Source organism: Bidens hawaiensis, unplaced genomic scaffold, assembly GCF_021521415.1.
Source record: "Bidens hawaiensis isolate Kalapana, Puna unplaced genomic scaffold, B.hawaiensis_p1.1 tig00022925_1, whole genome shotgun sequence".
In the NCBI taxonomy this organism is placed as follows: domain Eukaryota; kingdom Viridiplantae; phylum Streptophyta; class Magnoliopsida; order Asterales; family Asteraceae; genus Bidens; species Bidens hawaiensis.
The window spans coordinates 188,970-253,377 of record NW_027493589.1 but is presented as its reverse complement, the minus strand read 5'-3'; the positions used below and the strand labels follow the sequence as shown (position 1 = coordinate 253,377).

The following is a 64,408-nucleotide window of genomic DNA, read 5'->3' as shown; positions in this document are numbered from 1 at the left end:
CTCGGTGACAGCCTGATCAGCAGATCGCGTGTTACAAATGGTGATCACATTACGCTCGGTGACAGCCTGAACAATGGAGATCACCTTACGCTCGGTGACAGCCTGGACAATGGCGATCACCTTACGCTCGGTGACAGCCTGAACAGCATATCGCGTGTTACAAATGGTGATCACCTTACTCTTGGTGACAGCCTTAACAGCAGATCACGTGTTATAAATGGTGATCACCTTACGCTTGGTGACAGCCTGAACAACAGACGGCGTGTTACAAATGGTGATCACCTTACGCTCGGTGACAGCCTGAACAAACGACGGCGTGTTACAAATGGTGATCACCTTACGCTTAGTGACAGCCTGTACAATGGAGATCACCTTACGCTGGGTAACAACCTGGACAATTGCGATCACGTTACGCTTGGTGACAGCCTGAACAACAGACGGCGTGTTACAAACGGTGATTTCCTTACACTCGTTGACAGCCTGTACAATGGTGATCACCTTACGCTCAGTGACAGGCTGGATAATGGCGATCACCTTACGCTTAGTGACAGCCTGAATAGCAGATCACGTGTTATAAATGGTGATCACCTTACGCTTGGTGACAGCCTGAACAACAGACGGCGTGTTACAAATGGTGATCACCTTACGCTCGGTGACAGCCTGAACAATGGAGATCACCTTAAGCTCGGTGACAGCATGGACAATGGCGATCACCTTACGCTTGGTGACAGCCTGAACAACAGATGACGTGTTACAAATGGTGATTACCTTACGCTCGCTGACAGCCTGTACAATGGTGATCACCTTACACTCGGTGATAGCTTGGACAATGGCGATCACCTTACGCTCGGTGACAACCTGAACAGCAGATCGCGTGTTACAGATGGTGATCACCATACGCTTGGTGACAGCCTGAACAACAGACGGCGTGTTACAAATGGTGATCACCTTACGCTCGGTGACAGCCTGATCAGCAGATCGCGTGTTACAAATGGTTATCACGTTACGCTCGGTGACAGCCTGAACAATGGAGATCACCTTACGCTCGGTGACAGCCAGGACAATGGCGATCACCTTACGCTCGGTGACAGCCTGAACAGCATATCGCGTGTTACAAATGGTGATCACCTTACTCTTGGTGACAGCCTGAACAGCAGATCACGTGTTATAAATGGTGATCACCTTACGCTTGGTGACAGCCTGAACAACAGACGGCGTGTTACAAATGGTGATCACCTTACGCTCGGTGACAGCCTGAACAATGGATATCACCTTACGCTCGGTGACAGCATGGACAATGGCGATCACATTACGCTTGGTGACAGCCTGAACAACAGACGACGTGTTACAAATGGTGATTACCTTACGCTCGCTGACAGCCTGTATAATGGTGATCACCTTACACTCGGTGATAGCCTAGACAATGGCGATCACCTTACGCTCGGTGACAGCCTGAACAGCAGATCGCGTGTTACAGATGGTGATCACCTTACGCTTGGTGACAGCCTGAACAACAGACGGCGTGTTACAAATGGTGATCACCTTACGCTCGGTGACAGCCTGATCAGCAGATCGCGTGTTACAAATGGTGATCACATTACGCTCGGTGACAGCCTGAACAATGGAGATCACCTTACGCTCGGTGACAGCCTGGACAATGGCGATCACCTTACGCTCGGTGACAGCCTGAACAGCATATCGCGTGTTACAAATGGTGATCACCTTACTCTGGGTGACAGCCTGAACAACAGACGGTGTGTTACAAATGGTGGTCACCTTACGCTCGGTGACAGCCTGGACAATGGAGATCACCTTACGCACGGTGACAGCCTGGACAATGGCGATCACCTTACGCCTGGTGACAGCCTGAACAACAGACGGCGTGATACAAATGGTGATTTCCTTACGCTCGCTGACAGCCTGTACAATGGTGATCACCTTACGATCGGTGACAGGCTGGACAATGGCGATCACCTTACGCTTAGTGACAGCCTAAACAGCAGATCACGTGTTATAAATGGTGATCACCTTACGCTTGGTGACAGCCTGAACAACAGACGGCGTGTTACAAATGGTGATCACCTTACGCTCGGTGACAGCCTGTACAATGGAGATCACCTTACGCTCGGTGACAGCCTGAACAGCAGATCGCGTTTTTCAAAAGGTGATCACCATACGCTCGGTGACAGCCTGAACAGCAGATCGCGTGTTACAAATGGTGATCACCTTACTCTTGTTGACAGCCTGAACAACAGACGGTGTGTTACAAATGGTGGTCACCTTACGCTCGGTGACAGCCTGGACAATGGAGATCACCTTACGCTCGGTGACAGCCTGGACAATGGCGATCACCTTACGCTTGGTGACAGCCTGAACAACAGACGGCGTGTTACAAATGGTGATTTCCTTACCTTCGCTGACAGCCTGTACAATGGTGATCACCTTACAATCGGTGACAGGCTGGACAATGGCGATCACCTTACGCTCGGTGACAACCTGAACAGCAGATCACGTGTTATAAATGGTGATCACCTTACGCTTGGTGACAGCCTGAACAACAGACGGCGTGTTACAAATGGTGATCACCTTACGCTCGGTGACAGCCTGTACAATGAAGATCACCTTACGCTCGGTGACAGCCTGGACAATGGCGATCACCATACGCTTGGTGACAGCCTGAACAACACGACGACGTGTTACAAATGGTGATTACCTTACGCTCACTGACAGCCTGTACAATGGAGATCACCTTACGCTCGGTGACAGCCTGGACAATGGCGATCACCTTACGCTCGGTGACAGCCTGAACAGCAGATCGCGTGTTACAGATGGTGATCACCTTACGCTTGGTGACAGCCTGAACAACAGACGACGTGTTACACATGGTGATCACCTTACGCTCGGTGACAGCTTGTACAATGGAGATCACCTTACGCTCGGTGACAGCCTGGACAATGGCGATCACCTTACGCACGGTGACAGCCTGAACAGCAGATCGCGTGTTACAAATGGTGATCACCTTACGCTCGGTGACAGCCTGTACAATGGCGATCACCTTAAGCTCGGTGACAGCCTGGACAATGGAGATCACCTTACGCTCGGTGACAGCCTGAACAGCAGATCGCGTGTTACAAATGGTGATCACCTTACGCTTGGTGACAGCCTGAACAACAGACGGCGTGTTACAAATGGTGATCACCTTACGCTCGGTGACAGCCTGAACAGCAGATCGCGTGTTACAAATGGTGATCACCTTACGCTCGGTGACAGCCTGAACAATGGAGATCACCTTACGCTCGGTGACAGCCAGAGCAGCAGATCGCGTGTTACAAATGGTGATCACCTTACGCTTGGTGACAGCCTGAACAACAGACGGCGTGTTACAAATGGTGATCACCTTACGCTCGGTGACAGCCTGAACAACAGATCGCGTGTTACAAATGGTGATCACCTTATGTTCGGTGACAGCCTGAACAATGGAGATCACCTTTCGCTCGGTGACAGCCTGGACAATGGCGATCACCTTACGCTCGGTGACAGCCTGAACAGCAAATCGCGTGCTACAAATGGTGATCACCTTACTCTTGGTGACAGCCTGAACAACAGACGGTGTGTTACAAATGGTGGTCACCTTACGCTCGGTGACAGCCTGGACAATGGAGATCACCTTACGCTCGGTGACAGCCTGGACAATGGCGATCACCTTACGCTTGGTGACTGCCTGAACAACAGACGGCGTGTTACAAATGGTGATTTCCTTACGCTCGCTGACAGCCTGTACAATGGTGATCACCTTACGCTCGGTGACAGGCTGGACAATGGCGATCACCTTACGCTTAGTGACAGCCTAAACAGCAGATCACGTGTTATAAATGGTGATCACCTTACGCTTGGTGACAGCCTGAACAACAGAAGGCGTGTTACAAATGGTGATCACCTTACGCTCGGTGACAGCCTGTACAATGGAGATCACCTTACGCTCGGTGACAGCCTGAACAGCAGATCGCGTTTTACAAATGGTGATCACCTTACGCTCGGTGACAGCCTGAACAGCAGATCGCATGTCACAAATGGTGATCACCTTACTCTTGGTGACAGCCTGAACAACAGACGGTGTGTTACAAATGGTGGTCACCTTACGCTCGGTGACAGCCTGGACAATGGAGATCACCTTACGCTCAGTGACAGCCTGGACAATGGCGATCACCTTACGCTTGGTGACAGCCTGAACAATAGACGGCGTGTTACAAATGGTGATTTCCTTACGCTCGCTGACAACCTGTACAATGGTGATCACCTTACGCTCGGTGACAGGCTGGACAATGGCGATCACCTTACGCTTAGTGACAGCCTAAACAGCAGATCACGTGTTATAAATGGTGATCACCTTACGCTTGGTGACAGCCTGAACAACAGACGGCGTGTTACAAATGGTGATCACCTTACGCGCGGTGACAGCCTGTACAATGGAGATCACCTTACGCTCGGTGACAGCCTGGACAATGGCGATCACCTTACGCTTGGTGACAGCCTGAACAACACCACGACGTGTTACAAATGGTGATTACCTTACGCTCGCTGACAGCCTGTACAATGGCGATCACCTTACGCTCGGTGACAGCCTTGACAATGGCACTCACCTTACGCTCGGTGACAGCCTGAACAGCAGATCGCGTGTTACAGATGGTGATCACCTTACGCTTGGTGACAGCCTGAACAACAGACGGCGTGTTACAAATGGTGATCACCTTACGCTCGGTGACAGCCTGTACAATGGAGATCACCTTACGCTCGGTGACAGCCTGGACAATGGCGATCACCTTACGCTCGGTGACAGCCAGGACGATGGCGATCACCTTACGCTTGGTGACAGCCTGAACAACACGACGACGTGTTACAAATGGTGATTACCTTACGCTCGCTGACAGCCTGTACAATGGCGATCACCTTACGCTCGGTGACAGCCTGGACAATGGCGATCACCTTACGCTCGGTGACAGCCTGAACAGCAGATCGCGTGTTACAGATGGTGATCACCTTACGCTTGGTGACAGCCTGAACAACAGACGGCGTGTTACAAATGGTGATCACCTTACGCTCGGTGACAGCCTGTACAATGGAGATCACCTTACGCTCGGTGACAGCCTGGACAATGGCGATCACCTTACGCTCGGTGACATCCTGAACAGCAGATCGCGTGTTACAAATGGTGATCACCTTACGCTCGGTAACAGCCTGTACAATGGCGATCACCTTACGCTCGGTGACAACCTGGACAATGGCGATCACCTTACGCTCGGTGACAGCCTGAACAGCAGATCGCGTGTTACAAATGGTGATCACCTTACGCTTGGTGACAGCCTGAACAACAGACGGCGTGTTACAAATGGTGATCACCTTACGCTCGGTGACAGCCTGAACAGCAGATCGCGTGTTACAAATGGTGATCACCTTACGCTCGGTGACAGCCTGAACAATAGAGATCACCTTACGCTCGGTGACAGCCTGAACAGCAGATCGCGTGTTACAAATGGTGATCACCTTACGCTTGGTGACAGCCTGAACAACAGACGGCGTGTTACAAATGGTGATCACCTTACGCTCGGTGACAGCCTGAACAGCAAATCGCGTGTTACAAATGGTGATCACCTTACGCTCGGTGACAGCCTGAACAATGGAGATCACCTTACCCTCGGTGACAGCCTGGACAATGGCGATCACCTTACGCTCGGTGACAGCCTGAACAGCAGATCGCGTGTTACAAATGGTGATCACCTTACTCTTGGTGACAGCCTGAACAACAGACGGTGTGTTACAATTGGTGGTCACCTTACGCTCGGTGACAGCCTGGACAATGGCGATCACCTTACGCTTGGTGACAGACTGAACAACAGACGGCGTGTTACAAATGGTGATTTCCTTACGCTCGCTGACAGCCTGTACAATGGTGATCACCTTACGCTCGGTGACAGGCTGGACAATGGCGATCACCTTACGCTTAGTGACAGCCTAAACAGCAGATCACGTGTTATAAATGGTGATCACCTTACGCTTGGTGACAGCCTGAACAACAGACGGCGTGTTACAAATGGTGATCACCTTACGCTCGGTGACAGCCTGTACAATGGAGATCACCTTACGCTCGGTGACAGCCTGAACAGCAGATCGCGTTTTACAAATGGTGATCACCTTACGCTCGGTGACAGCCTGAACAGCAGATCGCGTGTTACAAATGGTGATCACCTTACTCTTGGTGACAGCCTGAACAACAGACGGTGTGTTACAAATGGTGGTCACCTTACGCTCGGTGACAGCCTGGACAATGGAGATCACCTTACGCTCGGTGACAGCCTGGACAATGGCGATCACCTTACGCATGGTGACAGCCTGAACAACAGACGGCGTGTTACAAATGGTGATTTCCTTACACTCGCTGACAGCCTGTACAATGGTGATCACCTTACGCTCGGTGACAGGCTGGACAATGGCGATCACCTTACGCTTAGTGACAGCCTAAACAGCAGATCACGTGTTATAAATGGTGATCACCTTACGCTTGGTGACAGCTTGAACAATAGACGGCGTGTTACAAATGGTGATCACCTTACGCTCGGTGACAGCCTGTACAATGGAGATCACCTTACGCTCGGTGACAGCCTGGACAATGGCGATCACCTTACGCTTGGTGACAGCCTGAACAACAGACGGCGTGTTACAAATGGTGATCACCTTACGCTCGGTGACAACCTGAACAACAGATCGCGTGTTACAAATGGTGATCACCTTACGCTCGGTGACAGCCTGAACAATGGAGATCACCTTACCCTCGGTGACAGCCTGGACAATGGCGATCACCTTACGCTCGGTGACAGCCTGAACAGCAGATCGCGTGTTACAAATGGTGATCACCTTACTCTTGGTGACAGCCTGAACAACAGACGGTGTGTTACAAATGGTGGTCACCTTACGCTCGGTGACAGCCTGGACAATGGAGATCACCTTACGCTCGGTGACCGCCTGGACAATGGCGATCACCTTACGCTTGGTGACAGCCTGAACAACAGACGGCGTGTCACAAATGGTGATTTCCTTACGCTCGCTGACAGCCTGTACAATGGTGATCACCTTACGCTCGGTGACAGGCTGGACAATGGCGATCACCTTACGCTTAGTGACAGCCTAAACAGCAGATCACTAGTTATAAATGGCGATCACCTTACGCATGGTGACAGCCTGAACAACAGACGGCGTGTTACAAATGGTGATCACCTTACGCTCGGTGACAGCCTCAGCAATGTTAGGGCAGAAAACGACGGTGTCCATAACAAGAACAACGCTTAGTCCATCAACGGTCTTAGTTCAGTGTTGTGTTTAAGTTTCTAGTTTAATAAAAATGGTAGGGCAGGTTACTTTTGATCAAGTTTCCGTATGTACGTTGCCTTTTTTTAAGGCTTTTCACTATTAAATAAGATATCCTGCCAGTCTTTCCATAATCTTATTTGCTTTATGGTCAGTTTTATTTTTATCCGCCTTCTGCTTATTCTTTTAATATGCCTGCATATAATTTGTTATGACATATTCGATGGTTTTAACCGCGTGTAGCAAGTTATGTCGGTATGGCATCGGGCGAGTCACTCACGCTCGGTTAATCGTATCGGGAGCACCGGCCGATCTCCCGTTGCAAAATGTGTTGCTAAACATGTATTCAAGATGCGGAGACGCGGATATGGAAGTAAACGTTTATAAAGATATAAAGAATCCAATTTGGTTTCGTGGAACTCGATGCTATCCGGATTAGCGGGAAAAAAAGACGGTGAAAGCTGAATTGTTGTTACTGCAGAAGAATCTGGTGAAAACAGAAGAAGATGTTTTAGTTTTTAGTTGATCATATATTTAGAAGCCTACTGAGATTTATTAAACATTCGGCTCGTATATTATTTATTAATTATATACGTTTTTAATTAGCTTTTATATTATATTTTGGAAAGTCCTTTAACGAGCCTAAGCTCGGTTTGAGCTCGTGTACTACCTTAAACGAGCTAAAACTCGGTTGTGCAATTTAAAATTAATATATAAAAGTCCAAAAGAGGAGAAACTGAAAAATACACAAGGCTCGAGCTCAGATGATCTGAACTTGAGTAGCTCGCGGGCAGCTTGGCTCATTTGCACCCCTACGCGCCATAACCAAGTTGCCAAAACGTGTTTGAGAGAAGGGTCAATGAGTTTGTTGATTATGTTATAATGTTCGCATTCAAGATTTTGTCATGATGAACTTTCTAAGCATCCGAACATCTAATGCATCTGATGAGCTTCATAATCGAATAATATTAAAAAGTTCAACAAGAACAAGAATGCATATTACGTGCGAAAATGTGTCTTCAAAGAGACCATACACTTCCCTTTAATATGTACATAATAATCACAACGGTTTAAGTTGAAACAATACAACTCTTCATGAAAAAGTGTGTCAGTTTGTGGTTTTAAGTTTTAACTGTTGTTACTTATGAACACACTAATATTCCACACTTCTTACTTGCATCGATACATATTATTATTATTGTAATTTCATTTTGGTTTGAAGTAAATTCATTTATACTAAAATGATGTTGATGACACTAAAAATCACCAGCATTGTCTAAGCTAAACGCTTGTCGTATCTAAAGCAACTACTATACAAAATGCCATCTTAGAAGCCACTAAATACTAAAACGGAGAATCGGCGTATTGGAGATAATTTTTACCGGTAACATTTGAAAATGCCCGATAAATCGTATAACTAAAGTGTCAGATATTTGAATAAACATTAAAAAAATATCATAAACTATACAACACAAATAAAAGTTTATCGATGTCATGGGACACTAGTACTTGCGTATGCATCTACGTCGTTCTAAGAGGATACAAAAAAATACTTAGCTTTGTAACTTTGTATCGGACCTTTAAGAATATTTTTCTAGTAAAACCCCAATTATTGAAGTCGCCTCGTCGTAATCAGTTGGTGGTGCTCAAGTGGTGGTGGTTTGTTGGTGGTGAGTCAATTGGTGTGGTGGCGGTGTTCAGGTGGTTATTCCGAAAAAAAACGTTTTTCCGACGACCTACAACTAACGACGTTAGGATTCTGTTAGTCACAGATCGTTGAAAATAAATACGTTAAAAGTTAAAACCGACCGCGACCAAAAGACGATAGTTAAGACTATATTAAATTCACCATATAAGATAGATATATATGTTTTAAAGTACTCTTTAATGGGATTGTGATGGAAAGGAAACCACTTAGGAAAGGCAGAGGCAATGTGAACATGAAGATGAGTCCAAGAAAAAGGTCAAAACTTGATGATTATTAGTTGGTAATTTCAGCTTTAAGTCTTTAGCATATGTTGACTTGTCTTTTTTCTATTTGGTTGGCATTAATCACTTTTGCATGGGTAATGTGTAATCAATTACTAAAAGCATGCACACCATATGGTTGACTAATCTATTTCCTACTTTTTCTTTTAGTACAGTGAACTTAAGTCTTAAAGAATAAAGATCCATATAACATATGCTTCAATAAACATATCCTTGATTTGATATATTTTTAATATTAATATTTTACCATTATTTTATAACTTTTGTTTCGAACTACATTTCAGCTTTTGTGTAAACTTTATCGGGTTTTTCTCACCATTGTCGTCAATTTACGTATACTTTATTGAACGTGCTCTTAATAAAACTAGTTATTATTTTAAATTTATTAGGATACATACGCATATATAGATTACTGTTTCGTATTCGATTTGAAAAAAAAATGAACCTTGTAAACAGTGAACAAAAAAGATGAGATTAACTTATGTCATTGCCAATAAAGTATTGGTCAATCTAATAAATATGTTATATTATTTGTATAATATCAGGAGTCACTTTCTATATTAAAAAGGTGATAAAGCTTGTAGGTATAAAAAGATTTTTTAAAAGAGATGTGTCTAAATAATTAAAAAGTGATGGTAAATAGGCAATAATTTTATAAAGTTAAAGGGATTCCACTTTAAAGAACTTTAATTGGATGGAAAAAAAGATAATAGTGCACCTTGGACCAAGGCTCAAAACCTACTCATATATTTAAGTTCAATTTTATAGAGTATAAATTATTAAAGAATAAGTTAAATCTAAAAAACATTGTAATAATTTAACCCTAAGTTTATTAATGCATTAAGTTATTGTTAGGACATGTTAATAATGTTCCTTAGAAGTCAAAGATGAGTCCTTACTAGTTAAAATATGTCTATTTCTGCATTATAGCAGTAAGATTAACCGAAACTAAATTTCTAAAAAAAATGCGGTTACGTGTCTATCGGTACAATATAGATACCAGTACCGATGCTCGATGCCAAATACTCACCTCTTCGTAAATTTTGATTGTCAACAAAGTGTTAATAGTAATTGTATACAAAACCAACTATTAAGAACCGATTAATGGTTAGCGTGTATACTTCTTTATAATATAAACATGATGCTTTCTATTTTTGTTTTTTAGCGTTTTTAAAAAATAAAATTTAAATTATTAAAAGTTCACTAATTGATTTTTTTTATTTATTATTTTTTTGTGATATATAATAATTCAGTGGGGACAATGCTAACGTTGGGGCGTATTTAATATTTGGATTGAATGAAAATTGGTAAAATACAAAATATAAATGTGTTTCGGTCAAAAATCCTTTTAACTTTATATAAAACCATCTCTTTCAAATTCAAGGGTAGCTTTCATTTTTGAAAGTGCCAAAAAGAATAAAATCACCTTATTAACTAACAAAAATAAAATTGTAGGTCAACAAACAATTTGTAGTATTCGCTATTTTCACATTTATTGGTAAATTTAGGTACAAAAATTAATTTAAAAAATGATTTCTTTATAATACTTCCTTATTTTTTTCATTTATTTGTTTTTCATGCCAAACTATGTCATTATAGTATAATTCTTCTCTAAAAAATGTTTAATTCGTGTTGAATGATTTTAGGTACAGGTACAGATAAGTCCCGATACAAAAATATTTAAGTATTGTTTATTTTAATTTTATTTGTTTTGCTTGAAATAATTATATCGTGTGAATTATGTAACTTCTGATTTAAATTTGTCTACTCATCAAACACTTGTTTCTCTTGCAATTCAAGTTAAGATAAAAAAAAATACAAAATAAATAATCAAAATAAATCTAGAACCGTACTTTAAGGGATTTGACCATAATTAGATGGATTAAATATCTAAACCTTATTAAAAACAGTAAATATGTTTTCAAGCTGGCTTTATTCAAATGATTTATATTTACTTTCTAGAAATAATAAGATGTGCATAGAATTAGTTCAACATTGTAATACTTGTATTTATAAATGAACACTTCATTTCAACATTGTAATGTCAAGTGGTCAATGATGGCTCTTATTTAATAAACTAGGTTGGCCAAATTGACCTTAAAAATAGTTTAATCCGACTGTCTTGACGGTTTAGAACACTATAAATGACAATGTTTTAGAAACTTGGTAATACATTCAACCAAACACTTGTCAATATAGGTTCTAACTTTGGAATATGGTTGCACTAACTTTTGATATGGTATCGGTTCGGTACCGCTTAACTCTATAGTTGGCTCAACCTATGTCTAGTTTTTCTCGTCTTGTGTTTCCTAAAATAACTAACACGATTTAACTTATTGTTAAAATTAGGTTAAAGAAGTTAAAGTACGCATACTATTGTCTTTTAAAAATACTTTTAGAAAGAATAACATTCAAATATATAATACTTTAAATACTTTAATTACCATTTTAGAGACCACATTCACAACAACCTTTTTCTACGTAAAGGAAAGCAAAAAAACAAGGTAACCTTTTTATCTAACTATCTATATAATTGTCTATCATAAAATTTTAGGTGTCACTCTCAGGTTGTTCCCCATATTCTCTAAAGCCACCAGATTGCTTGATTTATAAATGAAGGCTTCTCATGCATTTGACCCGAATTCGCGGGTATGGGTCTCACCAAACCCGGTTAGCCTTTAAATGGGTTATAACATCTCGTTAATTTATAAAACTATTTCATAATCAAGCAATACTTTTCACGGGTTATGGGTCTCAACAAACCCGAATAACCCTTAAACGGGTTATAACATCTCATTTATTTGTAAAATAACCCCTTAATCATCAAAGAATAATTTTCACGGGTTATGGGTCTTACCAAACTCTAATAGCCCTCAAATTGGTTATAAGATCTAATTTATTGACAGACACTTTTATCATCAAACCCTAATTTAATTTATATGTTTTATACATGTTCTCCGTTGTTGATTATCATCTCCATCGTCGGTTAACTTTCGATACTGCCCACTATTGTCAACTACATCAACACCCCTTCTTTCATTAGACAAATATTTGTGTTCATGTTTGTACATTTAAAAAAATCAACATGCTCATGTTTGTTAAAAATCTAAAAAACCTAAACATCTCAACTAATAAACCCACACGTTAAAAAATATAATAACAAACTAATATATATGTATTAAATTAAAACATAACTACGTTAAAAAATAAAATAAATCATCATAAGATAGCAAAACGATTAAAAACAAAACTTTAAATAAACTCCCATAACACGGAAGGATCAAACTAGTTTTATATAATACTCATTATAATATTAATAAAACCCAAAGACGCAATACTCTACGCTAGTAGTACTCTAGTGACTTCCTCTATAGAAGGTTATCAACAAAATATCATGCCTAAGCCAGTAATTAATTATACTGTAGTTGCTCTTCGGGTGATGAATTTCTTATGAATGGTTTTGTTGTTTGAAATCACGACTTGTGATCATGGAATCATGGACGACCTTTTGCTAAGTACAGAGATGCATAAAAAACTTGAACCCGAAAAGATATCACGGAACCGAGTATTTTTATATCTGGGTATTTACTACCTGAACTCGTACTTGACATTAATCATATGGTACAGATAGTGTAAGCATTTCAGTACCAAAACTCGTACCCGAAATCAGATCCGATAATACTCAAAAACCGAAACCGTCTCCATACCAAGAATCATGTTTTTCCAATATCCAACTTATACCCTAAATTACCCGAAAAATACCCCAAAAAAGTGCAACATCTTAAAAAACTCAATCAATATTCAAATACTTGGTTTTAGAATACTTGACCCGAATCCGGTGCAAATAATATGGTTTTTAGTGATAATACCCACACCAAATCCAACCCGAGTATTACCAATACTCATCATACCCAAACCCGATTCAATAACCAAAACCAGTTACTAAAAAACTCGATTCAATATCCGAACCCGATTCAATGCCAAACTTGGTTGTTCATTCAAATAAATAATATAATATTAGTTTATTAATAAAAAAAGAATAAAGATTCTTTTGATTACACTGGGCACCACCCTGCCTGCTGCCAGCGTAGAAGCTCAAGAACACAGCAGTGTAATCAATACTCACCAACCCATTTATTACATACACACACAACACACCACCTTCACATTCATTTCAATCCCATTTATTATTATCATCTTCTAGGGTTCATATCACATCACACCATCCAATTTGGGGAAAACCTTAATATGTAATCATTTCACAATTCACTCAAACCCTTTTCATTTCATCCTATCCCAATGCATATTTCACTCTGGAAACCCATTATTTCCCACTGTGCATCGCTAATTTCCGATAAAAAGACCCGGAGAAAACTCGGGTCGGGTCAACCCGGTGATGCCGTGACCCAAGATCCATCCTTTATCCGTAAACTTCAGGAACATAAGCTTCGTGAGGACCTTCAACGTGCTTCTGAAGATGGGTCAATTAGTAATAGTTATAATAATAATAATAATGATAATGATAATAATGATAATGGTAATGATAATAAGGGTTTGGGTAGGTCAAGATCACTTGCAAGATTACAAGCACAAAAGGAGTTTTTGAAAGCAACATCTTTGGCTGCTGATAGAGTTTATGAAACTGAGGATTCGGTTATCGAGTTTAACGAGGCGTTGTTGCGGTTTTTATTGATGTACCCGAAGTACGAAACGACTGCGAAGATCGATAAGTTGAGAGGTGATGAGTATTCACATTTGACTGATATGAAGGTATGTCTTGACTACTGTGGATTCGGGTTGTTTTCGTTTATGCAAAGTGTTAGTTTTACGGATTCGTGTAGTATTAGTTTATCCGAAACGAGTGTGCATTTAGGGAATTATGTATTGTACGGTGGTGGCGAGGTAGGATCGGTTGAGTACGATATTAAGAGTAAGATATTTGAGTATTTGAACGTTCCCGAGAGCGAATACGGGGTTGTGTTTACGGTTAGTCGAGGGTCGGCTTTTAGGTTGTTAGCGGAGTCTTACCCTTTTAGTAATAGTAAGAAGCTTTTGACCATGTTTGACCACGAGAGTCAATCGGTTAACTGGATGGCGCAGAGTGCGAAAGAGCAGGGTGCGAAGGTTTGTAGCGCGTGGTTTAAGTGGCCCACGCTGAAACCGTGCTCGACGCATCTTAGGAAACAGATATTGAGTAAGAAGAGAAGGAAGAAGGATTCGTCGACGGGGTTGTTTGTGTTTCCGGTTCAGTCTCGTGTGACGGGTGCGAAATACTCGTATCAGTGGATGGCGTTAGCTCAACAGAATAACTGGCATGTGTTGCTTGATGCGGGTGCGTTAGGCCCGAATGATATGGATTCGTTAGGGTTATCTTTATTTCGACCCGATTTTATTATCACTTCGTTTTATCGGGTTTTCGGGTATGACCCGTCTGGATTCGGGTGTTTGCTTATTAAGAAGTCGGTTATCGGGAGTTTACGTAATCAAACGGGCCATGCAGGGTCCGGGATCGTAAAGATTAGCCCGGTTTTTCCCTCATATCTTAGTGATTCGATTGATGGGATTCCGGGGTTGGCGGGAATTGAGGATGATGTAACGGTCGGAATCGGTGACGGGTTATCAGAAAGTCGTGGTGGAGGGATTTTACCTGCGTTTTCGGGTGCGTATACGAGTTCGCAAGTGAGGGATGTGTTTGAAACTGAGATGGAACATGATGCAACTAGTCCTATATTTGAAGAAACTGGGAGTCTTTGTATTGGTGAGGTTATGAAAAGCCCTGTTTTTAGTGAAGATGAGTCATCTGAGAACTCTATGTGGATTGATCTGGGCCAAAGCCCATTGGGCCAGAGCCCACTGGGCTCGCAGTCTGAAGTTATAAACTCTCCTGTTCATCCACCCTCTTGGTTTGCAGGTATGGTCAATTAAAGATGATTACTTTTTTTTGTAAAGATAATTACTTTTTTTTGCAAAAATCCGATCTGAAACCAAATTAACTGAACCCAAACAAAAACCGACGTATGGTTTTATGTTTTTTGTGAAAATTGAACTTTCACTTTTGCGTGTAATGAAAACCGAAGATGGCTGATTATATGGATTTTCATTTTGAATTTTGAACTTTTATGTATTTTATATAAATTGTGTAACTCAAGTATATTAGTCCAAATGTATGTTAATCAATTAGATATTAATTAACAAAAAGATTTAATTATTTTGGGCCAGTCGTTTTCTTCGGCCCAAAATTTTCAAGCCCAAGTAGGAAAACCGAAACCGAACAGCTTCAAAAACTCAATATTGAGCCCATGCAAACCCTTATCTTTTTAATAAATATAAGTACTTTTTTAGTAAAGATAATTAATGTTTTTTAATAAAGATGGTTACTTTTTTCATAAAGATAATTACTTTTTATAATAAAGATAAGTACTTTATTAATATATGAAAAGATAAACAAAATAATGATGTTTACAGGCAAGAAAGCCAACAACAAAGAGACCGAATCACCGCATCATGTAACCGAAGTATTATCATTTGATGCTGCGGTTCACAACGTCAAGAAATCAGAAATCTTTGAAGAAAAAGTTCGAGAAACCGAAACAAAGTTAAATCATACAGAAATACAAGAGGAACCCGAACCCGACACCAAGAAACCGCAAGAAAGTGCGGTTATAAGTCGAGAAACAGAAAACGAGTTCAGATTATTAGGCAGAATGGACGTAAGTAAACGTGTGTCTTTCAGTTTAGAAGATAACAACAATAATATGGAAGATTATTACAACAACGATGAAGATTATTATGAAGAGCATGAATCCGATAGACGAGAACCCGAGATAAGTTGCAGGCATCTCGATCATGTAAACATGTCAGGTCTTAACAAGACCACACTTCGCCTTCGGTTCCTGGTCAACTGGCTCGTGACCTCGTTGCTTCAGTTAAGATTACCCGGTTCAGACCCGCTTGTTCACATTTACGGGCCTAAAATAGAATACGAGAGGGGGGCATCGGTAGCGTTTAACGTGAGGAACCGAAGCCGAGGGTTAATTAGTCCGGAAGTCGTTCAAAAACTAGCTGAGTCACACGGGATTTCTCTTGGTGTCGGGATTATTTGTCATGCGAGGATTATACAAAGCACGAAACAGAACCGGGCTGCAGTTGATACGACGGTTTGTAAACCGATGAATAATGATGGGTTTGTTAGAGCTGAGGTTGTTACTGCTTCACTTGGGTTCTTGACTAATTTCGAAGACGTGTATAAATTGTGGGTTTTTGTCGCGAAGTTTTTAAACCCGAGTTTTGGTGGTGAAAATGGAGGTGAAGAAACAGAGGAAATTGGGTGAGTTTTTGATGATTTGGTAAAGCTTTTTGGGCATTTGAATCTTGCTTTTGATTTGAAATTTTTGTTGGTTTATTAGTGTTTGCAAGGTTATTGTAGAGGTAGCTTTGAAGCTTTGTACTTGATATAATATGATGCTCATTATTTCTCTATACATCATTGTTATCTTGTCTTAGGCTATCTGTAGTGGGGCGAATTTGAGGGGCGAGAAGGGCGATTTTTGAAGGGAACACCGCCCCCCAGGCGATAGAAGGGGGGGGGGGGGTATTATTTGTCGCCGGTTGTGTTTTGTTTTTATTATTATTATATTGTGTAGTGTGTGTGTATATAACACCATTACATTTCTAAAACAAAAACTCATCATTTACTGATTGGGAGTCACATGGTACAAAACGTCACATTTTGTAGCCCATTCAGTACACATTTATAATCATGCTTTTGATTTGAATGTTTTGTTAGTTTGTTAGTGCCTACAAGATTATTGTAGAGGTAGCTTTGAAGCTTTGTACTTGACTTTACTATGTAGTATCATATTTGCGTAGGATATCCCTTTAATGTTGCGACATTGGTGCAACAGACCGCGTTGATCTGTTATGACGTGGCGCGGTGAGGACACGCGCCTTATTGTGATCGGCTTGTTTTATTAGATATAATTGCATGAGAAAAATCAAATGACTATGCTAGGAAACTTATTAAGTCAAGGTATTATTCTTGACTAAGTTTGTTAAGAAAGCTATTGTTGTAATTTTCCCTTAATACAATCCTTATTAGAGTTATATTCTTGACTTTGTTTTGAATGTTTTTTTGTTTATTAGTGCTTGGAAAATTATTATAGAGGTAGCTTTGAAGCTTCATACTTGATACATAATATGATGCCCTATTATTTCACTATAATTCATTGCTCTCTTTTCTAAAAAAAACAATAAAAAATACACCTTTTTTTTTGGAATAATGTATAATACAATCCTTAGTTGAGTTATATTCATGTTTACACATCTACACATATAATCACGTGTTATGTGAATTTTTGGTTGTATATCTGAACTTAAACTATTGTAATTTAACAATTGTCATGTATCATATTATTTCAACTTTTAAGTCATTTTTATATGAAAAATGATGATGCTTAAATAAAAGTTACACGTGAATCATAGTCGCATGTCTTATAGCTAACGATGAAATGAAAAATTATATCGAAATAACCAAATCGATCGAGAAATCAATGGTTGTTTACGAATCCTTTTTATCTACTGAATTATGGTTATAACTAAGTGTATAAATAATCATATTAAACAACAATCTTTATGCATTTTAGTTTTTTTTTAATAAACTATATGTTATAGGCTATATAAAGTTTCATATAGTTTCAATAAATATCATGTAACTTAAAGTATTTTTATCTTCTTTACATGAAAAAAAAAATTGCTAATATTTTATTGAATATATAAATGAAACATCAGCCGATGATTGATTTCATGATTTGTTTATATTGCACGTATAGAGAAAATTTTTTGTCTTTTATTATATCTTCTACAACTGCTTCCAATTGTTCAAAAAAGATTTGAAAAATAAGTCTTGACTTGCTGTAACACTACAGGAACCCAGTGCCCACCAGTCTTTGAAATTTGGCAACATTTAATTTTATATATTCTTAACATTAAAATTGTCAAACTTATGATATCTAACTTTTTAATAGTATTCAAAAGGTGTTGAATACGTTCCAATAAAATATCATTGACTTATTTATTATTATTTTGGTTACAAGAAAGATTATGATACTTATCCAATAAGTTGTATTTTGATATGTCGGGTATTTCTGTCAGGATATCTGTTTGGTTTAATACAGACTGTAGGATCCACTCGCTATAATAACCGAGATAAAAAAACCTAAAAAATAAAATCTTACTATGCCGAAAATAATAAGACGTGTTTTAAATCTATCGAAAACCATAACACAATGGAATAATGACACTCGTCGTATAGTTTAGGTTAGCAAAAAAAGACAACAAAAATTGTATTAGTTTTAATTGTTTTAATAATGATATATAATACAGTGATATAGTCGTATAACAATTAAACTCCTATTAATTTGTCACGCTTTATAAATGCTTATAAGGTTATCGTAGTTGTCTGACTAAACTCACCTCCATATTAATCCCGTCCTTGTTAATAATAAACCAAATAAAAGTATTTAAACCACACGACTCGTCCGAAACACGCACGAAATCTACGTCATACAAAAAGTATTTTTTTGGTCACTATGTTTTAGGGTTACAAAATTATTAAATCTTGATCTAATACGTGACATCTTTTTATGGATTTTATTTTGTTCTACCCATTTTTGGCACTATATTATTTTCAGTTTATAAAATTTTAATTTCTTCATTTTGGTTAGGTAAAGTTGCACCAAGATAACTATATTTGATTTTTTCATTTAGTAGGTTTTATAATTATTTTTATAATATAATTATTATAATATTGAATATTTCAACTTTGTCCACCTTGTCTTCCTCTATATTCTTTTGACCCAAATAAAGTTACAAACATTATTATTATTCATTCATCCATTTATGCATATTTTGTTCTTGGTGTTTTAATGCATCTTTCACTATGGAACCCATTGTCCCATTGTGTTACTTTGATCATACACAAAAAAACAAACGTGTCGGGTCACGACCAGCCTGAACCTGAACCTGAACAACCTGACCTGAAAACCGCTCCCACTAGAGCTCAACTCAAGTTCTTGGAATCCACTACCGGTGCCAATGATCACATATATGAATCCGAAGACTCGATTCCGGATATTAACCAAGCATTTTCTAAATTCTTGATCATGTACCCGGATTACGGGTCAACGGAGGAAGTTGACCATATAAGATCAAATGAATATCTTCCAAAGGTATGTCTAGATTATTGCGGGTTCGGGTTGTTTTCGTTCGTTCAAACGGTTCATTACTGGGAGTCTTGTAGTTTTCATTTAAGTGAAATAACCGCGAATTTAATAAACTATGCGCACGCGGGTGGGGCGGTTAAAGGGACCGTGGAACATGATATCAAGACTAGGATTCTTGATTACATGAACATATCCGAAGACGAGTACGAGGTTGTTTTTACCGTTAGTCGAGGCTCCGCGTTTAAGCTTTTGGCGGAATCGTACCCGTTTCAAGTAAAAAAGAAGTTGTTAACGATGTTCGACCACGAAAGTCAATCGATTAACTGGATGTGTCAGTTTGCGAAACAACGAGGGGCGAAAGTGGAAAATGCGTGGTTTAAGTGGCCTACATTTCAAGTTTGTGCCACTTACTTGCGTCAGCAGATTACTGGAAAAAAGAAAAAGAAAAAGAAAAACCGTTCCAGCGCCAGCACTGGCGTTGGACTTTTTGTCTTTCCAGTACAGTCTAGGGTTACTGGTACGAAATATTCGTACCAGTGGATGTCGTTGGCTCAAGAGAATAACTGGCACGTGTTGTTAGATGCGGGGGCGTTGGGCCCGAAAGATATGGATTCGCTTGGGCTATCGTTGTTTCGGCCCGAGTTTATTATAACGTCCTTTTATAAAGTGTTTGGGTATGACCCGAGTGGTTTCGGGTGTCTTCTTATCAAGAAATCTATGATAGGAAGTCTTCGAAACCAGCCGGGCCATACTGGGACCGGGATCGTGAAGATCAACCCGGTTTTTCCTTCATATTTTAGTGATTCTTTTGAAGGAAGCCCGGGTTTGACCGGGCCCGGGCCTGGGATTCATGGGAATGGTGAGGTGTTGGAAAATGGGCCTGGGCCGGGCCCACAGATGCCAGTGTTTTCCGGGGCGTACACGTCGGATCAAGTTAGGGAAGTGTTTGATACCGAGATGGAGGATGATAAGTATTTTGAGTTTGAAGAAAGCGAGAGGTTTTCGGTTGATGATGTGTTGAAGAGCCCGGTTTTTAGCGAAGACGGGTCACCAGATGACCCGTTTTGGATTGATTTGGGTCGGAGTCCGGCTGGGTCGGATTCTGTTTCTGATCCGACCAAGCCTGGACCGCCTGTTTGGTTTTCGGGTATGAAAAAAACCGAACAGGCGTGTTCTCCAAAAACAACCTTAAATGTCATTAAAAGCCCCAAAGTAATGTTAGTTAATGAGATTGAAGAATCAACTAAAGTTGTTAAGGAAAAAAGCCCAAAAGTCGGGTCGAATCCAGAAAGCGCGATACGTAGGGAGACCGAAGGCGAGTTTAGATTATTAGGAAGGAGAGAAGTTAATATTTTAGCAACTAATATTAATGAAGATGTTGAGTATGCAAGTGAAGATATTGATGTAGAAGAGTTAACAAGGCAAGAGCCCGAGATAACGTGTCGACATCTAGACCACGTCGACAAGTTAGGACTCCACAAGACGACGCTTCGGTTAAGGTACTTGATCAACTGGCTCGTGACGTCGTTGCTACAGTTAAAAATACGGTCAACGGATCAGGTCAGCGTGCCACTTGTGCACATATACGGGCCGAAAGTGAAATTTGAGAGGGGTGGGGCCGTGGCATTTAATATTCGGGACAAGAATAAGAAGTTAGTTAATCCTGAAACGGTTCAAAAGTTAGCGGAAACAAATGGGGTGTCGCTTGGTATTGCGATATTGAGTAATATACGCGTGGAAGGGAAAGATGAGGCGAAGAGCGGGTTGATTCGGGTTGAGGTTGTGACATGTTCTTTGGGGTTTTTGAGTGATTTTAGTGATGTGTATAAGTTATGGGCATTTGTTGCAAAGTTTATGAACCCTGGGTTTATGAATGGTGGACTTACAACTGTTGTGGAAGATGAATAATATGATTTAGATGGTCTAAATTGGCATTAAGTTAGTTTATTAATTTGTTTTGAGTTTTAGTTGTATACGGAATTGTTATATTCTTGTTTGTTACACTTGTGTTGAATGAAGTTATGAAACTGCATTTTTTTGTTTGTTTTTGTTTATGGTCTAAAAAAGGGGGTTGACTGGGTCAACTAGTGGGGTAGGGGGACGGGTAGAGGTGGGTAAACAAACCGTTTAATCGAACTGACCCGAAAATTAAATCGTGACCGAACATATTGAAACCGTAAGATGAAACTGATTATCTAGAAACTGGTTTGGAACTTATTGAAACCGTAGGTTCGGAACCGGTTTGTAATATTCTTCACCGAAACCGGTTAACCGAATTGAAACCCGCCAAATTCGGGCAACACCGGTCAAAACCTGAACCGGAACCGATTGTAACATGAAAAGAAAGTGGTTTCAACCCGAACCAAAACCGATCATAAATCAGTTTTGACTTTTGTTGACCAAACCAAACCGGTTTTAACCCAAACAGGTTTTGAGTTTTAAACCGGTTTGTGCACCTCTAGGGATGGGTCCCACACTTATTTTTATTTTTGTTACTTTTCTTTTAATATTTAATTGGTAAATTATTCTAAAACGTTTGAAGTTTTAACATATCCTCAATACCCGAGTGAGTATTCCTGAAATGGATATTAATCGTTTATATTGATTTTGACGATCTAAGTATGACTCACTTTGGAATGTCATCAAAAAGGAAATTACGACTGTGAAAAATTACCATTGACCCAAGTTTTGAACACGAGTCTTTAAAGATCTTAAGAATTAATAATTACTCTCGTGTTATTGAACCAAAAGATCGATAACAATATTTAAATGATACTAAAAGTTGCATTATGTTTATTTTATTATTTTATTTATAAGACAGAGTTAGTTTAGGTTTGTGTGAATACTATGACCATCTATGTAAAATGGCCAAAATATTAAATATGTGTTTGTTAGTTGTATTTTTTTACATGTTTATATCATTTTAAACATTTACTTTTCACACCATATCTTTGCATTTATCACGTATACTAGATTATTTTGTGCAAATTATACTATTGAGCTTCTATATTGTTCTTTAGGTGCGAAGCGGTTTTGAGTAGTAATGGAAAACGACCACGGGATAAAAAGTTAGGTGTTCAAGCTAATAGTTGTTTATGAAATACTTATGATTTAATGTCACATGTGGGAATTAATCTTTTTATGATATTGTTGGACATAAAATCGGGTTTTTTTAATATTCATTGTGAGGTATAGAACTGGTGATGCAGCGTGATGATAAATTTAGAAGTCAAACACGTTGATTCTATGAATACCCGTGAAGAGCTTCCCAAAACTCTTAAAAAAGACGTAGATCGTAAATAAGATAAATAATTGAACCTGTTGATTCACACGAATACCGGGATCAATTCTTCCAACTATCGTTGATTCACAAAGAATACCGATAATTAGGTCCTTCACACACTAACACACACTGTGATAGAGAGGAAATGATTTTTTTTATATATTCCAAACCTTATTTTTTTACATTACAAAATCTCAAGTATTTATAAGAAACAAAATACCATTGGGCTTCTAATAATTAAACCAAAAGACAAAATATTAGTTTCAAACTCTTGTAATTCCATAACTCATGTCGTCATTATTTGGTAAACCTTTGTCTCCCCACATCATTCTCTCCACCTTTGAAAAGCTCGCCCTCGAGTTTTGTCTTTGAACCGTAGCCACCTGGGTCAAAGGGACCATCCATCCGATTCCTGTTAAATACTATCACCACGCCTTCACCTTTATGAGTTACGTGTATGGGCCCATCACAAGTAATTACCACTTCATGCAATTCTTTTATATTCATGTAATCATCATTCACTTTAGGGCCCGCCATATCAAGCTCAAACATAAAATATTTTTCTTTTACCTTCGAATGTGTGAAATAGTTGATAATTACGGTAGGCAATTTCTTAAAATTTGCATCTTCATTTAACTCATTAATATGAAGTTTCAAAATAGTGGGAGATACCTTGTATATGGAAGACAAATTCGAATCACCATTAACCACAATATCACCACCATTTTCTACCGTACCATCCCTTAACATTTCATCAAAAATACCTGAATAAATTGTAGACCATTCATGTTTTCTTTTTAAACTTTCAAGAACATCACCGGTTGCCCAAACATACCATTCCTCGTCCTCGTATTCATCAAACACGGGCCAGGAATCATAGATATTGTCCCCCTCACAAGCCATACTGAGCGAGGAATTCGGCTCTGATACCAACTGATGCAGCGGTGAAATGACAACGAAGATCGATTCACGTTGATTCTACGAATACCCGTGAAAAACTTCACAAAACTCTCAAAATCCCACCCAAAGGTCTAAGGGAAAATGAAGAGGAAAAAACAATTATTATCAAAATCAATTCTGTCCTTCTGAATTACATATCCAAACTATAAATAAGAGTTCTAATACGAAATGGGCCTAAAACGGGCCATGGGCCAAACACAAACCCAAAAACAAAAACATAAAAAGTGCTGAAAAAACAATAAAAGGCTCATAACTTTATTTAGGAGTCGTTTTTGGGCTTCAGACAGGGGCCAAACCGCCGTAGGCATTTGCCACAATGTGCTCCTCGTCTCAAGCTTCGATTTGACTGGTAATGGGCCTGAAACGGAGCTTCGTGGGCCAAGTTATGCCCGTTTTCGTGGGCCACCCTCTGTTGCGCGATTTTGGGTCTCCAGAAACATAATAGCCGGTCTTCAATACTTGGGCCCACATCAACTGGGTTCGAGTATAACCGTGTATTGAAAAATCGGGTATTGGCCATACCCGGATCGGGTTCGGGCCTGGGTATTGTCTCAAACCATACCCTTTGCACCGGGTTCGGATCGGGTATAGAACCGGATATTCTAAAACATGGTATTTAAAATTTTAAATACCTTATTTACGCGTAATGAAAAAACCGTATTTTCGGGGTTTTTTTTTTAGTATTTTTATGGTATAGATTGAGTATTTTAAAGGGATACAAATCGGATCTGGTTCCAAGTATGGGTTTTAGTACTGAAATGCATACTCTATTTATACCCTACGGGTAGGGTCGAGTACGAGTTTGAATAGTAAAAATCCGGGTATCCAGGATTTTTTAGGATCCGGTTCCCGGGTTTTTTTTACACCTCTAATTTTGATGAAGGAAATAGGAATGAATCAAATCGAGAATGGGCTTCAATAAAAATCTAGTGGGCTTGATGAATTGGTCCAGTTGGAACATGTGATGAAGGTAATAATTAAAGAGGGGATCATCTGATTCATCTCCATCTTTTGGTCTATTTCTTGATAATGATTCGATTGTGTGAGTGAAACAATTATCTTATTCAATTTTTGAAAGATTTGTTTGTGTGTTCTTTTTATCTAAAATCAGGGATATACTAGATTTATAATAAAACTGAACACTTTATTAATTTTTTAAATAAAGTACTTTTCCAATTTTAAACCCTAATATTATTTTGATATTTGGTAAAAGGAAAATATAAATGGTTTATGTTTGTCCATGAATATAAACTCGTTAGAGAACATATGATATACTTAAATATTTCGTACAATTTGTGTACGTGTGTTTGTTTATAATCTACACTTGTCATTGCAACCCGCCCGCTAAGATTCGAATGGAGTGGATGCCCAAAAAGCGCGGCATTTAGTAACGAGGCAAATCGTTTAAATAAAGAATCATTGTATCACAATTGTTAATGATCATAAATCAAATCGAATCAAGAAATTGCCTAAATGCTGGAATTAGTTTTAATATATCTTACTTCATCCTATAATATATTTTAACGCTTTTATATTATTTTATTTGTTTTTAATATATTTTTTTTGAATTTATATTTTTTTATTGTATGTAAGTTAATAATATACTTATGGTTTGATGATAAATTGTTTCACAAATAAATGAGATGTTATAACCTGGTTTAAAAACTATATGAGTTTGATGAGATCCAAGACCCGTTTATTTTTTACTATAAAATTGGTTTTTTATTTATAAATAATATATATATTTTTGAATAAATCAGATATTAATTTTTAGTATATCTATAGAATTTTTATATCAAATATTTGGTGAGATTAAATTTAATTTAATGAGATGTTATAACCCGTTTAAGAAATATTTGGGTTTGATAAGACTTATACCCGTGCATTCGGGTCAAATGCACGAGAAGCCTCCATTTAAAAATCAAGCAAATCTGGTGACTCCAAAAAAAGAGGAAGCGACCACATCACGTCACATAGGATTTTTGAGTTTTCGTTTATATAGATTATAGATATATTTTAACGCTTTTATATTATTTTCGTTAAACAAATATACATATACCCTTTTTTAAATATATAAAAGAAGACGAATACAATTTTATGATGTATTTATTTCTCTCTGTTTTGATATAAATATTATTAAAAAAACCGTATTATACTATTTATATAAAAATCATTATATCTTATATGACAACATACTAGGAGAAAAAAATTGGAAAGAGATCAAGAGATAAAACCCAAGAGAATATATATAAATATATATATTCTCCATAATCAATTCATTCAGTAGGTTTGAAAAATGGCTTTCAACAAGAAAGATGAAGCATCCTTCTGCAAAATATTACCTAGTGACTCAGAAGAATACCTTGTAACTATATTTATTTATATGCTTCTTGTTTCTAAAACATTTATTTATTTATTTGTTTGTTTATTTATATATATGCATGCATGCATGTTTAATTTGCAGCCAGTGCCATTAGCTTTTGCCAACAAGTATTTGATAAGAGCAAACAACAAGAACACGACACAAACCATCGTTCTCGAAACAAGTTCGGCTGCGACTGACTGGACCGTGACATTCTTACAGCTCGAAGACAGATGTTACTTCCTTGATGGATGGCCGCGGTTCGTTAAAGACAATCGGCTTCAAGTTGGCCATGTTCTTGTCTTTTGGCTTTGTTCTTCGTTGTCTTCTTCTTCAAACCCGAAGTTTCAAGTCTTTATCTATGCACCCGACGGCTGTCTCAAACACCCGACTCAAAAGTGAAACAAGCGAAAGCGATTATTCATGGCTATGATTTTGGATTTTGGGTGTTATTTGTTACAATCTAACTCTTTTTTGTGGTAATTTTAATTATTAAAATTTGGTTTTAATAGTTTTGGTTTGTTTTTTTACAACGTTATACCCGACAGGATACCAATCGTTCATATTGATTTTGCTGTTGTCTGACTTATCAATGAACACCATCAAGGAAAAAACCACTTTTATAGGAAAACACCCAATTGAGTTGAATTTCGAAGTTGAGCCCATAAAGATCTCAGTTCTTAACCATCATCCCAACAAAATACTTGAATCAATTTATATATTGGTATCAATGCTGTAAAAGTAGGATTACAAGGCCAAATACTCTCCGAGTACTCGCTACAAGGTATGCTGTCGATGCGGATTTCTGTAAATCCGCTTAGCTTGTTACTAAGAATCGGTCAAAGGTGGTCAACCTCAGCCAGAATCACGTCTTATCGGTGAACTTGAGCCGATTTTGACTCAAAAAATAAAACATAATTCGTATTTCAATAATATTAAAAACAAAGGGAAAATTCTCAAAATAGCCCTTTGTTAGAGAGAGAAACTAAAAAATAGCCCTAAATTTCATCATATTCCCAAAATAGCCCATTAAATTTGGACTTAGGAGACGAGATCTGGAAAAATCTTTCGGCCAATAAAATTCTGACAAGTGTCAAAATCCGACGGGTTTTTTTAAAATATTGGGGGACCAGTCCATATTTCCGATTAAAAGTTCTTGAAATAAAACAGTCTTTTCCGACGGCTTTTAATGTTTCCTAATGGGTCCCCACAACTTCCAAAAACATGGGAAAATGTGCCTTCAAATTCAGTCTTTCAAGACGCATTTAAGGTGAATTTGTACCAAGAAGACCATAGATTTATAAATATTGTGAGACCCATCCATATTTTTAAACTAAAATTTATTTTACAAAGCTTTCTTGCCAGACAGATTATTTAAGTTTCTTATCTAACCTTACAAATTTTAAAGACATTGAAAAGTGTGTCATTTCATTTTGTCTTTCAAGACACTTACCTGAATAATTTGAACTAAGGGGATCATATTTTTGAAAATATTAAGGTACCCGTCCATATTCTTCACAAAATCTTAATATTAAAAAGTTGTCTTGCCAGACGGGTTATTTAAGTTTCTTATCTCGACCCTATATATTTTGAACTCATGGAAAAATGTGTCATTTCATTTTGTATTTCAAGATACGAATCTTTAAAATTTGTACGAAGGAGACGAGTATGTAGTATATTCTTAGTTGTCCTTCCATATTTTCATTATATCTATCATCTTCATCAATACTTAATAATTTATTCACATATTTTCATCAAATTCTAACTCTTGAATCAAATCATGAAGTTTAAGAGGGGTGATCAAGTGGAGGTTATGGATAAGGTTTAGAGTGGTATGAGAGGATGGTTTAGGGTGGTATGAAGTGTCGGAATAGACGGAATCTCATACTATATTGTCGGTATAGATGGAATATAAATATATTTTGAAGGTCTAGACTAAATTTAAACACATAAGAAATAAACTACAAACTCGTCTTCTTGGAACAAATTCACCCTAAATACGTCTTGAAAGACTGAATTTGAAGGCACATTTTCCCATGTTTTTAAAAGTTGTGGGGACCCGTTAGGAAACATTAAAAGACAGTCGGAAAAGACTGTTTTATTTCAAGAACTTTTAATAGGAAATATGGACTGGTCCCCCAATATTTTTAAAAAACCCGTCGGATTTTGACACTTGTCTGAATTTTATTGGCCTGGGGATTTTTCCAGATCTCGTCTCACCAGTCCAAATTTGATGGGTATTTTGGGAATATCTTGAAATTTATGGCTATTTTTCAATTTATCTCTCCTAAAAGTGCAATTTTGAGAATTTTCCCAAAAACAAATGTCGTTTTTTTAACTAATGATTAGTAATTTTTAGAATATTTTATTATTTAAGAATGTATTTCTTTTATTTATATTGATATTCACCTAGTAAACAAATGATATTCGACATATATATAATATCCAAAAATTAATATGCTTTATATTTACTATGTCCGAGTACTCTCTGAGTACACCCAACTCCCCAGTTGGCCGTCTAACAACTTTTGCAACCTTGATTCGTATAACTAGGGAGGCGCTTACCCTCGCTTCGCTACTTAAAACGTGTTTTATTTACTTTGTTTACACTTCACATTAAGCCATTACAACATTAGTATATCAATAGCAATTTTTAACTTCATTAGCAAAATAAATTACACACACAATATTACAACGTTAAGATGGTTCAAAATATACACATGATTCCTAAAGTTATAACCATAATACAAAAATATGAAGACAGTGAACAACCATTACCCTTTGAGTTCGATTACATCGACTTTAATTAGTTACACCATGTACCCTTCTTCGGCTCTCAGCACCCGAACGCAAAGCAAGTTTGATTTAACATGGTAAAACTCACATATGTTTCCGACTTTTATCTTGTTATCTTTTGTAAAATCACCCCATCGTGCACCCATCTTTGTGACTTGATACGTTCCATACGTATAAGTAAATAGCTTAACGCCCCATGTCCTTCCCTTGTCGTTCCTCAGCCGCACGCTGCTGTAGCCACTGATTCCCGTAGCTTTGACGAAACTGCTCAGCATCGGCTGTCAATAGTAAAAGTTTCAACCTATCATCACTTCTCCAAATAAAAACATTACTCATCATTCCGTAGAACCAAACAAACACAACTAACACATTATCCAAACAAATATCAATAACATATCAATGTGTCATACAACCTTGTGACTAATAAGGCTATGTGTAGTGGAGAGCTATAAAATATAGGGATTTTCGACATATGATGCCACGTCAGCAGATGGATGATTTTCATTTTAGGGGTGGAGTGATGTTGTCGCCCTCCTTCATAATTTTTTATTATTATTTTCATCACACATCCGGCGGCATATCTATACCCCCCCTTTGGTGTTGTAGCCCCTTTACCACCCAAAACTTTCCAGATTTGTCACCCACTACGTTCACTCTAAGGCTATGTGTAGTGGGCTACAAAATGGGACGTTTTTTTGACAGGTGGCAAAAATGAGAGATATGTAGCCCACGGGGCGATGTTGTAGCCCCCAAAGCGCCCCTCCCACCAATAACTGATAACCACGTCATCGTCACTCTTCAACAAGCAGGCGAGAAAGACTCCCCCCCCCCTATCGCCCATTTTGTCGCCCGAGGGGGCGGTGTTCGCGCCCCCTGTTCGCCCAGATTTGTAGCCCATTACATATGGCCTAAGGGTCATGTTACATGGAGAAAATGACCATATGGTCATATGAGGTGCAATTGTGCAAAAATTATACCATTTGTAACTTCAATTAATTTTAATTTTTTTACTACTTATTTTTACCAAAAAGAATAACTGATTTGCTCTTTGACAAAATCAAAAAGCTCATGTGACATTTTTTTTTCTATCATACAACCCCGTATAATGTGACGCTATGATATGATTTCAAAACATACCTTGCACTTACCATTACAATTTTGTGAGATTTCATGAAAACCCTCGTCATCTTATGTTGCATGTTATCCGACAAATTATCTTCGCTTGTGCCTTCTAATTTAACGACGGGTAACTTCCTCTTTCGATTACTATCACCCACATTCGGTTCTTTAAGACAACCGTTGGGTTCGTATACAAAAACTCGAAACACCCAAGTCGAAGAACGAGACGCCAGACTCCAAAACACGAGAAACACACCAATCTGAAGACCATTGTCTTGCATGAACTTTAACCATCCATCCATGAAGTAGTATTTGTCTTTGATCTTTGAGTATTTAACACTCCATTTAAAACCAGATTTGGTCTTGAGAATAACTTTTTGTTTCTTGATGTTACTGTTTTCTAAGTGTTTTTTTGGCAAATGCTGGTGGTAATGGCTGCAAAACAAGATATGTAACCAATGGTTGAATGTGTGTGAATTAACAAGAAATAAAATGGTGTGTATGTGTGTGATAACTGATAAATAATTAAAGATGACTGACAAGAAGGTCTATGGAGTCCCTGAGTAATATCTTGAAGAATGAAGCTTTGCCTTGATTCTTGAAATTCATTTTGATCAATGTAAATGTGAGTTGTGACCTTTGGCTTCCAGCAGGATCTTTCTGTTTGTGTTGATCAATTCTTCATGTAAGTAATATAAAACATGATAAATATTAAACCTATGAACCTGTTACAGCATGAAGAGTAGTAACCGCAGCAGGGTATGATGTAGTCGACATGCTTGTCATCTTGATCGAGTTCTCCTTTAGGATTTGTAGTTAAGGATGGTTAGGGTTCTTGAGAGGAAACCCGGTTTAGAAGAGAGAGGAGGCACACAAAATTGTTATGTGTGTGTGATTAGGTTATGATGTTAATATTTATCTCTCTATATATACACCCAAGGGGAAACCCTTTATTAGTTAATTATAGGTAATATGACCCCAATTACCAAACTAATATATAATAAGGTATATTTTATATTTTAATCTATTATAATATAAATGATTATAATGGCCATATATAAATATATATTATTATATATTATTCTTACATTCTTCCACTTGGCCGAGTAATTATTTATCATGAGTATTAGATAAGCCTGATCAGGAGTTAACACTCATTTTAGTTTTAAACTTAAACTAGAGTAGAGAAATACAGTCATTGAATTGAACATCATCTCAAGACCCCCATTAATCATACTGTAGTCCTTATTTAAAACCTAAGTAGTTATGATCAAAATTTTCAAGTAAGCCCTTCAGAACGTTTGATTTGTATATTAATTCGTCAATATGTCGTTATGCATGCAGAACATATTAAGAGACGTACAAAATCAAAACTGATGAGGAAATTTAATAGTTAATCATTCATAGTATGATATGTAGTTGTGCATAGTCATCAATAACCCGTCATTATTATAAGCGCTTTCATAATATTTATGGGTGAGACTTTTAGTTATCGGATCCTTAAGTATATCATGAATGTACTCGATACGAAAATATAGATTCCTCAATTTGTTTATAAACGAATAATTAATTTCATATTGAATTTTAATGCAGCACCTCTCGAACTGTTATTGTTTGAGAAAACATGGTAGCTGACTTTATCACAATAAGTCTTCAATATATAATTTATATGGAGTTTAATAAAACTTATGAGTCCACTAATAAATGTTCAACAACATTTATTGACAACAGCGTTGTAATTAATCAATATATTATGTCGTTATGAGTTAGGTCGTTGTTATCAGTTCATTATGACTCCTCCATGAGATAGATTTGTCTACTGACATAAGAATATATCCCGAAAATTACATTTTATTATTTCTGAATATGACAAAGTTTAGAGTAATTTACCGGTTTGAATTCTTCTTCTTTTAAATTAAGTCTTTCGTTTCTTTTAAAGATATCTTAGTACTCTTTTAGATGCTTTACATTAATCTAGACATATCTAGTATGTTGCAATTTTGAATAATATCTAAGCGAGTATAGACTTGAACTTATATAAGGCTTCTACTTAATGAAGCATAAGAAAATAATCTATGTGTTCCTATTATCCTCTAAAGTAGAGCAATACTGTTTGTTACATGTGTAAAGAATATCTCTGAGATCTATAATATCAAAGTATGTGTTAACAATGCTTTAACTTATGTAGCATATATTGTCAAAAGAATGTCATCTATATAAGGACAAATATGTTTTTAGTTGCTCCCACTCATTTTGAGGTAGGTACATTAATCCACTTGGTTTTTGATGAAAATAATTGCATAAAGATTTCATCACATTTTGATGTTTGCATTAACCCATATATAGATTTTATTGACTTATAGACTAATGTTCTTTGACCTTCACTTTATAACTTTTAGGTTGTTTTATGAACATATAAATATGTAAGCCGATTGTTAGGGAAAGTTGTTTTAATGTTCATCTAATGTAGCTCTTAACTATTATAAGCTACTAGAACAATATGACCCTTAAAGAAATCTTTTGTAATATATGTAAGAAGATTCTTTGATAATTGGTTTATCCTTGAATATAACCTTTAACAATCAATCGTGCTTCTTATGGTCTTAACGTTTCGTATTGGGATTTAGTTTAGTTATGAACACTCTAAGGTGATTCAACCAAATCTCAAAACGTTATCCTGACTTATGGAGTCAATTATGATTGATGCTAATGGTTTAATTATAAGGGGTAGGATCATTGAACTTTCCAACATCCATTTCAATTTTAGTTAAGGAGGTTACATAATCATCAGTGTTAGTAGGATTTAAAACCTAGATGGCCTCCTGAGTTGATTATTTGGTAATTTTAAAAGTCTCAGTTTTATGGATTAGCTCTTAGTTAGGTTGCTATCATTTTCAGGATTCTAAGTGGGTAAGAGTTGGTGCAGTATGATGTACAAGAGGTGTAATTGGTGTTAAATTTGGAGTAAAATTTAATGACTCTCTTCCCCCCGCCTCTTGTACTTTTAACAAGTCATTATAAGGACTTTCACCGCTCCCACTGACTTTAAAAACCTTTAGGAAATTAGCATGCTTATGGTCAATATTTAAAGACCAATAAATTCTAACAGAAAGCGAGTTAATGATGTAAGTCGTCGTAGTTTCTCTTGTGAGGATTATTTCAGTAAGAAATCGGAGTATGTTCACATTTAAGAAACACCGAAACTTTTGTAATAGTAGTAGTAAATTCTACAGAGATAAGTTTTGATGAAATAGTATTGTGATGGAGCAGTGTCTTGTACAAGATGTGTAATTAAGACAATATCAAGTTTTCACTCCTCCACCTCTTGCAAATCTTGTAAGTTATGATTGAGACACTTAAGGCTCCCACTGATCTTTAATATCTCTAGGAAAATACAAGAGAAGTTTCAATGACGTACATGACGTGGGAATCCATCATATATATGTTAGACTTGATTTGATTCCATTAACGTCCAGATTCCATAATAAACTTAAAGGACATATTTTATTGAAATCATATTAAGTATATATGAACGGATCTCTTTAAGACCGCGGACCATAGAATACTCATTAGATACAAGTTAATAGCATTTTAAATGATAAAAGAATTACCCTTTAGGTATGATGTAGTCGACATGCTTGTCATCTTGATCGAGTTCCCCTTTAAGATTTGTAGTTAAGGATGGTTAGGGTTCTTGAGAGGAAACCCGGTTTAGAAGAGAGAGGAGGCACACAAAATTGTTATGTATGTGTGATTAGGTTATGATGTTAATATTTATCTCTATATATATACACCCAAGGGGAAACCCTTTATTAGTTAATTTTAGGTAATATAGCCCATCAACAATTACTAAACTAATATATAATAAGGTATATTTTATATTTTGATATATTATAATATAAATAATTATAATGGTCATATATAAATATATATTATTATATATTATTCTTACATCTTGTTCTAGCTAGCTATATATATGTAACAATGTAGTAACATTATTACTATAGGGTTTAAAATGAAAGTGAAATAATTTTTTATATTATTAGAATTTTTTGCTTTATTTATTGAAAAACATCATCAATAGTAATGCTTGTTGGATATAATTTCACACTTTAAGTTATAAGTCGGTGAATTTGAGAAATTAATATTGACAAATAGGTCATAGCTAGTCGGTTATTTTTTCTAAATGATTTGTAATTATAATTGATAATGTATTGCCTAGCAAATTATGTTAGTTTATATAAATCGAGTTATGGTTAGACATAAAGAGAATGTGTGCGATACAACCAAGTTAGGGTTCGTCTAGAGATATGCACGATATGTAATTGAGACAGGGGTCATTTAGATGCAACCAAATTAAGGTTCATCAAGAGTCAAACCGAGTTATAGTTTGCGAGTTGTATTCAGCTTTTTGAATTATATTTTCTTATTAATATAAACGAGAGTTAGTCGTTTAATTTTTGTTTGATTAACGATCGGGACTTGAATGTTTAGTTCATAGTTCATATGTTTACATCTATAGTTTTGATTCAAAATAATAATTTAAAGTGACTTATTTTGATAAAAACCAACATATATAATGTTTACTACTTTTGTAACATAAAACAAAATGTAATAGTAAACCAGATTAATGTAGATAATAATGGGAACTCAGCAAAATGATATTTTTGGTTTTTTTTTGGTTAATATATCATATTTAGTCGTTGTAATTAAACGTATATAATTTTATTGATGGCCGGATATAATAAACATAATGAAAAACGTCCCACCAAGGATGCTCTAAGGCATTTTATTGCGTTTTGCCAAACATGGTTAAGGCCTCGTTATATCAGTTAATCATAAATAATCGCTAGTCCCCACCTTGATCATCAATCGACTAGCGATTACTTGTTTACTACAACACTGATGCCAACCAAAACATTGGAGGAACACATTCCAAATCCAAAGATTCCAATTTCTTTGACACTCTAGTCCCATCAAAAACTTTTTTAGTACCAAACCATCTATTGGTGTTTGGGTCATTGTTAAAAGTCTATTAAGATACCTGCCTTACATATTTTCCTAACATGTCTGAAGAAACACTAATCGACCTCGGGCAGATTACGGATAATCTGGGGGTTAAATAGATGTTTCCCACGAGGGTTGTATCCGGCAAGATGGTTATTCTTCCGATGACCTGCAAAACAGACACCGTGAGCTCGTCACTGAGAAGGGGGGGGGGTACCTCCTTGTGACCACCCTCCGGTGTGAGAATCAGACTAGATTGCTCTTGAATATAAGTGTATATTAAGAGAAATGTCTAGAGCAGATATCAGATAATATATGGAGATATAAGATAATGATACCGTTCCAAGGTGTTGGAGTATTTATAGCCGAAGGTAGGTTTCCAAGCAGGTACAGCCGGCTGAATAGTATTCCTGTTCTACCAACTGTGGGCTACGCACGTGCCATGCTGATGGTTGGTGGGTAGGCAGCGGCTGATAGTGACCAGGCCGGCTGTGTACTATTCCTATTCCACCAACTGCAGGCTATGGACGTGCCCCGACAGGGGTTGGTGAGTAGGCAGCGGCTGATAGTGACATAAAGTAGTAGAGCGTGCTGCTCGTCGTACTGTTGTCAGCGAGCTGTCGCTGCTTTGGTCAGATCTTTTGTACTATACCTTGGCAGGTACAGTACAAAAGGTCCTCCAGTAGCGTACGGACTGGCTCATTTGGGCGGGAGTTTTCCCGGCTTTGTGCGGGAGTATTCCCGGCTTGCTCACTCCTTCTTCAGGTGACATTACTGAATTATTTAAGAGTTAGTGTCTTGTGCGTGTAGCCTTGCTGCGCGGGTAGCCTTCCCTGATGGATAGTATCCGTTGCTGCGGAAACAGGCGGAGTACGTCGACCATTGGGAGGCTTTTCCTGCGGGAATAGCTTGCGTACTGCGCTTAAGGACGTCACGTCTCTGAGCATGGTGGGTCCTGCGGATCCAGTTGGTTTTTGCGCAGACGTCCCTCTTCAAGGTGAGTCTTGCGAGTTTAGTCTTTGCGCAGACGTCCTTGAAGGTGAGTCTTGCGAGTCCAACTGCGCAGACGTCCCTCTTTGAGGTGAGTCTTGCGGGTCCAACTGGGCTCTGCTGGGACCTACCTCTTCAAGTCCCCCCAGTCCAATGTTCTTCTCATGAATTGCTAATAAGTGAGGTGAACTTTTGGACTTAAGCAAGGGGTTTTGAAAAGGGTTTAGTTTTAAGGTTTTCCATGGGGATTCTTCCCGCGGAAGTCCTAATGTCACGTGCAGAAATTCCCGACTTTTCTGCTTGATCTTTGGGTATGATGCGGGTAGGTCTGTAACCTCCTCGCAAGTCAGGAGCGTTGAGTTCCAGTTGTGTAGATTCTCCATGAGGTTTTGGTAGTTTTAAACATAGTGATCAATTATGTTAAACAACCAATTCCATCTTGGAGCTTCAAACAATCTAGTTCTCGACGTTCCCGCTATGCGGGGATGTTATTTCCGTTTCCGCAAGCATGGCCCAGAAGATCCTTCTTGGTTTCAATTCCCTGCGGAGTGCTAAGTATGTGAAGGGTTTCGCCTTGACACTGTACCCGCACTCGTCTTATAGTTACTTTACTTCCAAGGTATTCCTGGCTTCAATTCCCTGCGGGTGCTAAGTATGTGAAGGGTTTTGCCTTGACACTGTACCCGCACCCGTCTTATAGTTACTTGGTTGCCGAGGTATTCTTGGCTTCAATTCCCTGCAGATGCTAAGTATGTGAAGGGTTTTGCCTTGACACTGTACCCGCACATGTCTTACGGTTACTTGGTTACCAAGGTAAGGGGGTGTAATTCCTCTTACTTTTGAATCTTTTTGAATCTTTTTGAAATTCGAAGAGTTGGTGAAAGGATAAGAACAGTCCAAAGTGTTGAAACGTCGTCCGACGGTTTCTTCTGACAGTTTCAGGACGTGCAGGAAGTTATGGCGACGTGACAGTATATGGTCGTTCCAGACGCTTTTTCAGGCGCGTGGGCGCGAGTTTTCGGGCGGGTGGGTGTGAAGTTTACGGCGCACGTCCTGTCAACAGCTGTTGCCAGCTTGCTTTTTCCACGTGTCATAGTTTCATTGCACCTGCGTTTTCCTCTCTCTTCCGCATTAAATTCATCGCATTCATTGCGATGAGTATATAAAGGGAGGAGAGGATGCATCTCAACTCATAGTTTCACTTTTCTTCTTCTAAACGATTTCCGGCGAATACTCTAACTTTTCTGTCGATCATTCTTTTGAAATCGTTCTTCTTTACATCCAAGACATGTCTTCTACTCATGATCCTGAGGTTACTGTCGAGAAGTCTGATGTATACCTCGAGAATCCTTCGTCCACGTCGGACAAGGATGACAAGAGTACTGCTGATGAGTACCAGTGTGCTCTTTTCGTCGACGCTTATCAGTACATCGTCAGGAAGTTCATGCTCGAGCCTTTCGAGCCTGAGTTTCCTGGGCCTCATCAGACGGTGTACGATGCCCCCAAAGGCAAGATAGGGGTATATGCTGCGTTCTTCGTCTATGGGAATCTCAGGTTCCCATTGACGAAGTTTGTATACCGTGTTTTGGAAAGACACGGTGTGCACCTGACAGAGGTACACCCAATGGCGATCGCCAAGATCCGCCATTTTGAATGGGTGTCTCATTCTGGGTGTGGAGCCCCATGTCGACCGCCTGATGACCTTCTACTCATGGAGGTGCATCCAAGGCTGGTACACCTTGGTCACCCGGATCAAGGGTTTGAAGATCTGTGCTACCGAGCGCAGTCTTCGGTCTTGGAAGCGGGAGTTCTTCTACATCTCTGCCCGTGTCGTCCCCATAGCGATGACATTCAAGAACGGGAGAGCACTTCCGAGCCTTCACGCCTCCAACTACCAGGAGGCGGAATGGTTTTCCAAGATTTCCCGGATCCAGACTCCGGTTTACCGCTTTGCGGAGTCCGGGATGGTTATGCTCGGGATGAGCCGGGTGTGGAAGGATGCTGGGGCAGAGGCGCCACAGATTCCCATCGTCCTCGAATACGGTTTGAACTCTATCCCTTACGGTATGCTTCATATCTTTTTGCCGATTTAGGGTTTTTCTTCTAACTGTTTCTGTTTATTTTCAAAGGGGAACAACTTGCAGTCTCTCCTGCAGCCGCGGGAGAGCGGTGGTCCCGCTCGGTTGGGTACTCGTGCTCTTGACGAGAATGAGTTGCCCATCCTTGAGCAAACTGCGGATCGGTTTGTGGAGGTCTACCCGCCGGGCCATGAGATACTGAGCGCCACGCGGCCAGGTAAAAAATTATTTAACCCTCGCCCTGTCAATGCTCAAACCTCTGCTGGAATTCCTCTAATTCCTCTAATTAGCTGTTGTCATGATGGCATCCCATGTGGATGGCATGCCGTCTTTACCCGTTAAGGTGCGGATGAGCTCTGGATCTTTCGCGCCCTGGATGAAAGCAGCGCGAACAAGATCTTCGCTAATAGCGCTCAGACTCAGCTTCTTTGAGTTGAAGCGAGTGATGAAGTCTAGCAAAGATTCATCTTCCTCTCGGATGCAGTTGAGGATCGTCCATTGCTCTTCAGTGTACTTTCTTTGTTGACTGAAGTGTTGGCTGAACTTCTGTTGGAAGTCTGCCCAATCGTAGATGTGGTGGACCGGTAGACGGTCAAACCACGCTCTAGCCGCTCCAACCAACGTCATCTGGAACATATAACACCACGTGGGTTCCGTCCAGTTGCTGACGGTTGCCCCCGCTATGAATCTGTTCAAATGATCGTCTGTGTCGGATATACCATCATAAGTGCCGATGTTGGGCATCTGCTTGGCATTCTTCGGGGCGATTGCTTCCGCAATGTCCCTTGCAAACTTGGACGTTCCCGCATTTGCAATAGTTGGTCTAAAGGCTTTGGAGAAGTCACGTGGGTTTCTACCCGCGTTTTTTGGTTTGAAAGTTTCTCCAAAATTCCTTCTCGGTTGGAAGTCCGTTACCTTACGCTTCCCTTTCGCCCTATGGCGAGGGTTTGCGTCGCTGTCGGATTCCTCCTGATCATCCCAGTACTCGCACTCATTGCTCATGTTGAGCTGTTGTCGAGTACCGAATTCGTCAGCCTGTTGGAGTGAAAGTAAGCGTTCATCCAACTCAGCCTGGAATTCCCTTTGTCGTGCTTCCGCCCACGCTTTAACTTGATCAAGTGTTTGGCGGGGGAGCCTCGTCTGTTGTCTTTCCACCTGGGTATTAATGAATCCCAGGGGATGATTGTTTACTGCACTTGCCCCAGCTTGGGTAACCGGGGTAGTGTTCGTAAAATTTACTGCACTTGCCCCGGCTTGAGTAACCGGGGTAGTGTTCGTAAAATTTGTGTATTCGCCGGTGTTCCTCCCAGTAGCTGGGGTTGTGGTTACCGGGGTTTCTTGGTCACTCGCTGGCCTTGGGACCGGAGTAACGTTAACCATCTTTCCAGAAGTTTGAAAAAACTAAGAATAAGTTCTAGCTTTTATGCACGGATGGTGCCAATGAAGAAACACTAATCGACCCCCGGCAGATTACGGATAATCTGGGGGTTAAATAGATGTTTCCCACGAGGGTTGTATCCGGCAAGATGGTTATTCTTCCGATGACCTGCAAAACAGACACCGTGAGCTCGTCACTGAGAAGGGGGGGGGGGTACCTCCTTGTGACCACCCTCCGGCGTGAGAATCAGACTAGATTGCTCTTGAATATAAGTGTATATTAAGAGAAATGTCTAGAGCAGATATCAGATAATATATGGAGATATAAGATAATGATACCGTTCCAAGGTGTTGGAGTATTTATAGCCGAAGGTAGGTTTCCAAGCAGGTACAGCCGGCTGAATAGTATTCCTGTTCTACCAACTGTGGGCTACGCACGTGCCATGCTGATGGTTGGTGAGTAGGCAGCGGCTGATAGTGACCAGGCCGGCTGTGTACTATTCCTTTTCCACCAACTGCAGGCTATGGACGTGCCCCGACAGGGGTTGGTGAGTAGGCAGCGGCTGATAGTGACATAAAGTAGTAGAGCGTGCTGCTCGTCGTACTGTTGTCAGCGAGCTGTCGCTGCTTTGGTCAGATCTTTTGTACTATACCTTGGCAGGTACAGTACAAAAGGTCCTCCAGTAGCGTACGGACTGGCTCATTTGGGCGGGAGTTTTCCCGGCTTTGTGCGGGAGTATTCCCGGCTTGCTCACTCCTTCTTCAGGTGACATTACTGAATTATTTAAGAGTTAGTGCCTTGTGCGTGTAGCCTTGCTGCGCGGGTAGCCTTCCCTGATGGCTAGTATCCGTTGCTGCGAGAACACGCGGAGTACGTAGACCATTGGGAGGCTTTTCCTGCGGGAACAGCTTGCGTACTGCGCGTAAGGACGTCACGTCTCTGAGCATGGTGGGTCTTGCGGATCCAGTTGGTTTTTGCGCAGACGTCCATCTTCAAGGTGAGTCTTGCGAGTTTAGTCTTTGCGCAGACGTCCTTGAAGGTGAGTCTTGCGGGTTCAACTGCGCAGACGTCCCTCTTTGAGGTGAGTCTTGCGGGTCCAACTGGGCTCTGCTGGGACCTACCTCTTCAATGTCTGATCACCAAGATAGATGAGAGATCTCATAATGTTCAAAACAATAAGATAACCATTTAAACTACATAAATCAAAGTTAACATGGGTTCAAAATAGTTAAAACCAAAACCCAAAAGAAGAGCACAATGAGAAGGCTTTGACCAACGACCATTACCCTTTGACTTCGATTAGATCGACTTTGGTTACACAATGTTCCCTTCTTCGGCACTAAGCACCCGAACATGAAGCAAGTTCAATTCAAAATGGTAAAACTCACATATGTTTCCGACATTTATCTTGTTATCTTTCCTAAAAGCACACCACCCTCCGCCCATCCTCATGATCTTCTGTCGTCCATGCATAAAAGTAATTAGCTTAACGTCCCATTTCATTCCCTTGTCGTTCCTCAGCTGCACGCTGCGGTAGCCGCTGATTCCCGCAGCTTCAGCGAAACTATTCTTCATCGGCTGTCATAAGTAAAGGCTTCAATCTTTAATCCCTTCTCCAAATAAAAATATTACTCATATATATATCTAAACATTGCTTATCATTTCCTAGAGCAAAATAACCAGGGATGCATGGCCACCCATCTTATTTTTTAGTGTTATTTGTATGTGAAAAACCCGATCAACATCTTTCTTTAAAACTGGTGTTAAGCCTCCTTATCCCCTCCCTAAGGATAAACTAAGGTCTACCACTATTTGCAACGCAACCGCACGATGTGGTGACCTGGCTTTCATGATCAGCTTCCACACATAACCATGAACGGCTGCCCGTCATTTAATTAATCTAATTATTATTTCTTGTCTCGGTCACAAATAAATAAATTTTATTAATAAGTAAGGTAAAATTGGGTATGGTGTGTCGTAGGTAAATATGTGTTTATATAAAAATGGGTAAAAAATTTGATGTGTCTGTATGTGGGAAAAATGATTTGCAATTTTAAGAACAGCCTTATACAAATATCTAAGTTGTCAACAGTCAATATATATGTATGTGGGAAAAATGAGTTGCAACGTTAAGAACAGTCTTATACAAACATCTAAGTTGTCAATATATTTGTATGTGGGAAAAATGAGTTGCAACGTTAAGAACAGCCTTATACAAACATCTAAGTTGTCAATATATTTGTATGTGGGAAAAATGAGTTGCAACGTTAAGAACAGCCTTATACAAACATCTAAGTTGTCAATATATGCATCAGACGGTCTAGTAACTAATACGGGTCATATGAGGTACAAATTATACAGTTAGTAACTTCATATATATAAAACATAGATCTGATAATTAACAAAATCAAACGACTCGTGTGACCAATATATAGTATATGCTATAGGTTTAGAGATGATTTAAAAACATGTACTTACCATTACAGAATAGTTAGATTTCCTTAAAACCCTCGTCATGATCTTGTGCATATTTTTCGATGAATCATCATCTCCTTCTTCTAGTTTAACAACGGGTATCTTTCGCTTACGATTACTTGCACATGCATTAGAGGCAGCCGGTTCTTTAAGACAACCATTGGGTTCATAGACATAAACTTGAAACACCCGAGTCGAAGAACGAGACGCCAGACTCCAAAACACGAGAAACATACCCACATGCAGACCATTGTCTTTCATGAACTTTAACCATCCATCCATGAAGTAGTATTTGTCTTTGATCTTTGAGTATTTAACACTCCATTTAAAACCAGATTTGGTCTTGAGAATAACTTTTTGTTTCTTGATGTTACTGTTTTCTAAGTATTTCTTGGCAAATGCAAGTGGTAATGGCTGCAAAACAAGATATATAACCAATGTTTGAATGTGTGTGAATTAACAAGAAACAAAATAGTGTGTGTGTGTGTGTGTGTGTGTGTGTGATAACTGATAAAGATGACTGACTAGACGGTCTATGGAGTCTCTGAGTAATATCTTGAAGAAGGAAGCTTTGCCTTGTTTCTTGAAATTCATTTTGATGATTGGATTATTGTGACTTTTAGTTTCCTACAGTAATAATCTTTATGTCTTGTTCTATATGTACATGATTGGAGGGTTTAAATTGGAGTTTGTTTTATTTATTGAAATAGACTATCAATGGTGATGTTACTATATCTATAGTTTTGATGCAATATAAAAATTTATGTTACTTATTTTTTTTTTTGAACGGCCAACTAAGTAACGCCGGGTACCCCGTAAGCGGCCCTCATTGGCTAAAGGTAGCCCGAGTCGGCCACTAGTCCGGACGGACGGAACCCCTAGCGGTCCACCTGTTGAGGGATTCACCGGATAAAACCCGACCCCCACGCCCGCCAAACGGCACGACCGCGAGGAGCCGGTAAAACCGGGTGAGATCAGGACTCGAACCCTGGCAAGCCAGGGTCATCCCTCATATCTCCCATATAAGTTGGTGGTAGTGAGGTTTGATCCCCTACCTCTCACTTGTAAAGTGAGTCTCTACCATTGAGCCACAACCAACTTATTATATGACTTATTTTGATAAAAACCTATAGAATATATAATGTTTACTAATTTTGTAACTTTAACGAAAATGTAATAGTATAGCCAGACTGATTGATCGATGTAGATAATGGGAATTTTGCAAAATAATGTTTTGTAAATAAATTAATATTGGCAAACATATTATTAGACCATCCATAGTGGTGGTGGGGAAACGCGGGCCAAAACAAACATCCCCACAATGCTTTCACTACGCTTGGTCGTGTTAGGAATATATAACAAACTAGCAAAAAGTTAGAATGTTACAATGAGTACTCTGAGCATTTATAAAAGTGACTACGTACTATTACATATCACACCAAATTGTTGTGCATCTAGCAGGAATTATTGAACCTACAAATTTGTCAATTATAAGTTGGGTGATTTAACCATCAGGTCATGCATGCTTAACGACTTATAGTGAATGACCAGATTCCAATACATATAAAACTACACCATAATCCCATCTAAGGAACACATTGCCCCGATTTTTATCAATAAAAAACGAGGTCATCTTGATTCATTGGATAATTTTATGAAGTGTTGTTGACCTCAATAAAAAACGAGATCACAGTTATGACATGATGACCGGCAAACGTTCAATTCAAACTCTAAAGTCATTGTGAATCCATTAAATTGATATAATTCGGCCCAAATAAGATAAAGAAGTTCTTCAAATTTAAAAAGTTTGATAGGTTAAAAATAAAAAATTCTCAAATCTAATTATTTCAACTTAAAATACATAATATGATAATAAATAATTATACAACCATATATATATATGTGTCACTTCAAACTCAAAAGTCTAAAGTACAACCATTTCGTCATCTGACACCCATTACGTGCATCCTATCTCATCATCATCACTCTCCTCCGCCGTCACAATGCCGCCACACCGGAATCCACGTCACTTCGTCAGATTCATCACCTCCGACCAAACCAGTCTCGTAAGTGTTCCTCATATATTTTCAGCACTCCTTTTATATCACCATTAACACTTATGTTATAAACTTTTAATACAGAAAATACCCAAACAGTTCATCAAAGACAACCGAAACCAAATATTATTAAACCCCGTGTTGTTAATAGTTTCCGACGACAAGGTTTGGCCGGTGGGGTGGACGGTCACCGGTGACGGTAAGGTTTGGTTGCAGAAAGGCTGGTTGGAGTTTAGTGAATATTATTATTTGAAGTTTGGACATATGTTACGTTTTAAACATCTTGGCAAATCTATTTCTCATGTTAAAATATTTAACCCGAGATATGAAGAAGTGTGTAAATTTCGACCTGATATTCCCGAATCGAGTAAACAAATAGTCGAGTATCAACCGGATAGCAGGTGTTTCTCGGTGACTGTTAGAGATTCTTACTTGCAATCTTCATGGCTGGTAATAGTTCTTAGTTTGGGGTTGTTGATTTATTATTATTATTATTATTATTATTATTATTATTATTATTGTTGTTGTTGTTTAGGAGCGACATCTTATTAATATTTACTATTTTCATGTTGTTATTGATATTAACAAAGAATATTTATATATTGATCGAGAAGAATAATTCACAATATCCATAATGTACATATACATACGTGTAAAAAAAAAGTAACTGTCAAATACAGTTATATGAGGTATTACATATCTTGTTTATAACAATTATTGTTATTATTATAAGTATTGTTATTATTGTTAATACTAATAATAACTATAATAATAGTAATATTAATAAAAAAATGAAGAATAAGATGTCATTTTGAAAATAATAATAACAAAATATTTTTTTTAAAAACTTATTCATGTAATTGTTTTGTTTTGTGTTGTGTTGCTAGTTCGTGCTTACTAAATTTCCGTCGTTATAAAAAATAATAAAAGCGCATTATTATTAATTCTTTTGTCATTTTTATGATTATTATTACTTATTATTATAATTATTATATTGTTGCAGTACGTACCGGTTAAATTTTGTAGAAGGTATTTGACTGGTTATAACAAGCGTGCAAAGTGTGTTCTTGAGACGTCACATGGGGGAAGATGGGGTGAAGTTGATTGCATGGTGTTCGAGTCTTTTGGGAAGTTATGTGGTCAAAACTGGAAGAAATTTAGCGACGAGAATCGTTTGGGTGTTGGTGATGTTTGTGAGTGTGAGTTGATAAGTGCTGTTGAAAAGGTCATGAAGGTCACCATCTCTAAGGCATGATGAAACGGTTCGAGAAAGTTGGTGTAGAACTGTAGATGGCTTTAGTTTTGGGTGTAATGTGTTATGATCCAACTGTTTTTGGGTATGATTTTGGCCTTTTGGGTGTAGTGTGTTACAATCTTTTGTGTGTGGTTTGTGATATATATTGTACCAGTTTGTATATGAATATGAATCTATGATCACCAAGTTACTTTTGGTGTTGTGAACTTGTGATGATGTTTAACTTAATGGGTTTGAGGTTTATGGGGTTGTGTTTAGGTTTGAACGTAGGAGTACTTGGGGTGTTCCATGAACTACCCGATCAAACCAATTGACATCTAATATTTTACTTGTGTGTTCTTCGGGTTGTCAACACTTTTCATTCGGTAATTTCCCATACTACATACCGAAAATCCAATATGAGGGATTGGTGGTGGTGTAGCCAAAGAAAACCAACTAACCCCGAGCCGTGACAACCCCCCACCCCCGATCAAACCAATCGACATCGCATATTTTAATGTTTTTTTATCAATAAAAAGTTTTAACTTACTTATTATTGAATATTAAGTAATTGTTTTAAACCTAGGTAATCTTGTTTATATTATAAAATTAAAAAAAGTTAGAACAATAACAACTGATGTTTGTTTTAAAATAAAAAAATGAAGGGTGGTGATGTGACGTTGAAATGAAACGAATTTGAGAATGAAGAAAACATTCCGTGGCTGAGTTCATGCTCATCTCAGCTCATTTACACCACAATATTCGAACCAAAAGTGTGTTAGGTTCCTGTATTATCTAATACGTCACAAAGTTGCATGACACAAAATACTACACCGCTAATTAGAAACATGCTTAAGTCAGTTCACTCTCAAATCATACTATAACCAAATGCATTGGTTATTGGAAACTTCATACCAATTGATTGTGTGATAGTCGGTTTCAGTTATCGGTTAATTCTATATATTTGGTTTTGACTTTCGATTAAGTCCAAGGATAAAAGTTAGATTCTCTTGGGGATGTGAAGTAGTGGAAAGAAGTGTGAGATATCTAGTTCGATCTTGAGGGCGTCCGAGTTTTATCACCAATGAACTTTTTAGATGGGTGTGTTTTCCAAAAACTAAAGATAATTTGAATATGTTTAAGAGTTCAATAAGACTGGGTCGAACTAACTTATAGCGACCTTTAGTCATTTGGTCACCCGGTTACACATATATTTAGATTCTCTGAATTATATAATAATATTATTTCCTCTCTCAAAAAAACATAGATTCTTCTTCATCACCGAAAAGCCATCCATGAAACCCCTTAAACCCTAATCCACAAATCTTCAAACTCTCTTCAAATTCACTCTCATGCAATCCAATTTTCACATACCCACTTCAAACCCATCAATCAAATGGCAAACCCACCACAAATTCCAACCATTTACTCCAATTAAACAAAACCCCTGTTCCAAAACCATCCTAAAACCCCCAAATTCATTACAAACACCACTCCAATTCGAATTCCAGCTCGAACCCACTTCACCAAAGATGCTTCCAGTTGTAATTAAACGGTCGGATGGTGTTTCTAGGTACATTTGGGACGGTAAAGACTTGAACTTGGTTTCGATTGACCGAAAGCGGGGTTCGGTGAGTACGTTTGGTGGTTTGGGAGATGGGGTTTGGAGATTATTGAGGAATTTGTTGGTTCCGAGAGAAGTTAATGAGAGTTATTTGGAGTATGTGAAGTGGAAGTGTTTGCATAGGGTGTTTAGTTCTGCACTTCAAGTGCTTGCTACACAGGTATGATATTATTATATTAATCTTCAATTGAGTTAGAATATAATAGTTTTTTAGTGTAGTTACTACACTGTAGTAACAAGATTGAAACTAAAAGATTGTGTTTTTTAGTGTAAATGTTACAAGATTGATGTTAAAAGATTATATTTTTAGTGCATGTAACAAAATTGATGTCAAAACAAAGTATTTCTTAGTGCATGTAGCAAAATTGATGTCAAAACACAATATTTTTAGTGCATTTAACAAAATTGATGAGAGTTATTTGGAGTATGTGAAATGAAAGTGTTTGCATGGGGTGTTTAGTTCTGAACTTTAGGTTCTTGGTACACAGGTATGATGATGTTAATCTGAAATTGATTTGGAATGTAATAGTTTTTTTTAGTGTAGATGTAACAAGATTGATGTTAAACGATTGTGTTTTTTAGTGTAAATGTAACTAAATTAATGACAAAAGTAGTGCATGTAACAAATTTGATGTCAAAAGGCAATATTTTATAGGGCATGTAGCAATAATTGATGTCAAGGGATAAAATTTATTTGTGCAAATGTAAGAAAGTTAATGTCAAAACACAAAATATATTAGTGAAATTGTAACAAGTTGATGTCAAACCACATTATTTGTTAGTGCATGTAACAGACTGGATGTCAAAACACTTTTTTAGTCAAACTGTAACAAAATTGATGTCAAAATACATTTTTTAGCAGATGTAACGAAATTGATGTCAAAAACACAATATTTTTTTAGTGCAAATGTAACAAATTGATGTAAAAACACAATATTTTTTAGTGCAAATGTAACAAAATCAATGTCAAAACAAGATTGATGCTAAAAGACTGTATTTTTTAGTGTAAATGTAACAAGACTGATGCTAAAAGACTGTATTTTTTAGTGCATGTAACAAAATTGATGTCAAAAGACAATATGTCTTTGTGCATGTAACAAAAATGATATCAAGACACAAAATTTATTTGTGCATGTAGCAAAATTGTTGTCAAGACACAAAATTTATTTGTGCAAATGCAACAAAATTCTTTTTAAAAGTCAAAACACAATGTTTCTTTGTGCATGCAACAAAGTTGATGCCAAAACACAATTAGTGCACGTGTAACAAAATTGATGTCGAGACACAAAATTTATTAGTGCAAATATAACATAATTGATGTTAAAATACAATATTTTTAGTGCAAAGTAACACAATTGATGTTAGAACACTATAATTTATTGCAAATGTAACAAAATTGATGTCGGAACACAATATTTTTTTAGTGCAAATGTATCAAAATTGATGTCAAAACACAAGATTTTCTAGTGAAAGTGTAACAGAATTGATGTCAGGATCCATATGCTTCTAATTGTATGAATAAAAGCGTCATAATTGACTAATAAATATGGGTTTGATATTAGGCAATGTTCAGGGCTATTGGAATCGGATATGCGCGTTCGCTTCCATCTGCAGCAGCGCTAAATTGGGTGTTGAAAGACGGTCTTGGGCGGTTAAGTAGGTGTATCTATACGGCCAGCCTTGCATCAGCTTTTGATACAAATTTAAAGGTATTTGAAAACAATTAAAATTTTTTTTTGAAATGTGGTGTAAGTTGTATGAAAAATTTGATGTTATTTTTATTTGATTGAAGAGGGTTAGGTTCTCGACATCGGTTGTTTTTAGCTTGAGCATTGGAGTTGAGTTGATGACTCCTGCTTTTCCACAATACTTTTTGCTTCTTGCATCAATAGCTAATATTGCTAAGCAGATTAGCCTTGCGTGTTACCTTGCAACCGGTGTAAGTTAAATCTTTCCACTTCTAAATGCTTCAATATGTAACCACTTTTAAGTAGAACACTGTGAGAACCATAGTTATCAAATGCGGTAAGCGCTCGAAAGCGTTGAGGCTGGGCCTAGCGTCCAGGCGATAAGCGCAAAAAAAGCGCCTGGTTTAAAAAAAAAGCGCACATTAAAATAACAAATTTTTTAACTAAAATAGAACATCTTAATAAGAAAACATGCATTCATTCTTGAAATAGTTCATAGAACAACCAAAATCCAAAACATGAAGTACGTCTTAATAATTAGAAAAACCTAATCATTAACACATATGTCATAATATCCAGTAATTCAACAACTCAAAAAGCATTCATTTTAACTGTCAAGAACAACAATTAGATCCATTAACACAGTTATCATAATATCCAGATTTCCAAAAATTAAAAAACTAAAACCTAATTACAAATTCTGAATATTTTAATCATTTAGTAACTGAAGTCAAATGATATTTAATACGCATGGGAAATTTGGGAAAAGATTGAGGTGCTTTAATAGTGGATTTATAGGTACTCTTAGAGAATAGGAAAATGTTGTTTAAATGATATTTAACATGCATGGGAAGTTGGGATAATATTAATGGCGCTTTAAATATCTGAGTCATGCAAGTCGCATTTAATGCGCCTGGCGCTTTAAATGCGCTTAAGCGCAAAAGGCGCTCGATTTTAACAACTATGGTGAGAACCATATAATACAGTTGCATGTAGTGCTTGATAGATAAGCTGTTACATAATTGTCAAATGTGTTACACTTAAAACAATAAGTACAAGTATTTATGCGGTTCTTGCAAACGTCCTGTGTGTGTGTATGATATATTAACATAGAAAATGATGATAATGAGACCCTTTCTAGTGATGTCCATTGAGGTTCTTGTTTTCTTATATTTAATGATTTAAAAGAAGTATTTTTTTAAACTTTGAATATACATATATGTGTGTGTGTAGGATCAGGATCATTTCAGAATTTCCAAATAGTTTAAGAACTTCAAAACTCCTAACAACCAATCAAATTATTCATTTATTTTATATACTTTATTATATGACGGTAGTTTTGTCATTTATTATATGTAATTTTATGATTACATATATATAAATTGGTTATTAAACATATATAAATTGCTTATTACACATATACATAATCACATTTTTTTTATCATATTTGACTTTAAATGACAAAATTACAAAATTACATATTATAAATGACAAAACTACCCTCTAATAATATAAATATAAAAAAAAATGATTGGTTGTCAGGAGTTTTGAAGCTCTTAGATTATTTGGAGTTTCAAAGAAATCCATGTATATATATATGTATGTGTGTGTATGTACGCTTGAATTTATCATAGAAAATTATCTTATCGAGAACCTTGTGTAATCCAATGAAATGCTTGTTTTATTGAATCTATTGGATTTATTAGAAAGTTTAATTTATTATTTGAACTGGCAGACGGCTGTGCATCGAAGCTTTGCAGTGGCAGATAACCTTGGTGAAGTTTCCGCGAAGGCACAGGTTGATTCACATTTCACTTGTGGCTTTCCTCATTCTTAGCATTTACATATCATTAACATATTTCTTGTTATAGATTCAAACAGTGTGCTTTGACAACCTCGGTCTTATGCTGGCCGCAGCCTTAAATATCATATTAAAAAACAATCAAAGGTTCGTGTAATCGTGTTCAACACCAAACATTTATTAACTTCAAAACCCTTTTAAAAAGTTCACATTTTGACTTAAAATAACTCTTCTTTATTTCAATAGATTACAAGCAAGTTTGCCTTTTGTTGTATGCCCGATTTTCACAGCCGTTGATCTTTATGGAATATATCAGAGCTTGAAACACGTACATTTGCAAACATTAACTAAGGTTAGACAAAGTTTCAAACTTTCAATCACTAGAAGCTTTTATAACATATGTTTATTGTTTAGTAAACCAGTATCTTATTTTCTAAGTTTGATGTTTAGGATAGGTTAGAGATGATTATAGATACATGGATTCAATATCAATATGTCCCGTCACCAGCAGAAATAAGTAAACGGGAAGGAATTAATTTCATACCGAAAGGTTAGTTTTGTCATTTGTGACTATAAAGATGTGACGTTAAGCTGGTTTAGAACGTTAAAGTGTTAATTTTTTAATTTTAGGGAGAATAAAATGGCCTATAAGGATTGGTGGCTTGAATCCTAGAAGCCAGATGCCGAAGGTATCAATGATGGCGATGCAATCTTTATGTAAAGACGATTTTTACTTTGTATGCACGGAGGTCTGCTTTCACGGATTTCAAAGAACCGAATCGCAGGGTATTCTTGTTTGTTTACGTGAAGGTGCAAGCACCACATATATCATCATGGGTCTTTTACAGGTTCAAAACTATCTTTAAACTCACAAAACATCACATTATAGGGGTGTAAACGAGCCGAGCCCAAACTTGTCTAGGCTTGAGCTCGGTTTGTTTAACTTACAAGAACTCGAGCTTGGCTTGTTTCGAGCTTTTTTTCTAAAGCTTGTGCTTGGTTCGTCAATAGTTTTTCAAGCTCAGGCTCGGCTTAATTATAATTTATTAATTAATTTAAATACATTTTTGAGTATTTTGGTCATATATTTTGTATATATTTTGTATATATAAGTATATAACATAATATGCATTATCTAGTTTTTTACGATAATTTTAAATGTAATAATTTATTATTACAAAAATATATATTTAATATATTAAACAAAGTGTATATAAATAAGTTTATATTAAATGGGCTTGTGCTCGGCTCGTGAGTAGTTTTGCAAGCTCAAGCTCGGCTTAATTATATATTTTATTATTAAATTTAAATACATTTTTGAGTATTTTGGTCATATATTTTAATTATATTTTGTATATATAAGTATATACCATAATATGCATTATCTAGTTTTTTTACGATAATTTTAAATGTAATAATTTATTATTACAAAAATATATATTTAATATATTAAACAAAGTCTATATAAATAATAGGCTTGTTTAGGTTTGCGAGCAACTCGATAAGTGACGCTTAGGCTCGGGCTCGTTTATTAAATAAACTTATTTTTAGGCTCAAGCTCATTTAGCTTATGAGAGCTTGAGCCCGAGCTCAAGATCGTCTCGATTCATCTCTATTTCTGAAGCTCGATCTTTGCTCGTTTATTATTATTATTATTATTATTACTATTATTATTATTTGTTTATTATTTAATAATATTTGCTATTCTTATCGTTACTCTATATATTAATAATAATAATAATAATTTTGTAAATATATATCTAGTATATTAAATGAAAATTATATGATTAATTGGCTCGTTGAGGTTAGTGAGACGGTTCGGGCCCATTTATTTAAACAAGCTTATTTTTTAGGCTTAAACTCGTTTCAAACTTTTGCCGAGTCGATCTCGAGTAGCTCACTAGCGTCTTGGCTTGTTTACGCCCTTTATTTATCCAAGCATTAAAAAAGATGATATTTATTCGATTTGCATAATAATAACCACCTTTGGAATATGTTTGTGGTACAGGCATGCTATATCCGTGAGCGGTTACAACAAAAGACCAAGTTTTTGGAAGACTGCGATGTTTCAAATCAGGACTGGTTAAAACTAGCGAAAGATTGCAAGCAGTCCGCAAGAGAAGATATGGAGTTGCTGCATGAAAAGATGATTGGACTAGGTTGGACTTGTAAAAATATTTTGTTGAGCACAGATGAACAAACCAGGTTTAGTTTTATAGACGACTAAATATAATATTACCCGAGCGGTAAAAAGTTATGAAATAGGATGAAATGTATTAACAAGTTCGGTTTTTAACGTTTTTTGATTCTTTGTTAATGGTAATGAAGGATGATAAATGTAAGTAAGATGCTTGCTACAATTTTTATATCAACAAGAAACAGATAGATTCTACATTGTATATGTTTTTATACAATGAACATGGTTGAAACTTCAAGTTTTTGAAAATTTAGAGTTGTAATGAACATGGTTGAAACTTCAAGTTATCATTTTCTTGTTAAAGTTTTTGTTGATATGAAGTCCAACGGAATAGATATGAAGGCCTGACAGAATAGATAAGCCCGATGGAATAGATTCATGACCATCCGTTAAAGTGTATACGTGTCTAGATGTTGTTGATTAAAAAATGAATGGGTGTTGGATAAATCTGTTGAATGGTAGTTCTAATTTGTTGGACTAGATATTTTTAAAAATGGCCATTTTGGGTATTTTTGGTTTAGAGGGTTGTTTAAGGAATGGTATTGATTAAAAAGGTTATTTTGTTCATTACTATTATTTTTTTTAGAGTAAACTGTGGTTTTCGTCCTTGTGGTTTGTCGAAATATGCGGTTTTAGTCCAATAGTTTTAAATTTGTGATTTTCGTCCCTGTTATTTCATTTCAATTGCAATTAAACCTGACCCCACTAATCCCGTTAGGTTTGGTCGTTAAACCTATCAGTGTGCCCCTCAAGTAAAGGGTACTTTTGTCCTTTTTCTCCATAAATAAATCCCAAACCCTAATACGCAAGCTCCCTCACGTGAGGGGCTGAGGTGCATTTAGGAAAAAAAGGACCAAACTGCCCTTCACATGAGGGGCACAATGATGAGTTTAATGACCAAATTTAACGGGGTTAGTGAGATCGGTTTAATTGCAAGTGAAATGAAACCACAGAGACGAAAATCACAAATTTAAAACACTATTAGACTAAAACCGCAAATTTAAACAGACTAAAAGGACGAAAACCGTAATTTACTCTTATTGTGACTTTTTATTAAAACAAGAAAGAAAAAGAAATACAAAAGTATTCATATTATTGTTATCACGCGGGAATCAACAACTACCATAACCACCATAAAAATCCAATGCTAGATATTATTATCCATCAAATCATTTGCAAAAATCACCTTTAGATTTGTATACCAATAACAACAATGTAGCATAACATCATTGAATCCACCATGTTAAATTATTCATGGGATTCATATTCACCTCCATTATCCGAACAAACAAGTTCCATACAAACATCACCCGTAGCGGATTCGCAATGGTCGTGTCACGAACAACCACAACCCGCTCCCGATTCATATTCGTATTCAAACTACACGGGTTTATTAGCTTCTATTGTCCGTGAAGAAGGCTCTGTGTATTCGTTAGCTGCAATCGAAGACACGTTATACACCGGATCCGATAGCAAGAACATCCGCGTGTGGAAGAATCGTAAAGAATTCGCGGGGTTTAAATCGACTAGCGGGTTGGTTAAGTCGATTGTAATAGCGGATGATAAAATCTTCACGGGTCATCGGGACGGTAAAATTAGGGTTTGGCACGCGTCGGGTAAGGACCCGAGCGTGTATAAAAAAATAGGGACGTTACCGAATTTGTCTTCGATTGTTGAGAAGGCGATAAAGCCGAAGAATTATACCGAGGTGTGGAGGAACCATCGCGCGATTTGGATTAAACATTTTGATGTGATTTCGAGTCTCGGGTTGACCGAAGACCGTTCGCTTTTGTATTCGGGGTCGTGGGATAAGACGATTAAGGTGTGGAGAGTATCGAGTTTCAAATGTTTGGAGTCGATTCCGGCTCACGATGACGCGGTGAACGCGGTCGTGGCGGGGTTTGGGGATTTTTTGTTTTCCGGGTCGGCGGATGGGGCGGTGAAGGTGTGGCGGAGGGAGGTTCCGGGGAAGAGAACGAAGCATTCTTTAGTTAGGAATTTATTGAGTAAGGATTGTGCGGTGACGTCATTGGTGGTGGACCCGTCGGGGTCCGTGGTGTATGCGGGTTTATCTGACGGGTTGTTGCATTATTGGGAGCGGGAAAAGTTGTTGTCCTCGGGCAGTAGGGTTTTGAGGTGTCATAATTCCGCGGTTTTGTGTTTGGCGGTAGTGGGGAGTTTGGTAATAAGTGGGTCCGCGGATACAAATATTTGCGTGTGGCGGAGAGAGGACGAAACGCAACATAAATGTGTGCGTGTTTTGAGGGGACATAGCGGGCCGGTTAAGTGTTTGGCGGTGGAGATGAGTCGGTGTGATGGGGTTGGGGAGCGGTCGTGGACGGTGTATAGTGGTAGTTTAGATAGGTCGGTTAAGATATGGCGGGTGTGCGTGGATGAGGAAGAACCGCGTGCGAGTAAGAAAGATAGGTCGCGTCGGGGTGATAATGTCGGTTTTGAGACGTTTACGGATCAAGGGAGGTTGAATGAATGTAAAAAGTAGTTGTTAAAGAAAGATGATGTAAAGTACAAAACAATTAAATTTCGATAAAGAAAGATGATGTAAAGTACAAAACAGTTAAATTTCGATATGTGAATAGAGCAATGAAATTCGATTTTGATAGATGAACATAACTATGACAGGTTTTGTTCGTTCGTTTGAAATCGCGAACATTCGATAATATGTTCATTTCTGTTTGTATACGATCGTTTGTTTATGTTCATTAGTTAGAGGTTTGTTGTGTATATTTTTTTAATTTTTTCTTTGTAGTAACCAACCTAACACTTAAAATTTTATTGTTTATTTTTAGTTCATTTCGTTAAATGTTTGTTTTATAAAGTTTTCTTTAACTAGCAACAATTTTAACTTGTGTCTATATAAGAATAAAATCGTCGATTGAGGGATGGTTATGCTTATGATTACCATCTCAAGTACTTAACTTATATTTAATTAAGGTGGAATTTTACTTTATTTATTTTTTCTAAAATTAGCTTATATATCTTATAATGCGACATAAAACACATGATTTTGTGACTTCAAATGAATCAAATGTTTAACAACTTTTTCTCCAAGTTCCACGTTCTCATGCATTTGACACACGCTAAATAACATTCCCCAAACATAAACATCCAGGTCCATGGTCATTTTAGTAATTAGCCTCTCGGCTTCATCAAATAGTCCCGCTTTGCTTTGATCATGTTGAAATACCAACTAGGGCTGGCATATCATGTATACTCGTACACGTTAAGACACGAACACGAAACATGTATGCCGGTACACGACATGAAAACTTATCGTGCACCTGTATCACAATCCCGAACATGAACATGTTAATACCAGGTATATACGATTAGACACGATAATACACGAACCTGCCAGAGAATCGAAGAAAGGGTTGCAACTACTGGAGATGTGGAGGGGAACCATTGGACTACTGGAGATAAAGAGAGGGAAAATCGGAGAAGGGTTTGTGCACAGTCTGCTTGATGTTGGATTGAAATGATATGCGTTGTGGTCATTTGTTTGGCATACAAATTTATGGTTAACTATTTAACTATTATGGTATATAACACAATATATTATTATTATTAGTATATATTTTTATTTATAAAAAAATCTAATTATATATATTATATATATATACAATTAGCAACTCAAGGTTGCATAAATAGTTGTAACTTAGGCTTAAGTGATTGTACATGCTTTTAGTTTCTTTTAGAATTTAACACTTTTGCATCTTCAACTTTGGTCCCCATACTTTTCAGCTTTTAAAAATTATTCGTTTTACATTTTTGTCAAAATTGTGCGAGTTAAAACGCCACAACGTGGGTATGTGGTTCAACGTTTTTACACATATGTTTCCTGTTTAACGGCTTTGCCGCAACCCGCGGGTCCTAGATTAGTTAATTATTGTTTTAAGTGTTTCACGTGCTTGGTGAACCGTTTTTACGTATACTTTTCGTTTGGTTTTAATTTAACTTAGTTTTTGTTTTCTTTGTTTAGTTATTTATTTATTTTTATACGAACCTTTCCAGTGATGGTGGTGGTTAATGGCGGTGGTGTCACACTGGTGATACTTGGCACGATTTACGCCCCTGTCAACGCGAGGTTTTTTATAATGGTTCACGAAAGTTACTTGCCACGGAAGATGGGATGTTGAGTGAAGGCAGTGATGATGGTGATGGTGATTTCATGTTTTCAAGTGAAATGAATGTGTAAATAACAGTTTTACACCCATCGCCGCAACGCGCGGGTGTCAATTCTAGTATATATACAATTTGCAACTTTTGTTGCATTAAAGTATTGTACATTGTGCTGATGTGGTTGTACACTTGGTTTGCACTCAGTGAGCTTTGTCTCTGGCTGTCTTCTTTGAGTTTCCTTTTCCTTCCTCATCATCAAAGAATTCGAAGCCAACCCCTATCCCGTTCGTCATCTTTGGCTTACGACGATTTCGATTTCAGATGATCCGGTCTACGGCGAGTTCTGATTTCGGCAAGATAAAAAAGAGAGTCCGACCATATCGAATGGTAACTTTCTAATTAACTTTCACATTAGGGTTTGAGTTGAGTGTGTTTTAGCTTCCGTTCCATGGCAGATTGAGTTTTGAAGGACAATAACTCTTAATATAGACTATAGGTTCAGGATTGACATATATAGATGACATTAGCTAGCTTCACAAATTGATATTGTTTGAACCAAGTTTTGTAGAATTTTTGCTTATTTGAAACTATGTGTATGAGTGTAGGTATAGGAGCATGGGTTTGACAACAACTCTGTTTACATGGCGGTGAGGATGAAGCAGATGAATAGTTGTGTTGCCATTTCTCTTTTTAGTTTGGTATTTCTTTTCAGACATTTATGCAGTGCTAGCATAACATAAGTAGCAAGTTTCTGTTTTTTTTTGAGTTTTTATGTGACCAGTTATGTGTTGGATACTTAGGCCTGGTTACAAAACTATATTATTACTTTTACTAATCTAAAGTGTTTCGATAACGTAGTTGAGACTTGAGAAGGTTTTATGCTTTCGAATACATTCAACATGACTTTGAACCATTTGACCCGTTAATGATAAAACCTAATCAAATAGTCATGTTTCCATTATTTCATATAGTTGAGTATCATTTTTAATTGGAATTCTGTAAGTTTGATAAAGATTTTTATTTTTATAATTAAGTGGAAAAGTTTTGATTATGTTTTTCAAAAATTAGTTAATGACTTCAATTTGATGTTCATTATTAGTCCGGTGTCTGGTTGGTTTTCGGTCTATCACTATGTGTACTTAAAAGTTAGTCTTTTTAATTATGAAAGCGTTATAATTAAAGTTTAGATTCTGTTCAAAATAATTTTGAATGCCATTTCAAATTTGAAACAAACAGTGGAAAGCTTAACAGTCAAATGGGTTGGAAATTAACATTTTTCAGATTATATGGAAATATGGGTCGAAACACTGAATCGGATCATAAATTCGGTCTAGGAGACTACCATACAATATTTTATGACCCAAAGAAAGAATCGGATCAATAATTATGACCTCACGCCACCCAGTGGTCCGTTCGATATTTTGGTCGTATTGCCAAAGGGGGTAGTACACGAGCCGGAGGAAAAAACCTGAGGATGGGTCGAAACACTGAATCGGATCATAAATTCGGTCTAGGAGACTGCCATACAATATTTTATGACCATAAGATTGAATCGGATCAATAATTATGACCTCACGCCACGCCATGGCACGTTAGAAATTTTTTTCGTATTGCGAAAGAGGGCACGAGCCGGAGGAAAAACTAAGGATGGGTCGAACCACTGAATCGTATCATAAATTCGGTCTAAGAGACTACCATACAATATTTTATGACCGTAAGAAAGAATCGGATCAATAATTATGCCCTCACGCCACCTCGTAGGCCGTTCGAAATTTTAGTCATATTGCCAAAGGGGTAGTACGCGAGCCGGAGGAAAAACTGAGGATGCGTCGTAACACTAAATCGGATCATAAATTCGGTCTAGGTGACTGCCATACAATATTTTATGACCATAAGAAAAATCGGATCAATAATTATGACCTCACGCCACCCAGTGGTTCATTCGATATTTTGGTCGTATTGCAAAAGGTGATAGTACACGAGCCGGAGGAAAAAAACAGAGGATGGGTCGAAACACTGAATCGGATCATAAATTCGGTTTAGGAGACTGCCATACAATATTTTATGACCATAATAAAGAATCGGATCAATAATTATGACCACACGCCACCCAGTGGTCCGTTCGATATTTTGGTCGTATTGCCAAAGGGGGTAGTACACGAACCGGAGGAAAAAAACAGAGGATGGGTCGAAACACTGAATCGGATCATAAATTCGGTCTAGGAGACTTCCATACAATATTTTATGACCATAAGATAGAATCGGATCAGTAATTATGACCTCACGCCACCCCGTGGCCCGTTAGAAATTTTTGTCGTATTGCGAATGAGGGCACGAGCCGGAGGAAAAACTGAGGACGGGACGAACCACTGAATCGGATCATAAATTTGGTCTAGGAGACTGCCATACATTATTTTATGACCCTAAGAAAGAATCGGATCAATAATTATGCCCACACGCCACCCTGTGGCCCGTTCGAAATTTTGGTCGTATTGCCTAGGGGGGTAGTACACGAGCCGGAGGAAAAACTGAGGATGGGTCGAAACACTAAATCGGATCATAAATTCAGTTTAGGAGACTACCATACAAATTTTATGACTTTAAGAAAGAATCGGATCAATAATTATGACCACACGGCACCCCGTGGCCCGTTCAAAATTTTTGTCGTATTGCCAATGGGCACGAGTCGGAGGAAAAACTGAGGATGGGACGAACCACTGAATCGGATAATAAATTCGGTCTAGGTGACTGCCATACAATATTTTATGACCATAAGAAAGAATCGGATCAATAATTATGACCTCACGCCACCAAGTGGTCCGTTCGATATTTTGGTCGTATTGCCAAAGGGGGTATTACACGAGCCGAGGGAAAAAAACAGAGGATGGGTCGAAACACTGAATCGGATCATAAATTCGGTCTAGGAGACTTCCATACAATATTTTATGACCACAAGATAGAATCGGATCAATAATTATGACCTCACGCCACCCCGTGGCCCGTTCGAATTTTTTGTCGTATTGCCAAAGAGGGTAGTACACGAGCCGGAGGAAAAATCCAGAGGATGGGTCGAAACACTGAATCGGATCATAAATTCGGTCTAGGAGATTACCATACAATATTTTATGACCCAAAGAAAGAATCGGATCAATAATTATGACCTCACGCCACCCAGTGGTCCGTTCGATATTTTGGTCGTATTGCCAAAGGGGGTAGTACACGAGCCGGAGGAAAAAACCTGAGGATGGGTCGAAACACTGAATCGGATCATAAATTCGGTCTAGGAGACTGCCATACAATATTTTATGACCATAAGATTGAATCGGATCAATAATTATGACCTCACGCCACGCTATGGCCCGTTAGAAATTTTTTTCGTATTGCGAAAGAGGGCACGAGCCGGAGGAAAAACTAAGGATGGGTCGAACCACTGAATCGTATCATAAATTCGGTCTAGAAGACTTCAATACAATATTTTAAGACCGTAAGAAAGAATCGGATCAATAATTATGCCCTCACGCCACCTCGTTGGCCGTTCGAAATATTAGTCATATTGCCAAAGGGGTAGTACGCGAGCCGGAGGAAAAACTGAGGATGCGTCGTAACACTAAATCGGATCATAAATTCGGTCTAGGTGACTGTAATACAATATTTTATGACTATAAGAAAAATCGGATCAATAATTATGACCTCACGCCACCCAGTGGTTCGTTCGATATTTTGGTCGTATTGCCAAAGGGGGTAGTACACGAGCCGGAGGAAAAACTGAGGATGGGACGAACCACTGAATCGGATCATAAATTCGGTCTAGGTAACTGCCATACAATATTTTATGACCATAAGAAAGAATCGGATCAATAATTATGACCACACGCCACCCAGTGGTCCGTTCGATATTTTGGTCGTATTGCCAAAGGGGGTAGTACATGAACCGGAGGAAAAAAACAGAGGATGGGTCGAAACACTGAATCGGATCATAAATTCGGTCTAGGAGACTTCCATACAATATTTTATGACCATAAGATAGAATCGGATCAGAAATTATGACCTCACGCCACCCCGTGGCCCGTTAGAAATTTTTGTCGTATTGCGAATGAGGGCACGAGCTGGAGGAAAAACTGAGGACGGGACGAACCACTGAATCGGATCATAAATTTGGTCTAGGAAACTGCCATACTTTATTTTATGACCTTAAGAAAGAATCGGATCAATAATTATGCCCTCACGCCACCCTGTGGCCCGTTCGAAATTTAGGTCGTATTGCCAAAGGGGGTAGTACACGAGCCGGAGGAAAAACTGAGGATGGGTCGAAACACTAAATCGGAGCATAAATTCTGCTTAGGAGACTACCATACAAATTTTATGACCTTAAGAAAGAATCGGATCAATAATTATGACCTCACAGCACCCCGTGGCCCGTTCAAAATTTTTGTCGTATTGCCAAAGGGCACGAGCCGGAGGAAAAACTGAGGATGGGACGAACCACTGAATCGGATCATAAATTCGGTCTAGGTGACTGCCATACAATATTTTATGACCATAAGAAAGAATTGGATCAATAATTATGACCTCACGCCACCAAGTGGTCCGTTCGATATTTTGGTCGTATTGCCAAATGGGGTATTACACGAGCCGGAGGAAAAAAAACAGAGGATGGGTCGAAACACTGAATCGGATCATAAATTCGGTCTAGGAGACTAACATACAATATTTTATGACCATAAGATAGAATCGGATCAATAATTATGACCTCACGCCACCCCGTGGCCCGTTCGAAATTTTTGTCGTATTGCCAAAGAGGGTAGTACACGAGCCGGAGGAAAAACTGAGGATGGGTCGAAACACTGAATCGGATCATAAATTCGGTTTAGGAGACTACCATACAATATTTTATAACCTTAAGAAAGAATCGGATCAATAATTATGCCCTGACGCCACCTCGTGGTCCGTTCGAAATTTTGGTCGTATTGCCAAAGGAGGTAGTTCACGAGCCGGATGAAAAACTAAGGATGGGTCGAAACACAGAATCGGATCATAAATTCGGACTACGAGACTGCCATACAATACTTTATGACCCTAAGATAGAATCGGATCAATAATTATGCCGTCACGCCACCCCGTGGCCCGTTCGAAATTTTAGTCGTATTGCCAAAGGGGTAGTAAGCGAGCCGGAGGAAAAACTGAGAATGGGTCGAACCACTAAATCGGATCATAAATTCAGTCTAGAAGACTGCCATATAATATTTTATGACCATAAGAAAAAATCAGTTCAATAATTATGCCATCATGCCACCCCGTGGCCCATTCAAAATTTTGGTCGTATTGCCAAATGTGGTAGTACACGAGCTGGAGGAAAAACTGAGGATGGGTCGAACCACAGAATCGGATCATAAATTCGGTTTGCGAGACTGCCATACAATATTTTCTGAACCTAAGAAAGAATCGGATCAATAATTATGCCCTCACGCCACCCCATGGCCAGTTCGAAATTTTGGTCGTACTGCCAAAAGGTGTTGTACACGAGCCGGAGGAAAAACTGAGGATGGGTCGAACCACTGAATCGGAACATAAATTCGGTTTAGGAGACTAACATACAATATTTTATGACCGTAAGAAAGAATCAGATCAATAATTATGACCTCACGCCACCCAGTGGTCCGTTCGATATTTTGGTCGTATTGCCAAATGGGGTAGTACACGAGCCGGAGGAAAAAAACAGAGGATGGGTCGATACACTGAATCGGATCATAAATTTGGTCTAGGAGACTTCCATAAAATATTTTATGACCATAGGATAGAATCGGATCAATAATAATGACCTCACGCCACCCCGTGGCCCATTAGAAATTTTTGTCGTTTTGCGAAAGAGGGCACGAGCCGGAGGAAAAACTGAGGATGGGTCGAACCACTTAATCGGATCATAAATTCCGTCTAGGAGACTACCATACAATATTTTATGACCATAAGAAAGAATCGGATCATTAATTATGACCTCACGCCACCAAGTGGTCCGTTCGATATTTTGGTCTTATTGCCAAAGGGGTTAGTACACGAGCCGGAGCAAAACTGAGGATTGGTCGAAACACTGAATCGGATCATAAATTCGGTTTAGGAGACTACCAAACAGTATATTATGACCATAAGAAAGAATCAGATCAGTAATTATGACTTCACGGCACCCCGTGGCCCGTTCAAAGTTTTTGTCGTATTGCCAAAGGGGGTAATAAACGAGCCGGAGGAAAAACTGAGGATTGGACGAAACACTGAATCAGATCATAAATTCGGTCTAGGTGACTGCCATACAATATTTTATGACCATAAAAAAGAATCGGATCAATAATTATGACCATACGCCACCTAGTGGTCCATTCGATATTTTGGTCGTATTGCCAAATGGGGTAGTACACGAGCCGGAGGAAAAAAACAGAGGATGGGTCGAAACACTGAATCGGATCATAAATTCGGTCTAGGAGACTTCCATACAATATTTTATGGCCATAAGATTGAATCAGATCAATAAATATGACCTCACGCCACCCCATGGCCCGTTAGAAATTTTTTTCATATTGCGAAATAGGGCACGAGCCGAAGGAAAAACTGAGGATGGGTCGAACCACTGAATCGTATCATAAATTCGGTCTAGGAGACTACCATACAATATTTATGACCGTAAGAAAGAATCAGATCAATAATTATGCCCTCACGCCACCTCGTGGGCCGTTCGAAATTTTAGTCATATTGCCAAAGGGGTAGTACGCGAGCCGGAGGAAAAACTGAGGATGCGTCGAAACACTAAATCGGATCATAAATTCGGTCTAGGTGACTGCCATACAATATTTTATGACCATAAGAAAAATCGGATCAATAATTATGACCTCACGCCACCCAGTGGTTCGTTCGATATTTTGGTCGTATTGCCAAAGGGGGTAGTACACGAGCCGGAGGAAAAAAACAGAGGATGGGTCTAAACACTGAATCGGATCATAAATTCGGTCTAGGAGACTGCCATACAATATTTTATGACCATAAGATTGAATCGGATCAATAATTATGACCTCACGGCACCCCGTGGCCCGTTCAAAATTTTTGTCGTATTGCCAAAGAGGGTAGTACACGAGCCGGAGGAAAAACTGAGGATCGGTCGAAACACTGAATCGGATCAAAAATTCGGTCTCGCTGACTGCCATACAATATTTTATGACCATAAGAAAGAATCGGATAAATAATTATAACCAAACGCCACCCAGTGGTCCGTTCGATATTTTGGTCGTATTGCCAAAGGGGGTAGTGCATGAGCCGGAGGAAAAAAACAGAGGATGGGTCGAACCACTGAATCGGAACATAAATTCGGTTTAGGAGACTGCCATACAATATTTTATGACCCTAAGAAAGAATCGGATCAATAAGTATACCCTCACGCCACCCTGTGGCCCGTTCGAAATTTTGGTCGTATTGCAAAGGGGGTAGTTCACGAGCCGGAGGAAAAACTGAGGATGGGTCGAACCACTGAATCGGATCATAAATTCGGCTTAGGAGACTACCATACAATATTTTATAACCTTAAGAAAGAATCGGATCAATAATTATGACCTCACGGTACCTCGTGCCCGTTCAAAATTTTTGTCGTATTGCCAAGCGGGTAGTACACGAG

General features: G+C 38.1%; 5 protein-coding genes and 1 pseudogene across 6 annotated transcripts; 5 read left to right on the top strand and 1 right to left on the bottom strand.

The window, feature by feature from the left end:
• The first annotated feature begins 13,451 nt into the window (after positions 1 to 13,451).
• LOC143566606 (uncharacterized) lies at positions 13,452 to 16,840 on the top strand. Its single transcript, XM_077053260.1, has 2 exons — positions 13,452 to 15,259; positions 15,814 to 16,840. The coding sequence occupies exons 1-2, from the start codon at positions 13,648 to 13,650 to the stop codon at positions 16,677 to 16,679; spliced, it is 2,478 nt and encodes an 825-aa protein (XP_076909375.1). The 5' UTR covers positions 13,452 to 13,647; the 3' UTR covers positions 16,680 to 16,840.
• A 2,386-nt stretch (positions 16,841 to 19,226) lies between these two features.
• LOC143566605 (uncharacterized) lies at positions 19,227 to 21,646 on the top strand. Its single transcript, XM_077053259.1, has one exon. It carries the CDS (start codon positions 19,272 to 19,274, stop codon positions 21,474 to 21,476), a length of 2,205 nt encoding a protein of 734 aa, XP_076909374.1. The 5' UTR covers positions 19,227 to 19,271; the 3' UTR covers positions 21,477 to 21,646.
• Positions 21,647 to 28,983: 7,337 nt separating this feature from the next.
• LOC143566608 (putative B3 domain-containing protein REM15) lies at positions 28,984 to 42,610 on the bottom strand. The gene is made up of 3 exons (XM_077053262.1): positions 42,542 to 42,610; positions 42,020 to 42,430; positions 28,984 to 29,247 (listed from the first exon to the last, which is right to left on the bottom strand). Exons 1-3 carry the CDS (start codon positions 42,608 to 42,610, stop codon positions 28,984 to 28,986), a joined length of 744 nt encoding a protein of 247 aa, XP_076909377.1.
• A 1,344-nt stretch (positions 42,611 to 43,954) lies between these two features.
• LOC143566597 (B3 domain-containing protein REM5-like) lies at positions 43,955 to 45,504 on the top strand. Its single transcript, XM_077053254.1, has 3 exons — positions 43,955 to 44,082; positions 44,158 to 44,523; positions 45,077 to 45,504. Exons 1-3 carry the CDS (start codon positions 44,020 to 44,022, stop codon positions 45,326 to 45,328), a joined length of 681 nt encoding a protein of 226 aa, XP_076909369.1. The 5' UTR covers positions 43,955 to 44,019; the 3' UTR covers positions 45,329 to 45,504.
• A 1,079-nt stretch (positions 45,505 to 46,583) lies between these two features.
• Positions 46,584 to 52,794, top strand: LOC143566596 (protein root UVB sensitive 4-like). The gene is made up of 9 exons (XM_077053253.1): positions 46,584 to 47,091; positions 48,494 to 48,640; positions 48,724 to 48,870; positions 50,355 to 50,417; positions 50,491 to 50,567; positions 50,667 to 50,772; positions 50,871 to 50,970; positions 51,051 to 51,268; positions 52,429 to 52,794. The coding sequence occupies exons 1-9, from the start codon at positions 46,660 to 46,662 to the stop codon at positions 52,645 to 52,647; spliced, it is 1,509 nt and encodes a 502-aa protein (XP_076909368.1). The 5' UTR covers positions 46,584 to 46,659; the 3' UTR covers positions 52,648 to 52,794.
• A 907-nt stretch (positions 52,795 to 53,701) lies between these two features.
• Positions 53,702 to 55,251, top strand: LOC143566595 (protein JINGUBANG pseudogene; annotated as a pseudogene). The gene is made up of 2 exons (XR_013141261.1): positions 53,702 to 55,140; positions 55,183 to 55,251. The product of XR_013141261.1 is annotated as a protein JINGUBANG pseudogene (transcript).
• Positions 55,252 to 64,408: the final 9,157 nt, after the last annotated feature.

Bases quoted from the DNA above. Each gene is read 5' to 3' on its own strand.
- LOC143566606 (XM_077053260.1), top strand. From the start codon at position 13,648: ATGCATATTTCACTCTGGAAACCCATTATTTCCCACTGTGCATCGCTA. The intron at 15,260-15,813 runs GTATGGTCAATT...TGATGTTTACAG, and splicing joins TCCACCCTCTTGGTTTGCAG to GCAAGAAAGCCAACAACAAA.
- LOC143566605 (XM_077053259.1), top strand. From the start codon at position 19,272: ATGCATCTTTCACTATGGAACCCATTGTCCCATTGTGTTACTTTGATC.
- LOC143566608 (XM_077053262.1), bottom strand. From the start codon at position 42,610: ATGAATTTCAAGAAACAAGGCAAAGCTTCCTTCTTCAAGATATTACTC. The intron at 42,431-42,541 runs GTCAGTCATCTT...CTTGTTTTGCAG, and splicing joins GAGACTCCATAGACCGTCTA to CCATTACCACTTGCATTTGC. The intron at 29,248-42,019 runs GTAAGTACATGT...TACTATTGACAG, and splicing joins AATCTAACTATTCTGTAATG to CCGATGCTGAGCAGTTTCGT.
- LOC143566597 (XM_077053254.1), top strand. From the start codon at position 44,020: ATGCCGCCACACCGGAATCCACGTCACTTCGTCAGATTCATCACCTCC. The intron at 44,083-44,157 runs GTAAGTGTTCCT...CTTTTAATACAG, and splicing joins CCTCCGACCAAACCAGTCTC to AAAATACCCAAACAGTTCAT. The intron at 44,524-45,076 runs GTAATAGTTCTT...ATATTGTTGCAG, and splicing joins ACTTGCAATCTTCATGGCTG to TACGTACCGGTTAAATTTTG.
- LOC143566596 (XM_077053253.1), top strand. From the start codon at position 46,660: ATGCAATCCAATTTTCACATACCCACTTCAAACCCATCAATCAAATGG. The intron at 50,971-51,050 runs GTTAGTTTTGTC...TTTTAATTTTAG, and splicing joins AATTAATTTCATACCGAAAG to GGAGAATAAAATGGCCTATA. The intron at 51,269-52,428 runs GTTCAAAACTAT...TTTGTGGTACAG, and splicing joins TCATCATGGGTCTTTTACAG to GCATGCTATATCCGTGAGCG.